This window comes from Meleagris gallopavo, chromosome 4, assembly GCF_000146605.3.
Source record: "Meleagris gallopavo isolate NT-WF06-2002-E0010 breed Aviagen turkey brand Nicholas breeding stock chromosome 4, Turkey_5.1, whole genome shotgun sequence".
NCBI lineage: Eukaryota > Metazoa > Chordata > Aves > Galliformes > Phasianidae > Meleagris > Meleagris gallopavo.
This window is the reverse complement of record NC_015014.2, coordinates 9,396,241-9,467,777: the sequence shown is the minus strand read 5'-3', so window position 1 is coordinate 9,467,777 and position 71,537 is coordinate 9,396,241. Positions and strand designations below refer to the sequence as shown.

Here is a 71,537-nt window from a genome sequence, read left to right as displayed (position 1 = left end):
ACGGTGACATAAAAATAATGGCATCTGTGGAGAAAAATAGAGGTGTGATATCTGAAAAGCACATCAGAGCTATAACCTTTTCCTTCTCATCATGCCTACGTGCTTTTGACAGTGGAAAAAGGATCCGCTGAGCAGAAGAGGAATATCTTTGTCTATAAGAGGAACTGTTTTTCAATAATTAGAATTTCTTTTAAGTAACCCTAAGGGAATAACATGCCTGAAATGAGCTTATGGAGTTGTTTTAGCCAGGGCATATACCTGGCAGTGCCTCTGGCTGCTCCTTTAAAATGGCACTTCATGAAGACTGAAGTTCTACTTTGCTGAAAATGACAAGCTGTAAAATGCTAGAAATGCTGTAGCACATTAAGAAAAAGCTTTCTCTTACACCTGCCAGGACATTTGGGGCCCTGTTCCCTTTCTCCAGGATGTCTGTAACTTCCATACATAATCGATAGGAACTGCTCATATCCTGTGCTAGGAAAATAAGTCTTGTAAGCCACTGTCTTAAAGCCTGTTGTCTAAAAGGCAGTGTATAAATAAAAATACCCTGCTTTTTTCAGTAGTGGCATGGTTTTTCTTTCATTCAGTAGACCTGACACAATTAGCTTTACATACTAAGGCTCTGATCCTGCATCATTATAAACCAGTGGAAGATTTAACTTTGATTTCATTGTGAAGAACTGGATTTACGAAGAAAAGGTTAATGACTTCTGAATGGTAATACATACTTTCCCTGCTTGGTTTTAAAGTGGGAAGATAAGGTTTATAAGGCATTTGCTTTCCACATATTACAAGTATGCTTTTGAGATGTTCATATTGCTGTCACTGCAAGGTGTGCATTATAAAGATTTTTAAACGAAGCTGTATATCCAAGCTCCATAAATTTGATAAGCATAAGTTTCTAAAGCATAGTTGTTTCTCTCTGTGTTGCATTAGAAAGCGTTCCTGCAACTTCCTCCACCTGAGATCAGGAGAGAAACATTCGGCCTCTATAGAAGCATAAATATTTTTTTCCAAGACACTCGGACTTTTTACATGCTATTAAGGACAGGTTTTTTTATTATTTTTTATTTTTTTTCTGCTGTGAGAAGATCTGCATATTCGAAACACGTCCAGCTTGATGTGTAGCTTTAGCTAAAGGTAGGTGTATCTTGCCAAGCTGGAGGTTTAGTTACCACTGCCAACTATTCCTCAGTTCACTGGTCTAGTTCAAGCCTGAAAAAACACTTCTGCTGTATTTCAGTTCTGGAGATTTTCCTCTTTTCCGTCTGTTTTTGTTTGTTTTGTTTCTTGCTCTGACTCAGGATTTCTGCTCTGTGCTGGAGCTGGAACATCTCCATATGAAAGATGGTACGTTTTGTAGTGTGCTGCTTGTAGTATCTCTCCGGTCTTGTTCTCAGAGCCAAGGAAGCCCAGCTCTATGAAGAAATTCTGTAGTGAGACTGCTGTGCATGAATGGCAATGTCTGGTGATCTTGAACTTCCCATCTAACAGCCTCATTTCAGCACTTGGATTGCTATAAGCCCCAAAGCACTGATGGTTACAGTTCTAATGGCAGATACTGGCAACTGAATGCAAATCCTTGCTGAAGAGTTAACTGGACACTTGTCCACGTGGAAAGAAATTCAGTAACGTTCATATTTTGTCAAACTTTGTCCTTATGATAGCTGGATATGTTTGAAATTAAACCTGTTAAGTTTACCACCCTGAGGTTTTCAGGCTTCTTAGAAGTGGTGGCCCTGCTTGTGGCAGGGGGGTTGGAACTTGATGATCTTTGGGGTCCTTTCCAACCCGAGCCATTCTGTGATTCTATGATTTTATGAAGCTGGAGTGCGCATTTGAAAAACCACAAAGGAATGTTTAGGTTTTTTAATCTTATCTCTTTCAGTGAATTTTTCCTATGCTAGCTGAATATGTAGTTTATCCCAAAGGACATGCTCAGTAAATAAATAAATCCATTCCCCCCTGTTTACTCACACTCACAGTTAAATTTTTATTTATTTATGATTTGAAAAATTTACCATAGGATTCCAGCTGTTGGTTCTACTATACCCTTTTTTCCAGATTGACAGAGCCTCTGTTACTAGCCATTATTTTCCTGGGACGTGTACATATATAGAGATATGTTCGTGCATAAATACCATCAAGTCCTCTTCTGGTCCTGTTTTCAACAAACAGAGATCTGCATATGTTTTGGGCCTCCCTGAGACGCTTTCTCTGCAGCTGTAAACAGTTGCGTTACTCTGATTTTACTTTCAGTGCCTCTGCTTCTGCTCACTATTTCCTGTTTACAAATCCTAAGCTCATACTTTTTTGCCATAAGGCTACCCTTGAACTCTGTCCCAGTGTGGTGCTTTTTCGTTTGGTTGGCTGTCCAGTCAGACTAACTGCTGCCCAGATTTGAGTCTCTTTTTCTTTCTTTTTCCTTTTTTTCCCCTTCTTCTGTTGGTTTGCATAGCCTGGCTCCTGGTTCCTCGAAGCACCACGTTGCTTGTAGGAAAGTGCAGGTTCTGTGCAGTGCCTCGGGGGCCCAGGCCCAGGTGAGTTATGGCAGCTTTCCTCTGCAGCCAGTCTGCTTTGCTGTGCTGTTTCGTATGAGAAACAGGCTGTATTGTGGTTTGTGGTTGGGCTGGGTTATCCTCAGGAACATTACTAGGTATGTTTGGGGAGTTACACTAAGTGCAAGAACTAATGTATCAGAAAATGTTCCTTATTTTGCAGCGCGAGTCATTAGCAGGGCTGCATAGGGAACTGTGCTTTACTGAAACCAGACAGGGAGCTCGCAGACCTGAATGGGTGAGCAGGGAAAGCGGAGCTGCGGATCCAGCTCTGCTATTGAGTTTCTCTGTGACTTAGACAAGTTGCCCCTCTCTAAGCTGATGATACTTACCTACTGCATTGCAGCTGCTGGAGAAGACTACGGTGTTACTGCTCCGGGGAATAACATCCCACCTTTTGGTGGAATCAGACAATCATTTCTAGACAGAGTCAAATGCAGAAAAACAAATCTCTGGCACTAGACAGCTCAGCTGAAGACTCACCAGTGTGTAACTGAAGACTGGCATAGAGAGAGCTTGGCATATGCAGTGGCACATGGAGAATTCGGCAGCTGCCAGATGTTCTGCTGTGAGGGGCAGGGCTCAGGCTGGTTGTTAAGTTAGACATCAGACATGGTTAAATCAGCCCTAGGTCAAACTACAGAGCTGGCAGCTGAATCAATCAGGAGATTATTAACAACACCAATATGGCTTAGTTGGGTTGGAAAAAAACAACCAACCAAACAACAACAACAAAGTAAATATATACATATATATATCCAGGAATTCGTTGAAGCATGTAACCCCCTTGCCACCAGTAGTTCTGGGTGACTTGTTCTGAATTTTGCTTCAGTTCTCAGTTAGATCTCTATTTCTGTTATTCTTTTTTTGTTGCATAAACCCAACCTCTTACCAGAATTATGCCTTTAGAAACCCCAATATCATAGTTAAAAATCGAAGTTCTCACTTGCCAGACCTTCTCCCTGAACCGTGAAGAGTCTCTGGAAGTTTTATTGTACTCTTGCATTCTTGGAAGTTGATGTTCTTAAAAACGGTTTTAAACTGCTTTGCCCCAGCACAGAGAATTTAACTTTATTGATTCAAAATCCAATTTTGTTTGAGCTTGTGCCTGTTATAATGCAGGAAAGGCCTACGACTTAACATTTATCTTTTTTTTTTTTCTCTTTTTTACATTAGACATTTTAAGTGTTGTTTACCTAAGAGATTGTATGGACAGCTGGAGAAATGCAAAACTAATGGTATTAGAGAGACTAATGAGATAAAAATTGATTTTGTGAGAAAAGAGATGAATTTCATTCAGGCTGAATAATGCATTTTTCCATGATTTTTGTCTTATTTTCATTAGTTTGATCTTTCTGATTTCAGTTTATGAAACAGTTCCCTTGTTGTAAGTGTCCTTTAACTCTTGCACCTGAAGAGGACAGCTCAAAGATTATGCAGTCCTGCTGCTTCCTCAGGATGGAAGGTTTCCTTCACAAAGTTCTTGAGCAAACAAGACCTCTTCAGCAAAAACAAGACAGGCTTTATTGTCCTTGTTTATATCTGATGTAAAGCAAAATAAGACACATCCCTCTCTATTTTGAGGTGTTTGCTTAACTCCAGAATTTGCAGACATTTGTTTTTTGTTGGTTTTTTGTTTTTGTTGGTTTTTTTACAGCTCATAAACAGCCAGAGGTTACACATGTAACTGGGTGAGTCCAGTGGTTGGGTTGAATGACATGTTGGAGGAGGCAGCTGACATAGCCTTGCACATTTCTCCTCCTTTCCTTCCTCTGCTCAGCGCCATTCAGTACACCAAGGTGATTTCTTTCCCATTGTCTACAGACCTGGAAGACATGCTGCTGGCATCTGCTGACATGGGGGACTTGCAGCTGGCACTTGTGAAGTCCTTCTGCACTTGGTACTAAGTTCCCACCTCCAGTTTCATTCCAATTTAACCTAGTCAGTCTCTAGTGATGGTGCCACTCATGGCATCAATGCAGGATCTTCCCACATGGTAAAACTGAAATAACTCTCTGAGGGGTTTTTCACCCGCTGTCAGATCTTCAGATCTGATGGGAGAATTAAAAAAAATACACCAGTTGCCATTTCAGCGGTGTAGCTGGTGAGCTGGAAAGTGTCTAAGGCCACAGCAGCACAGTGAACTGCTAAGATTCAACAGAGCACAGCATAGGTAGGGAGGTTTGCCTTTATTAATGTGCAGGAGATGGCTCCAGGGGCCCTGCCTGTCCTGCTTCCCTCAACTTGCTCTCAAAAAAGGACACTCTGCAGGTCAGATGTGTGGCTCTTGCTGGGCCCCCAGGAGTGCATCTTTCTCCAAGAGTTGGAAAGAAGTACAGGGACAGGTTACGTGAACTGAGGAGACTTCAGCAATTCTTCGTAGCTTTCTGAATGATTTGTTATCACTGATTAAGAATGAACAAAAGCTAATTCTACATGAAAGTTAGACTGCTGCTTTTGTGGGAGGTAAAAAGACTTGTGGCATTGATCATCCCTGTGAAGCTAACGTGAGGTGACAAAGATGAAGGCTCAAGCTTGTGGCTGGGACTTACAGTGAGCATAATGACTGAAGACCTTTTCTTCAGTCTTTTTCTTTAAGATGGCAGCAACTAGAAAAAGTGCTGGCAAACATGCCACTGTTAATCAAACCTATCCATCCCCTATATGGAAAAGTATGTTCAAAGGTATGAAGAATGATTGAGCAAGACAGGACTCGAAGAGATGACTAAGGGCTCCTATCATAGAGGTCTACAAAACTCCCATAAAAATCCAGTGACGCTGAGGGATGTACAGCAATTTCTGGAGGCTTTGACAGTGTGTCGACAGTACTTCCCCTCAGATTTAGCTTATTTCTCATTTCACTTTGCCCAAGTGTTCCTGGCCCTTTGCCCGAGATTAGGTTTGTTTATCCTTTTGTTTCACATTTGCTGTTGATCTCCACCGCTTTCTTTCTTGCGCTATGCTTCCTTTCACTGTTCCTGTCAGTCATTTCTACTCCCATCCCCCCAGCACGGAGCAATACAGGTAACGGATGCTTTCACACTTCTGCCCAAGTTTTCTATGAGATAAGAAAGAGGAAATCCCCTGTAGCAATTCCGCAGAGTTTCAGGATTGCTGCTCTGAACCTGCTTCTCACCCAGCTGATTAGAGCTCACTTGCGCTGGAACAAACCCAACAGCATTGCTCAAAAGCACACTGAATCATTCAGTTTGGGGATTTTCTGTGTTGGATTAGTAGGCAAAGGAGTCTGAGGGCCTCTTTTGGGAAGTTGTCACTTTTCTGGAGAAAATCAGGTGTCCTGTAAAGCTACTCTAAGTGGCAGATTGATGGTGCAAGTGGAGGATGTGCATAGTTGCCCCTCTCCCACCAGCAATGTTGCTATATCACCTTTTCTCCAGGCCACAATGCCTGGTCCTTGGTTCAGTGTGAAAATCAGGCTGAGAAGGTCATGGAAAAGCTACAGCACTCTTGAGCTGTCCCTGCTTGCTAATTTGGATGCCAAAGAGGACGACCTTCAGCCAGAGCTCTGGTTTAATCAGCTGCACCCAGATACTGCAGTGAGAGGTGAAGAGGGTATCAGGGGCCTGCAAGACCCTGGGAGCCTTTGAGGTGCCTGGACTTCTGCTAGGAATTGATGCTGTCCCAGACGTAGGACCAGTGATGAGAACCAGTGATTAAAAAAACCTCTTCTGGTCCCCATCTAATTTCTGTAATTAACAGTTATCAGCTCGAATTGCAGATGAAACCTCATGATCTTGAAAGATATTTCCAGCTGTGCTAGAAGTGCTTGAAACATGGTTTTAGAACGAGGGGGCTTCAGCTGAAATGAGATTTCTTACATGTTTCTCCCCGTTTCTCTCTCCCTTTCTTTCTCTTTTCCTCATTTTCATTCTTTGGAAAATTCCTAATAACATTTTACTCACCACATTTGAATGCTATTTATTTTGCATATGGCACTAGTATTTTTTTTTAACATCTTCTCTGATTTCATGAGTAAACAAGCAGGAGTTGTTGCAACACCAAAAACTCACTGCTTCTGTCTCTAAATGTAGATGAAAAGCTGTTGATTAATCTGCATGGTAATGACTATATTTGTTTTCTGTGTATAGTCTCATGGTTATTTCCCAATTTCCTATGTGTTTTCAATGCTCTTTGCTCGCAAACTTTACAAAACACAAACTCTATTAGCAGGACATAATTCCATATAGGTTAATCAATTATGCAAACAGCAGCTCCTGTTACTTCCAGCACCGTTTATTTGCTTCCCCTGTTTTTATCTCTGATTACTCCACAGCTCTTTGTGTACCTGTGTTTCAGATGTGTTCGGGTCTTGTCAAGGCATGGGGCTAAAGTTTGCAAGGAGGAATTCCAGGTGTGTACTGCAGCTGGCTGTGGGCTGACTGTGCATTTGCAGCTGGAAGTTGTGCTTTGTGTTGGCTTTCACTACTCCTGGCTGCTGGCACATCCCTGGGTAATACGTTGTGGGAGGCACTGCAAACCTCCCCACATCGTTTCAGTATTACCTACTGACCTCATTTTTCTCTTCCATTCAGTGCAAACATCCCAATTACCCCAGGTACAGACGTACCCGAGAAAGAATCTGTAGTTTGAAGGGAGGAGGGCTTAATGCAAGGTGCTGTGACAAGCTGTGTGCGCGTCCTTATGCAGGACGATCTGCCAGGAGGAGAGGGTAGCTGGGGCAGGCACAGGGCTGTGCTGAGCCCTGGGAGAATGCGAGCAGCCCCAGCCATTCTGCTGATTCATCTTTCCTTCACAGAGGGCTGGGATTTAGATGCCGTGCACTTATCTTCAGTGACCCTTTGTAAAGTCATTCAACACGTTCGCTTGAGCTTCCCCATTTGTAAATGAAAATATGTTTATACTGCTCTAGCAGCGCCAGGCACTGGAACTGGCTTGTGTTTGGACTGCACTCTATCGCAGCTACTTCAGATGCTATTTAAGACATAGTTTCTTTTGGCATAATTCCACTGAAGATAGCGAGGCGGCTTCTGCTTAGGTAGTGGGTGTGTGTTGCCCCAGCCCCGAAAAGGTTATCGCTTTGGCATGTTTTGCTATGAGTTGGAGCCTAAACTGATCCTAGCTGTAAGACCTGCCTGAAGGATTCTCTCTGGTCACCTTGTACGTGAAAAAAATGCAAAGCATTGCAAGCAGGTTCAAGAACAGAGAACTTACAGCAAGTGGCACGTGTCATCAAATATTGTTTAGATAACAAAGGAGATTTCTAGAGATGTCTTCAGAACAAATGATTAGGGATTATAGTTAAGCACTTCCTTGGCTATGATAAAAAAGCCTCAAAGCTTGTGCCTTGGTTTGGGCTTGGGTCTGGGGAAACCTCTCAGAGAACCACCCTTTTTTTCCTGTAATTAAATGTGAATAAATAACAACACGCTGATTCATTAGTGTTGGTTAGTTCAGCAGGCTGATGAGCTGAGACTATGGGAAGCAAGCCCAGGACGAATGCAGCTATCATGCCGAGCTGGATTTTGTAAGTTTTATAGCTGTTTACTTCTTTTTCCTTTGCTGCAGTTTCTGCATAAAATTGGAGGAAGTCAATACATTCTGAGCTCTTACAGCCTTGACAAGATCAGAACTGATTACAAAAACATGAACAGAAATTTCTTTCTCCCTCAACAGTAATAAAAAGTGGCCGAGACTGCTTTTTGCTGAGAAGATCACAGCCAGAAGCATCTTGCCTCTCCTGGTTTCAGCATCAACAGAAATGAACCGAGAATATCTCAGCTGGAGGTTATTGTTGTTCACCTCAGGACCAAAGAGAAAACTTCAGTATCAGTTATTTAAATACTGCAGCCAGTCATTAACATCAGTGGGGTTTTTTCTTTAACTGTCCTATTAGATATTTGTACTTCTGCAGAGAGAAATGATTTGTGACAGTAGGATTGTCTGAGGAAAAAAAAAAGAAGTGTTTGCGTGAAAGAGTTTCCTTCTTTTGTAATACGGAAAAGGAATGGCTGGAGGGAAAAGGTGTCACTCCTCTTTCCAGGAGACGCTGCACTTGCCTTTTAAGGAGACCTGATTTACAGCTCAGTGTTTTGGAAGATGGGCAAGGGACCAAGGAGGGCCTTAGCAGTGCCAAGAAGAAGGGGGAAATAAAGCAGAGGGTAAGTTGAAGAAAATATCACTCTGCTTGTAAACAGAGATATAGGAAAGCAAAGTGGAAATGGGGATGGGAGGTGATGAAAAAACCCACGTCACCGTAAAGCAAAGGCTCTGGAATAATAAGGAAAAAAGAGCATTCTATGAAAACTCACATGCCTATGCACCCTGCCATCCATCGAGATGGAGTTATGTGCTGCCACACTGTCCTTGTTTCTGGCCTTCCCCTGTGTGTTTTTCTCCTCTGGCTGTGCTCTCTAGGATGGGCTTGGCTCTGCGCTGTAGCAGCAGTGAGGACAGAGGGCTATGCTCCTGCCCTCCTTTCCTGGCAGGCAGCAAGTAATGGGTGAAGTTTCACACATCCTATCCTGCTCTGTAGCCTGCCCTCACTGCCAGGTGAGAGCCTCTGCACCTAGAATACACCCTTTCCCCTGGCTCTGATCCTAACTGGGCTTTGGGAAGCAAGAGGCACCAACTATCTCAGCCCAAGCCCTTCTCTTGTCTATTGTAGGCCATAGAAACAGGTGTGCCTTCCTCACTGCAGTGTGGAGAGGCCTCTTGGCTTCATCAGACCTCTGACTTTGCCCCTGTAGTTTTGCTGTCAAGACCTGTCTTAATTTTATTTCTGTCCTGAGCAGATGCAAATATCAATACCCAGTTAACATGAAAGCGAGTCTGCCGTTTAAGACCAAAGGTCTGTCTAACCTGTGGTCCACCGTTTGGTGAAATAAATACATAGAAAACCAGTGCAACAAAAACAGTACCTGGGGAATTAATATGGGAATTTTAATTAATTAAAATTAATAATAAAAAATTAAAATGGGAAAATAATATAAGCAGGGTGAATGTTGAGTCCTGCTTTCCCACCTTGTAGTGATTGGTGGTTCCTGGCTATCTCTGTTATTTGGTAGCTTTCTGTTTTGCAGCACAAAAGTCCTGCACTTAACCTCTTGTTTTTTTTTCACGTGAGGTCCTTTCCATTTTATTCAGAGATGGCTAGATGACTTTTTTCTTTAAGAGTTTTTGGTGAGGAAAACCTTACTGAATAACCTTGAAGTACCTATATTTGCCTATATCTGTTATGAAACCTCATCAGAAATTGGTGGACTAGAAAAGTCCTCTGGCACCAAGATAGTTGTATGCAAGAGATTATAGATCCCAATCTGTGGTCATTTCACCTAAGATATATATCAACTGTGTATTACTGTTACTTACTATATGTTGCTCTTTGCCAATTTTTGCCTCTAGTCTCATTTACTGACGCTTCAATTTGAGACCAGTGCTGCAAATACCCCAAAAAGGAGAGTTCCTGCAGGGTATTATGTTTTTTAATCAGATAATTCTTCACAGTTGGCGTATATAAAATTCCAAGACTTAGTTTAAGTGATATTTACATTGCTACTTTTCTGAAATAGTTGAAACTCAGAAATAAGTTTGCCTAAAATATTGCTTTGATTTCCCAAAGTAATTTTTGAGCTCGAAAAAATGTAATTTAAGCCTGTGCTAATTAATAAAGGGAAAGGAAAACAGAGATAAGCTGATATGCTGGTCGATTTGTAATTCTTTCATAAAGAACAGAACTAAAATCCAGCTCTCATCAGCTGTCAACATTTAAGATGTTACTCTTGCTGCAATTGTGAAATATTAGAACAACTTATACAGCATTAACATTCAGTTGAAATACCATCCGATTAACATATATACTATTTCCCACGTAATTTAATTGTAAAGGAACCAAACAGGATAGTAAGCAGTAGTATTTTCAAAGAGAACAAAGTTTGTAGCAAAAGGTCCTATCTTCTGAATAGCCCAGCACACCAGTCTTGGTTAGACAATCTTAGTCAATCACAAGTATGGCACCATCAGCGTGAATTCCTTTTCTTCCTCTTTGATACTTCCCACTGAGCTACTGTTCTAAAGAGAGAAAAAAACAATGCTATCCTAAAGTCCATGCTTTGCTCCAAATTTGCTTTAAATACCTAATCTGGATTGCACTGTAAAATCCATTCGCACAGATGCAGGCGGCAGCAGCAGGGGTGTAACAGGAGAGCAGCCACATGAGTGGCAGCACAGCCAGTGCTTGTGCAGACCCAGGCTGCTGAGCTTGTTGGAAGCACAACTTTTGAATTGGCTCTTGCTGCGTGGGGATTCCAAAACGCTGTGGTCTGAGCTGGGCGCTTGCAGGCTGTCAAATTGTTTAGATCTGCATTTATCTCGCTGCTTCATAATAGGTGGTAGTTACTGAAATAGATTCCTAATAATGAAACTGTTTCTTGAAGGTGCAAAGGAAGAGTTGCTTCGGCTCTTGCACCATCCTGTGGGGCGTCTGTTCCTGGACTCCCAACACAGACCAGGTTATGAGTGATGTTGCACTAAGGCAATTTCTGAACTCTAAAATTATATCTGAGTTTTCTGTTACAGAATCTGTGGAGGGAAATACTTTAGTAGCTGATTTTGATGGACAACTTAAGAGAAATCCGTATTGACATTTTGCTAGGACATATTGGAGAAGAGCTATCTACCTCCCAAACTAGAATTCTATTCAAGTAATTCAGTTAATTATTTCTCCGACTTCTGCAGTTGCTAAGAGTAAAGAAGTAAATCTTCTAAGATGTATCAGAAACATACCTCAATCAGAAACTGACAAAGCAGTAAAGAAGCAGCCCCCCACTGCTGGCCCTGCTTGTTAATTAAGAGACCAGAGGACCATTTTTGATATCATTCCACAGCTCCCAAAGCAGAATCGAGAAACGTCATAGGGTTGTCGCCAAAGCCTGTTTCCAAGGTGGAAAATGTTACATACATCTTCTGCTCATAAAATCTCTTCATTTATTGAGTTGAAAGGGCTACAAAAGCCATGTACTTCACAGCCAAGTGCTGTGGGAAGGAGGAAGGCTTGGAGAGACTCTCCCAGGTATTTTTCTTTAGTGCGCATCTCACCATTGAAAATATTCTCTGACGTTATTGCTGCTTTGCTGAGCATCACCTCATGCAGGAGGCAGAGGAGAGCTGGTGCTCACTGCAGGCTCTTTACATCCACCTTCTTCCTGTCCTTGGACAGTGGCAAAATGTAACTCCTTTTCCTGCAGGCTGGGGTGAGGGAGAGTTCAGGATGACCCATGCAGGATGGAACAGTGCCTGGGTGATTCAGAATTATTTCCAGAACAACTCTTTTTAAGTGAACAAAGCAGACGCGGCTTGGTTGGACTGTTCTGCCGCTGATGGATTAGCCACAGGGTTACCCTGTGACTAGGAGCCAAGCTGAGCCTGTACAGAGTGTAGCAGTATTGCCCCTCTGGAGCCAGCAAAGCTTGGCCCTGTTGGCAGAGCTACATAATAGCAGGGAATGCAGAGCACAGAAGCTGAATCGCTGCCTGTGGATCAGCAGCATGTGTTCTCCGCTCAGAAATACTTGGTGAGGAGAATATGCTTCAGCAAACTGAAGGGAGTTTAAACATCACGAATGCCTGCGTTCGTGTTCTACCTTGCTTGCTTTTTGTTATTGGCATATAAGGAGAGAACACCGATATGTTAAGTGTTTCCTAAGCTGAAGAGGAAGAAAATCCATTCACTGCAGCCTGAATACCTCTGATTTATGAATCTCTGATTCATCCTGACAGCTATTTAAAAAATCATGTCAAAGTCTGCATTAATCTTGGCCAGAAAAAGAAATGTGTTAGGTAACAAGAGTGCCACAAAGTGCAGTTGCCATTGTGGATGTAATGAAAGGCATTGTTAGCATCTAACTCACAAGAGAAGCATCAGTACATATTACCAGATAGTTTTTCTTTTTCTGAAGTCTGTTGAACAAATGTGTACTTGAGCATAGAAATCATCTCTATGATTGATGGCTCCTTACATTATTTCTCTTCTAGAATATGTATAGTTTTCCTATATATATATGAGCTTCCCACATGCCACTAGATACTGAAACACTGATCATGTTGTGATGTGTGGGAGGAAAGGAAAATAAACACTTGGTAATTATTGTTTTTTCCCAATATTATTTGTATTTGAGATTAAAAATTAATAGCTTGATTGACCAATTAGCCCTTTCTATAAGGCCTTGGAGGAATTATCATGAAGTGCTAAAAAGAATCTTCCTGCTTATTATTTGTTGCTGATATGTTTTGTTGTTGTTGTTGTTTTTTTCCAAGAATGCTGCATTACCAACTGTAATGTTTTCCAAGAAAATAACCAGGTAGCTTACAATTTGAATATATAGTTTGAATAAATAAAAGCAGCTGCCTGTCTCTTGCAAATAGCTGTCTTCTGACTTTGCATTTCAATTTTGTTTAGCATACGTCCGTGGCAATACATAGTTAGTATCTTGTATTGTAAAGTATCGTGAAAGGCCGTAGGCCAGAGGTGGCAGTAGATCATCCTAGCAATGAGATGGAAGGACGAGAAAGAGAAGGTATGCGTGTGGTTCCACTCTTACCAATGGAACATCACTTCATGATGCTTCCATTGCGAATCCAAGACTGAAAGGTGTACTTTGATCAGAAAGGGCAGGTGCTGAAGAGCAGGAATGAGGTGAGATTTATCCAGGAGATCAGAATTTTTGTCTGTCTTTGAAATTAAAGAAAGAAGGTAGGACATTACTGTGAAATCCCTGTTATTATAGGTATATTAATCCCATTATTAGTTGAATGTGATTCTTAATGTGCAGTGTGTCATGTATAACCATTGTCCATTATATATATTTCTCCAGAAATACACTGAGCACTGTTCAGATGCATTAGACATGGTAAAGATGTTAAAGCATGTTTTAAGAGACATTTTAGGTTAAGGATAATCTTAACAGTTAAGATGCTACCTGTATTTTCTTACTGAAAATATTTGCGTCTGTTCCTCCCATTAGCATGGACTTTCAGATAATGTCTTCCACACCACATCCTGCATCACAGTGCAGATGATGTTAGATGGCTGTTTGGACAAGCAAGGAGGTCAGAATGGTGGCTTTTGAGAGAAATTGATGAAATTAATTTCAGTTTTTTCAGCTGTGGGATTTTTTATTTTTATTTTTTGCTGTGGGTACTTTGTGGCTGTTTGTGAGGTTGCAGGTTGCTGCTTTGGTAGGCAATCTTTTCCCATGTCTATGAACGTCCCGCGGTAGGTGGCTTTTTGTCTTCCTTCCTTCCACAGTCAAAATACAGAAAACAGTGGAGTTTACAGCATGCCAGCTGATCTCCTGGGATTTCAGCTGAAATGCCAAAGCACTCACCTCCACTTCATTTCTCTGACTTCAACCCTTCCTTTCAAGTTTGTACCTTCCCCTCTAAATTCCAGTTCATGGTCGATGTAGATGTTATTGTATCTGGCATGTTTCTGTGTTCAAGTACATCTTGTTGGTACTTAGCTATTTGGTATAATGCCGGATTTGACCATTGCAAAATATAGCTCAGCTGTAAAAATTGTATACATTTGTTTTATGAAGGGAAAGAACAATATGCCTAATATTAACCATAAAGGAGTTCTTTTTATCCACAGAGCTAGAAGAGGCATCTAACAAGCCGCCTCATCCCAGACAATTTCAGTTTTTTATTTGTTGTGTATGTAGGGCATATAAAAGAAAAGAAAACAGTTTCAGCAGCATGTAACACAAATAAAACAAAACCAGCACTGCGCATAAAGGAAAAATGATGCAGAGTCATGAAAGGGCCTAATTCCATAGAGCTGTGGCTTCAGATGGGCTGACAGGATAGCAGGAAGACGGTACACCATCCTAGTAATGGAAGCCCCTTTGCTACACTGGTTGTGCTGACACATGCCCTTGTGAGGTGTGCTGTAAACTATGTCAGGGGCTGAGCTGGCCTGCAGTAACATTTTTTAGGAAATAAAATGGTGCTGCTGACTCTCAGTATGGCTCCTAAACACCTGGGTGGGCTCAGGCTGTAGAGTGCCTTGGTGGCACAGGGCGGTTCTGTGTGGAAATCCTGTTGTCCCTGCAGCTCCCTCCCATCCCTGGCCTGGAGCAAGAAGAACAACTGCAGCCCTGTGGGAATCGGTGAGTGGAAGCACTTCTGGTATTAGTGGAAACTTGGAGGGGCTTTGTGGCTGTGCAGAGGGAATTACGCTAGCTCCAACACATCTCTCTTTCTGTGGTGGTTACAGCACAATTCTGCTAGATAAGCCTCAGCAGAATTGGATGTCTGTGTTTGTCAAACCATGAAACGTGTTTTATGTATCTCACAGATCAGCTTTATAGGAACAAACTGTGTAACTGGTTCTGGTTGAAAACTTCACCGCATCCATCCAGCTTACCTCCTGATGAAAATCAGAAGGAGAAAGAGGAGCTTTTTGTTACTATTTTTGCTTTATTGCCTTACCACACTTTGCATTCAGCTGTTCTAATGAAAGTTTCTTTTCTCTCTTCTCTTTGACAGGCCTAGATGATGTTGTAGCAATAATGATTCCTGAACCCAAAGGAAAAGAGATAGTGAGCCTCCTGGAGAGGAACATCACTGTGATGATGTATATAACAATTGGGACACGAAACCTGCAGAAGTACGTCAGCCGGACCTCCGTGGTGTTTGTCTCCATCTCCTTCATTGTGCTGATGATCATCTCGCTGGCATGGCTGGTCTTCTATTACATCCAGCGATTCCGCTACGCAAATGCCAGGGACAGAAATCAGGTGAGTTAGTCCTGCCAAGGGGCTTGGATTCCAAAAAAATAATCACTGTGGGATTCAATTTTAAATGACCATGAAGTAAAATTTGAGGAAAATAAATGTGTGGTTTAAAAAAAAAAAACAAAAACACAACAACTAATAATGAGTAGCGAAAAGAATGAGGATATAAAAATGTCTGTGTATGGAGAAAACCAAGAATTCTGTCAGTGGAGATGGGATTAAGGAAAAAAAAAAGGAATATAATGTGTGTATGATGTGGGGTTTTTTTCTGTGCAAAACACACATGAAATGAACAGAAAGAATGATAGCGTGTATTAGTAAAAAGATTAGTTTGTTACATATAGCCAAGCAATGGAGGAATGAATACGAATAAAAACCCTTATGATCAAAATGGTAACTAAAACGTAATGAGGTATGTGAAAGTATGTATAAGAAATAAGGCTTCGCAATATGTGAGGAGATTAAAAAGAAGTGTTTTCATTTTCATGCTTCTTCAGAAGGGCCTTTAAAGGAAAAGACATTCCTGTTCATTTGACAGTAATCACTGAACGTGTAAATGGTGTAGTGATAGTCACCCATATTATTAAACCTTTGGCTTTGGCATTTTGTCTAGCCTCTCCCTGAAAGAGACACAAAACCTATAGAGCTGGAGAGAAGCCAGCAGCATTGTGTGGGAATGAGTGGTAGGTCCTGAGGCCCTCGGGTTTATAAAGCACCCTCAATTTTTATAGTAGTTCAGCAACAAATATTAGTAGCGATATTGATGATAAATTTCATCTTTTCTTGACTGGATCCAACTAATCTTGGCATCAGCAGAACTGTGAAACTGAAACTTCTACGTTTCATTTTAATGGTGCAGTAGGAAATGTTATCAGTGCTGAAATCCGAGGAGATGACCATTTTACTGCAGGAAAAATAATGCTCTGTGATTCAGAGATGGTTTTGGACTCTTAATAAACTCCTGTTCCAGCAAGAGGAAGACTGCTTTGCTTGCTCTGCTGAAAAAATAAACTGGGATTGTTTACAATCGTCTTGTAGAAGAAAGTAGTGCTGCACTCAAACATAAACTTAACATATAGGGATCCCTCACCACTGCCATTGAAACTCAGGCATCCTCAGAGATAGAGAGCAGCTGCTCTGTATTGACAGACAGAAAGAATATATTTTACTTTTAAATATAGATCATGAAATTTTGAATAGTAAAAATGAGACTATCTCAGCTGGAATTTGAGCATCACTGGCAGCAGAGTCACTGTGGCTGTAGTGGCTGTGGTAGTTTTCAGATGCTTTGGCATCATGTGTGCCTGATTTATGCATGTGAATAACCTGAGTGTGCCTTCAATCAAGTAATTATACAGGCAGATTAGCAGTGTAAATAGGCATACATAAACATGAAACCCAGCAAAATAAGAAGCACCCTTCAGGTTATACATCATAGTTTGGAAGGACAAGTTTGTGTGTTCAAGCATTTTTCCTTTCCAGTCTTTTCTTTCTTTCTTTCCAGAAAGGAGAAATGTTTAAATGAGACTAGTGAGTGCACAAACAATTATCCTGAGCAGAGGTTTTGATAACTTTGTTATTGATACTAATTCTGTTTTTGAAAAGAATAAAAAAACAGACCTCCTAAGCAATTGTTACTTTTTTTTTTTTTCTTTCTCCAAAGCTATAATTATTATCATTACAGGACAAACTGGAATTTCTTTATATACTTTCTTCACTCAGTTTTGCTTGTCTTTTAATCTCCTTACTGCTCTTTTCTTATGAAACAGTGACACATATGGATAACATTCAACCATTTCTGTTAGTGACTTTTTTAGTCCTGGTTATGGAGTATAGAAATGTAGGTAGCTGTCAGAATAGCTTCATTTGCTCTTTCCTTTTTCATGAGGGTTCCTTCCTCTAATGTTTTTTGTTTTTGTTTTTAAACTTGAGCATGTTATCTTGTAATGTGAAGATGAGAGCACAAAGTTCTTAGATATTCAGATATATTCAAGAGAAATGTGTTCTATTGCTTTTTGGGATATAGTTTAGAACGTGGTGTTTTTTGTCATTTGTCTCAAAAGCTTTTGCCATTCTAGCTTGCATTTGGTATCATGCTTATTTGTTGTAAATGCCTTCGTTGCTGGCCAGCATTAAGAAGGGTGCTTTCTTCTATTTGTTAGTTAAAGTTTATCCAAAGGGTAAGGTTGAGATGTTGGTATAAACAGAGCTTCAGATGAAGAGGGTGCCAGCCAGCCTATTTAGGGAAAGTTGTGCCATCAGTTTCCTACCCAGTTTCCTACACACTGACTGCTCATCTAAGCACAAAAAGCTGTGACTCGTTAATTAGGTTTCGGTTTTAAAAATAATAATAAAGGAGATTTTTTTTTTTATATCTGGATGATTTTAAATCCCACATTATTAAAATAAAAGCTTATGAGGGCGAGTATTTTCTTAGTTGAAGGAGAACTTGCACTTACCTCTTTGCTAACTTCCATCATGCATACTCTTCCTAGCTCTGGCTGATAGCGAGGCTGCTACCAACGGCAGTCCAGCCTCTGAGTGGGTAGCTTGGGCACTGTGCTGAGAAATTGGGACAGGGTAGCCAACTGCAAAATATGATGTATGGCAACTGTTGAGTCCTGGCCTCAACCATTGATTGATCACCTGGGGAAAGGATTGGGTCAGCCATGGGAGCACAGGTGAAGGCAATTCAGCTGTGCGACTGAAAGGGGGTGGAGCCCGGCTGCATCTCTCTTAGATCCTATCTAAGGGTTGACTGCCACTGGGGAAGGTTCTCTTTCTGGAGATTCCTCCTTTGTGGAGTCTTTCTCGCGAACCTAGTTCTTTGGATAGAGGTGAGCATTCCTTCCCTGTTTGTTTCTTTTCCCATTTTCACCACGGTAATCTTTCCAGCTGTAACACCAACTGTAAATACATGATCAGCAGAAAAAGTTGTATTATAAGAAAGCAAGGTTTCTGAACGTCTTTCATTGATTACTTTGAGTATCCCTAAGTCATGTTTCATTTTACCTCTTCTCAGCTAACTGACTGTAATTATGTTTTGGTTTTCTGTAAAATCTTTTTGTCAAGATTCATCACCACTTCTGTCTCGCTGCTCTTTCGTATACAGTGACTTTCCTTCCTATCTTATACATAGCTGAAGTTGCTGTTCAGTCACTTATTCCAAGAAGAACTAACTTAAAACAACAACTCTGGCTAATAATACAGGCAGATAGGAGGACTGAAGAATCTCCTGGATTTCTCCTCTTACTCCTTAGTGAAATGAAACCTGGGCATATAAACCTGGGCATATAGCACATATATTTATATTCAACCATCACTCTCCTTCACCCTCTCTGCAAAATCCAGGTTCACGTGCCAGAAAGGAGAACCAGTTAGGTGCTTGATTTAGCTGAGTAGAGAACCATGACTGCAAGGCTTCCCACTGCATGCCATGGCCCATTCATATGAATGTAAACTTAGTTGGGAATTTCTGCAGTGGAGCCTAAAATTGTCTTTCATTATGGGGTTATGCTTCTGCAGCTAGGGTGTCATCTACAGATACAATCATGCTTCTTACAGTCATAGAAAACATGGTTACGTTTCAATTTTGATTTTAATGTTTTGAGTTTTTAGGAGTGTCTTTAGGACAGGTGACTGTATGATATGTGTTAAAGTAGAAGGTAGGGTAATATTCATATGCATGAAAGTCCCAAGTTTTATTTCTCTTTTACCATCAAAAAAGTGGTCAGGAAGTAGATATGCTCAGCGTTATGTTCTTTTGATATCAAGCAAATCATTTCGTGAAAGAAAAGTATAGTCAACCTGTTTCCTCAGCAGCTTGTTCCTGAGGCCCTCCTGAAAATGAAATTGTCATCATGTCCATGAAAGACTATGGGAATTGTTTGTATCAAGCAACATCAGGTGGCAGATGTTGCTTGATACAAACAATAATTGAAAGCAGTTAGTTATTACATGACAAGTGAATTCCTGGAGGTCATTCAGCAACTGTCAGCAAGACTTGCCATCTTAGCCTTGTAGTAGCCAGGACACGGGCTTTAAAAAGTAAAATATCACATCAATGTGTCTCAGTTCATATTTCACCAGTAGTGTTTCTTTCTGAGATCAGAGATCCCTTTCTGTTGTCTGTGAACCATGGGATAGGAAGACAGCAAGCAGGAGGTATCTGAGTTCCGCATCTGTTGGCAGGATTTCTTCCATGTTGTTTCTTCCAATTTGCTTCTTGTTAAGAAGTTTTATGTAAAATCATTTTGATACCAAGTGAGCTCCATGATTTTTGCGGGATGGCAAAAGCCAAAGCAGGCAATTATTCCACTAAGGACCTGCAAGTCGTGGTTTAATATCCAGGGAAGAATCTAGTTTAGTATTTAACTGACAACGTATGGAGGTTCAGGCATTTCTCTGAGGAAGAAAACAGCTGGTCATGACTTCTTGGGAGAGTTTTGGGCCATTGGAGAGAGACATCAGATTTGAAGCAGTCTTCTGTCATTTACTTCCTCAGGAGCAGATGAGTGATGCTTTCCATGCTACTGTCCTTACCTTTTATGTAGTAGCATCATCTCCACAAGACCACTGCATCTGATACTCTTAACTCCTTCCAGTCCAATATCGAATGTTGCAGTCTTGCTAATGAGATTATGGGATTTATAATTATAAATCTCTAAGCTTCATTTTAAACCCTTAAGCTATTGTAATGCCTCTTATCTTCTAGGGACAATGATTGGTGATAGCATGCCTTTTCTTCAAATAGAAGAATCCTTTGGAAGTACAACTTTGCTCCAAGTTCTTTCAAAAATTAAATAATTCTTATTTGCATTTAAGTCATGAACTTGTCTATTTAAGATAGACAAGAGAAAGCAAACATGAAAACAAGCAGATCAAAGATGTACATGAGTCTTTAATCTTGTCCTATCCCCTTGAAGAACGTGCAAAAAAAAAGGAACTGAGACATTTCATTAGTTTAAGTAATAATAATGATAAAAAGGAATCACAAGCAATTCCTGAAGTAGGGTGCAATGGCTCTTGTCTCGCTCTGTGTTATCAGTCTGTCTTTGATTTACATTGAAGAAACAAATAGCTGGCAAGAAATGCTTCCAGCTCTTGTCAGATCTGTTTATTGAAGGGAGACTGTGAGAAAAATGTACCACAGGAAAGATGTGTAACTACAAGGAACTCCCTCACATGTAATAATTAGCTGTGCTGGGAAGCACATATGTAAATCTTATGAGATAGCCAAGATCATTTTCATCTCTTTAGCCAGGCCTGAAATTGCTCGCTGCTTTCAGGATTACACACATTCTATGTCTTTCCAATCCAATAAACTCACCCTCTAAATTAAATAGTGGTTTTAATTGAATCCAAAGAACAAAGTGGTAATTTATTAATCATATCTGTGTGATGATGAGGTCTCAATTTACAGGCAGCGTTCAGCTTTGTCCCATTTTTGGCTTCAAGCTCTCATCCCTCCAGCTGGAAACCCTTCCCATTGACATGCCCTCAGAATTCCAGCACAGGCAGTGTTCCCGGCTCTGAAAGTTGAATGTCTTCTGAGTCACCAGAGCTCCTAAATCTCCCGCCTAACTAACAGCACATGGTTGGAAATTAGATGGGAAAAGGGGGTGAGAAGAAGAGTTTAAGTCATTTACGGTTAGCAATTTGGAACGCGCTGTTATAAAACTAACAGGATGTCATGGGAGTAGGTGTGCTGTGTGATCCTGTGCAAGACAGGCAAGAAAAAACTGAAGAGAGCCCAGAGGAGGGTTGCCAGTATGTTCTGGGGTGCAATGAATGAGGAAAGGTGGAGGGAATCTCATTTAGTAAACTGGGAGAGGAAGAGGCTGAGGGCTCTGCCTGCAGCCTGTGTTGACACGGTGCATGCTTGGAGGGAAGGCAGTGTCAGACTCAAAGATGCACAGAGAAAGGACAAGCATAATAGTCACAAATTGCAGCTAGGGAAATTCTCCTTGTGTAATAATGATTTAAAAAAAAAAAAAGGTTGCGAGAGCAGTGAAGCACTGGAACAAATTATCCACAGTGGTTGTGAAATCTCCCTTCCTGGAGATAGTCAAAACTTGACTGGACGTAGGTCTGACTTTGAAGTTGACCCAGCCTTGAAGAGGGGGCAGGAGCTCATGACCTCCCTGAGACCTTTCCAGCATGTGAGTCTGTCGCCCAGTCTCCTTGTTGCGTTAGCACAGTGAGCAGCCAAGCCCTTGGAGTGCTGATGCAGGCACAAGCTCAGAAGCCTGCAGAGGTAGCTCCACGGAGCTGCGATTGTGGGAACTGCCCCACGTCATTCTTAGCCTCATCTTCAGCTTTTGAGAACAGTGTTTTGCATCAGCTGTTACTTTAATCTTGAGTGACAGTGGCCCAGCCAGCACAGTACTGTCAGAAATGTCACATGCTAAGGAATTTATGGTCACTATAGTGAAAGGAAAAGAAAAAGCAAACTGTTAGGTATGAATATGATGTTCTGTGGGACTATATATTGTTTTACCTGTAAGAAATTGCAGATGCTTTTGCCTCATTTTTATACCTTGCGTTACTTCTATGAAGGAGAAAAAAAGGAAAAAAAAAACCAAAAAAAAACAAAAAAAAAACGAACTGAAGATAGTCTGTGTTCATCTTGATTAAAAAAAATTATCACCTAAATTTTGCTGGGTAACATGAATTGATCCTGGACCAAGTAAGAATAAAGACCTCCTGGATCTTAAGTCCAGCATTCATCGCGCTTACCAGCCCAGACCTCATTTTTAAATGTACTTTTTGCAAGTGTGATTAAAAAAAGGAGAGGAAAGAAGTGGGATACCAAAACAACAGACTTGTTAAGTATATTGCTACACACTGAAATAGTATAGTTGCCATAGTGTAATATCACAAGAGGCTCATGTGCAGTCCTCTCTGGAACTGAATTAGCATAGCTTTGCCTCATCAGCCATGGGGTACCAACAAGCCTAAAATACCTACTGTGCACTTATTCTGAATAACAGCATGACTGACCTCATCGGTACAGAACTGTCTGGTTTCATGTGCAGTTACTCGAGATTATTAAGAAACCTAAGGAGGAAAAATGAATTCTTCATGAAGAGCTACTCTTTGATTAAGAGCAAATTTTGTATTACAGCGCCGGCTTGGAGATGCTGCAAAGAAAGCAATCAGCAAGCTGCAAGTCAGAACAATCAGGAAAGGTGATAAGGTAATTTTTCCAATTGCTCATTACCAAATGAATCACTGCACTGAGAATTTCTTCCGACCACCAGGACAAAGAGGAAGAACAGAAGTGGCAACTGCTTATTAAGCTCACATGCGTCCTCTAGGTAGGGAAGGAATTCTGGTAATTTATGGAAGGAATGGAGTAGGGAGAGGAGGAGGTGAAATTATTTGGAGATGCAGAAAATCCTGAAAGTTCAAACGTGCTACCTGTATCTGCATGATTCCCAGGGAAAGTTTCCAGCAGGATATGTCTGAAAGTCTGACTTGCTTTTCGTGAAATGCATTACTGGATATGCAGCATGCATCAGGGACTGTTTTGTTTTGTCACGTAGACTCTTCTTTGAAGAGATTAGCTGACAAAATCAAAAATGAAAATGTTCTCTTTCCTGTAGGAAACTGAAGCAGACTTTGATAACTGTGCTGTTTGTATTGAAGGCTACAAACCCAATGATGTTGTCAGAATTTTACCTTGCAGGTAAGTTGAAGGTTGAAGGAGCTTTTAACTCTGATAGTCTGTCTATTTCACAAGTTATGCTCTGTTCTCAGAGTATCGCTCTGAGGTTTCCTGAGAGCCTGGGAGAGATGGGGAAATTAATTGCTTTGATTTATTCCTAATCTATTCTGTAAAGATACCTGAAATGACTCTTTTTCTTTACTTGAAGTGAAAATAACATTAGTGGTGGTAAAAACCTGAATTTAGCATGATAGTCAGAAATTTTGTCAGATCTGGATATATTACAAAGTTTTCAGTAGAATTTTAAACCAAAAGTTATGATGTTTCCTCCATTTTTCTCACTGGTTTTATGTTAGTCCAGAGTAACTCCCTTAGAAGAACCTGTTTCTGACTTCAAGGTGAGTCCTAGGAGTGGCAGCCAGGATTAGAGCAGGCTAACTGCTCCCCATAGACAGAAGTTAGCAGTTCTTGTGCTGTCCTGTGCCAGGACCAGAGAGAACGGTGTTGTCTGTTGCTGCCATGGAAATATTCCCAGACATGCGGGATATGAAAGTGACAAGAAGAGCTTTTAGGGTTGTTCCTTTCTCTTTTCATCCCTTTGTGTGAACAGGCCCAATGAAGTGTGCATGCTCACAGTGATGTGATGCAGGAGTGTGGCCTCTTGCCAGCGATAAGAACTGTATTCACCTCTTCGTACTGTTGTATTGTCTTCCTTGGGATGTCAGCTAACAAAAGATACCTCAAGGGAAATCATTTTCTTAAGATATTTCCTATAAACAGTGGTTTCCTTAGAAGAAGAGGATCAAGCGTTTAATTTCCCTAGAAACTGTGATCTCAGATGTGGTACGTACAGAGTCTGGATTTTTAGAGTTTCTTCTGCTGAGGACATATTTACTGGCTTGAAAGACTGAAATATTGTTTCTTTTCCTACTAGTATTTTTTCCCTAGTAGATATTTGAATGTAACAAGCTGTCCATTTGTGTTCATTCATGTGACTCATTAATCTGTTTACTGCCATCACTAAATGGCAAACAAAAAGCAATGGATTAATCATAAATTTGACCTACTCTAAATCCCCCACAATGACAAACTGCATGTGAACTCTTTTTTTTTTTTTTCTGCGAATAATTCATGAAGCAGAAATTGGAAAGAAAAAGAGAAATTGCAAAAAAAAAAATTGGACCTTGGCTTGACATCAAGCTTGTTTTTGTAAAGCATAGTAAAGTTTGGAAATTTAACATGATAGGGACGGGCAGTTTTCAGAAGTGGCTATACAAAAGCAAAAAAAAAAATCTGAGCTCTAGCTTTCACTTGTGTCTTGCCTCATAATTCAATTCCAGTCATGCTTTGTCATGCACAGTGTTGAGTCAAGCAGAGTGAATAGGAAACACATAGTTAACAGGTGATGTTCAGTTCTTGGCTGACTTAAAAGGTCGTCTAGAAAATGACTCATGCTAAAAGGTTAGCAGCAGCAGATCTGTCTTGTAAAATGCTCACAGTTTGAGCATAAGCAATTTTAAATTACAAAAACTGAAAGATCTTTCTTGAGCAGCTACTTAGCAGACTCTGTTAAGTGAGTAGCAGAGCACTATTTTTCTATGTCTTGATAAAGGCCTACAGACACTGAAGGTTTCTTCCTTCAGCATCCTCAGTTAAACAGAGGTTTCACTTCAGTTCTGGTACAGTATCTGCATTTGTCTGGCATTTAATAAGAGGCTGGCATTTCACCAAGTCTTACAGAAGCCAACACCATGCTGGCTGACCTTGGTGTTTCTATCCAGGAGTTACACAAGATGCAACACTTTCTACTTGCATAGCCAAATGCACCCTGAGATCAGCTGCTTTGTCCTGCAGGCTATACTGGGAAAACTGTGGCTAGCAGACACGCTCAGTATAAAGCGCTGTGTATCTTTGTATTTCTTTTAAGGTTTCTGAGTCCTGAATCTGCTCAGAAATTGGTACCAGAAATTCGCTGGATAGTATTTCAGTGGATGAGGTCTGAAATAATATTTCCTAGTACTTGAGGCAAATTTCCCAAATGTCCTCTTTCTGTTGGAGAGCTGGGAGGAGAATTCTTGTTATCTTGTGCTTCTTTCTCTTTCCTCTTTAGAAGCCAACTCCCACCACTGACTGTATTAATAAACCTCACTCTACAGTGTATTAAATAAATATATACTAGCTCTTGATAGTGAAGAAAGTGTTGGCTTGCAGCTGGTTTTACGTTTAAGTGGTAGTGAGCATCACAGTGAGGGCACTGACACGACATCAAATATCAGCAAGTTCATTGTTCCCTGAGTCACTTCTCTTATCACAGCCCTACTCCCTTCTGCTTGTCTTCCATCTCCAGCTTCAAAACTCCCATCTTTTCTGCCATTCTTTCGAGAAATCACTGATGCTTCTGTTCCCTTTGTCTGCCTCTCACTAAACTTTTCCTTACTTCCTGAACTTTAACAGAGAGATAGGACAGTTCTTTCAGCTTCGTCTCTACTGAGAACTTTCTATTTCTTCATAACCTCTTTTTCAGATTGTTCCATTTCTGTCACCAGCAGACATTGTTAGAGCTCACACGCCTCCTCTGAACCTCCAGTGAACAACTGTGTTTTCACAGGCTGTTCCACTCCTTCCCTCTCTTTTCATTAGCCTCCTGTGAGAATCATTTCATTACAGCACTCCTTTTTTATTCCATTTTCTCAGTTACGCTCATCATCTTGTCCCTTTGTCCTTGCTTCTTCTACCTTAGGAATAAACAAATAGTAGCTCGTATTCATCCCCAAAAGCTGAAACCTGCTTGTCAGGTATGCAGTGCTGCTCAGTCTCTCATCAAAGCCCTTCTCAGTCCTCTGCTGCAGCCTGACATCCAATGTAGGGCTGAGCAACTGATGCTCTTAGTCCATGTCTCTGGGAACGTGCCTTTCTGCTTTTGGCTCTTTTTGTTGTAGCTTATGCTTTTATTCAGGAAGGGAGGGGAAAAAAAAAAAAAACCACAATCAACCCAAGTGACTGGTAGGTTTGTTTGCATGTGCTTCAGAAAGTTGGAACTGGTTCAGGAAGGTAGGAGAACAGTCCTCTTTAGCCTGGAAAAAAGGTTTTTTAAGTAGTTGGCAAGTTGGAAGTTTTACAAGATTTTTACAATAATAAAATTATAATAATTTTTGGGCTGAGCCCTAAGTAAATCTCTTTTTTTTTTTTCTGTTATACGTTTAAAGTTGCAGCTTTAAAGAAAATGTGAAATGCATTTCAGACGCAAATAATCTCTGGTTAACAAATCAAGTGCTAATTAGATAACAGTAAATGCAGTGTTGTGGGATTTTTGAGATACTTTTCCTTGCTTTGGTTGCTGTGAGCTGTACACAGCCTTGTAGTTACAGAGCAGGGAAGGAGGGATCCTGGGAGGCCACCCAGTACCAGGGCACTGGCCTCACACGTGTTGTTCTTGGGAATTATTTTTCCAACACACTGCAGCCTCCAAGGATGAAGACTCTGCAGACTCTCCTGGTAATTTATTACAGCGCTTTGCCACCCTGAGAGTGATGAAGCTTTTCCTATTGTGTAACCTGAATCTCACTTGCTGCAGTTTAAACACATCATTGTGTCTCTTATCCCTAGGAGAGGTGAAAAACCTATTTGTTTCTTTTCTGCTTATGGAAACCTTTGTCTTGTATGAGGATTTTTCTGACATCTCTCTTCTCGCCTTCTTTTCTCTCAACTAATCAATTACAGTCCTTCTCAGAATCTTCTCAACCCATCCAAACCAACATAGTTTTGCAATGCATGTGGTTGCACACAACAGAAACAAAAACCATCTTTTCTGCAGCTATGACTTCAATTATCAAAGCCATGTTCCTAGCCTGTATTTGAAACATCTTTCTTACTGTCTCCATGTACGGGTCATTAATTCTGAACTCAAGCATAATGCTTTTACCTTCTTCTTTTTAAAATTTGAATCAGGCAGAAATGCAGTTGATCATTTTACGTCATAGGATGGCTGAAATATTATAGTTACACCCTCATCTTATTTTATGCAGATTCTTATTTTACCTGGGTTTACATGGTAAACTAGTAAGGATGTTTATCAGTCAATGACTTCATGACACACTGGAACAGGTTGCCCAAGGAGGCTGTGGATGCCCCATGCCCGAAGGCATTCAAGGCCAGGCTGGATGTGGCTCTGAGCAGCCTGGTCTGGTGGTTGGCGACCCTGCACATAGCAGGGGGGTTGAAACTGGATGATCATTGTGATCCTTTTCTACCCAGGCCATTCCATGATTCTATGACTTTATGATATAATTCTGCACAAAAATGTTTGCTTGTAGATAATACAAACTTTAAAATTGTATAATCATACATCATATAATGTGGTACGACTCTTTAAAAATGATTTTCAGTAGCATTGCATTTTTGCGTAGATGTTGTCAAATAATCAAGATCCTTCTGTTGTACATATTAAATCTAAAATTAATGGAGCCCTAATAATGTATTATTGGGATGTGCCAAATGACATGATCTGTCATGTGTTTAAATTACTCAGCATCAGTAGCATTTCTTTTACAATATCATTGTTGAAGCCAACTTTAAAAATGCTAAACTTCAGTCTGTGAAGTCTTTAAGGCATGAAAATTCCGAACTTTTGGTGATTAATGAGCATTATGAAATGCTGTAATATGAGCCACAGCTTGACTGAAGCTTGCAAAGGTTGAACTTGAAAACCAAAGAGGACTTTCTAGTCTACAGTAAAATGGCTTGATAGAAGCTACATTGTTGTTTGTTTTTTTTTTTTAATCCAAAACAGATCCTAAACTAAGATTTTGTTGTATCTTTTTTTTTTTTTTTTAAGTTAGTCATAAATCTCAGGGTTTTTGTATTTGTGTTTTGGCACAATGTGTTTCACATCCATGCAGTTAAGCATATGTTTTTAAGGATGTGAGTACACAATTGAAGAGAACCAATTGCTATGAAGATTTGTGTAGTTTTTCATTCAGCTGAAAACAAGACATGTACTTTCAATACTCCACATGAAATAATGCAGTTTCTGTATTTTGAATGTAAAATTGCACATCCCTGTGTCCTTGCACTTGGAATTGTTGAAAATGCTTGCCTGGTGGCGCATTGGATGTCTCCCTGCTGGGATAAAAAGCAGAGACATGCAGGACAGAAACGGGAATTCAGTGCATTGTGTTTTTAGCTGGTCAGGCAAGCCTTGTTTTGAAGGAGAGTTGTGAACTGCAGTAGCATTAGTAAAGTGGTGGCTTAAACTTCAAGGATCACGATACTCCATTTGTGTTAATCATGTTGACATACAGGATCAGATGAGATGTGACAAAGTCTCGTATCACAGCCAACTGATATAATTAGACAGGTCAAACTTCCAAGAACAGATCTGCCCTTTCCCATAGCTGTGTGAAGTCCCACCAAGTACAGCAAAGCGACGATTTGCCACAAAGCTTTTTTTTCTTTTTTCCACAAGGAAGTTGTCTCTTTTAGAAGCAGTGAGGACAGCACTGAAGAGAAAAGAATAAGATTCTGAGATTTCACGTGGTTGTGGCTTTGAATTTCTAGTGTCATCAGGACTGAAGTCAGCTAGTAGACCAGACAGTGTGGGCTGCCACGTGTTACTATGAGCTATGGCTGCAAATCGATATAGAGGAAAGAGCACTTCAGTGTCTTCCATCAGGCTGACAGGCTGCGTGTATCTTGTTATGTGAGAGAGTCTGCGACAGGATACAGCAGCCAACCCATTCAGCTGAATGGGTAGCACTTAAATATTTAAAATTATTTGGGTGCTCTTAGTGAGCCTGGCTTTCTCAGAGATTGCATTTCTTGCTGGAGGCTTGTGTGTGCTGCTGAGTCCCTGCTCCGGGAGGCATGCTGGGCAGCTGTGACCTGTGCCCCCCTGCTGGTACCTGGTGGCTTGGATGGCAAGTGGTGTGACTGGTTGTGACAGCAATCTCCAGCCTCTGCTGCCTGTTCTCAAATGTGAAAGTTCAAACAGGCTGAAATGGGACTTTCAAGCTCTAACTAAGATGTGGGACACCTGTTACAGGCCTTGGGAAAGTTAGAGCTTATCTACATGTTATTTTAAAACAAGTCTTAGCATTCACCTCTTGGGGAAAGTCTGTGCATATTGATCTTCGTATTACAAAATAAAATATTCTCTGTTTTGCTTAGGCTATTCATTGTTTTAAAAAGATTTTCCTACTTGTCAGTGTAGTTTCTGAGGCTATGAATGCAGTAAGAAATTTTGCTCATTTTCTGCAGGTGCTGAGAACAAACTATCCCATGCCACAGAGCACTTTTGATTGGTGACAGGTGCATTACGTAAGCCAGTGGAGCACTACTGTCAGCCCAAATATACTGCCTGTGAATTAAAAGAAAAGGAGAAGGGAGCAAGAAAGGAACTTCTCTGCCGTATGCTGAGCCCCAGCTGCTCTAATTGACCTCCTCGCCAGTGGTTTTTAAATCCCAAGCCCCATTTTCCTGTGTTTTGTAACGTTTATCCTCTATAACCACAAGATAACAGAATAGGCTCACAGGAGAAAATACAGCTGTCAGGTTCATGCACTAAATATCTCCGTGTTCCATCTCAGTGTCTGTCAGGCTAAGTTAGATAATAATTTTGAGTTCCTCTGCCTGTTTTTTTAATACATATATATGGTTTTATACGTATATATAAATATAGTGGTCTCTTCAGATGAAGCATGGGTTTAGGAGCAATCCCTTCTGGGCTGGAATTGTTTAGGAGCTCACTCCATTGGATAAATTATAAAGAGCAGGGAAGTCAGGGACCATACTTTAAAAGACATCATCCTGATTTTTCCATTTAAATGAAGATATTTATTTATTCATTGTTTTCCTTATGCCTGTATTCTTAAAAATAATACCAGGACCCCAATGGCTTAATCTTTGTGTATTATGTAATCATATTTGTTTGCAGAACCATCAAGAAGTAACGTGATTTCACCTGTAGTAGGTTTTGTTTACTTGACAGTGTTTAACGTTTAAATAATGTGTTTTGCTACTAATTTCTTGTATTTTTCCTAGTTCTCTAATAGTGTACGTTTTTTTTTTCCAAACTGAATTGAGTAATACTTTACACACACGCTTGACATGCTGCAGAAATCATTGTAAAGCCTTGTCTACAGACGATATAGTCTGGCAGTCCTTGCAGAAGTCACAAACCATACTATTTGAAAAGCTTGCACTTTACTGAATTCAGAAAAAGCATCTGGTGTTAAGTGGTAAATCGTGCTATTGTGGATTTGAATTAAAATATCTTGTTTCTCATTGCAGGCATCTTTTTCACAAGTCCTGTGTAGACCCCTGGCTGCTAGACCATCGTACCTGCCCTATGTGTAAAATGAATATTTTAAAAGCTCTAGGGATCCCGGTAAGCACATCACAGGGGAGCTGTCTGGGGCAAAAAGGGAACGCCAGCATCCCTAGACCTTTGCCTGTCTGCTCCCATCCTACTCTTCTGACCATGTTATTGATGTGTTAATTAATTTACTATGGATAATAGAAGCTGGTCTGGGCAGCTACCTCTCTCCTTCACCTCACTGATGTTACCAAGGAAGAATCTTTATTGGAGTTAACGTGTCTGTTACTGCCCAGTTTGTGGAGTAGGATATCATTTACTGGTGTTCAGGTGGATCTGTGTTCTTTCATATTGCTTTTATTTATGTTTCAAATCAGGGCTGGATTTATTTTTACAATCCCACGCTGAGTTTAAATCTCAAAGCAGAAGATATACAAATAAAATTTTCCCTGATACACCAGTCGAGGACAGCTAGTGGCTTATTCTAGGGAGGCAAATCTCTTTTCTGTCTGATTTCTCTTAAAGCTTATCTGTGGCAAGCTCTGTTCTGCTAATTCCAATTAGGAAGATTTCTACCAGTAACTAAATATGTGGCAACCACATGCCGTATAAGAAATGGTTAAGCTCTTTTTTGTTTGGTACATTTCAGTGTGGTTAGAATCAGTTAAAACAATTGATCTTTTAGGTTGTATGTTTCCACTCAGTGCGTATCCTGTCTGCCATACCGTTTCCTAACTGCAGTTATCGGAGATCAGGGGCTTATCCAGGAAGCAGTGAGTTGCTTTCTTACAGTGTGTGAGCCTTGCCACGTGTCAGTGAAGTTCAATACTGAAGCACTGCTAGTCAGTATGTTAACAGGTGCTGTAGATACCCTCCCCAGTTGGTGACATGCCAATCGACAAAGAAAGAGTTATATTAAGTAAAACACATAATAAGAACATATTAGGGAAGCTGATGCAGCCACTCCCCGGAAGATATGTTTTGTGGTGACAAGGGACAGGTTGTTGCAGAGAAAGTTTTATGGCACGTGATGAAATTTGTTTTTACAGGAGGAGGTAAGTCAACCTAACATAATCCAAGCTAAAAATGCAGTGGAAGAATGACATAAAGCGTTGTAGTTAGTGTAACTCATCATTATAGTTGGGATAATTTTTCTTCTATAAGTGTATATTATCTTTGAAATACTAAAAGATGAAAGAACTGTTAAATCGGTGTTTCAGACATAACAAAAGGATCGGTGCCATTCAGCATTGCTGTGTGCAGGTTTAAATACAGAGTTTTTTCCCCAGGTTCCCTATCACAGTTCATAGACCTGCCAGTGAAATTACCCAGGATTTCGATCTCGTCTCTATACGTAGCATACTTCCCATGGCTTTATTCCACACCATGCAATAGCATGCAATTCCTGCTCTCAGGGTGGTCCATTCCTCTTGGTATTTTTGTTTCATTACCAATACAAATACAGACCTCCACTGAACTGCAGTGAGATGTTTAGGTCTTTCCAGAAAGTTCAGTACTTTCAGTCAGTATTTACACCCAGAAAGGACTCTCAGAGACCTCACTGACAGCTGCTGAAGGCCAGACATATCTGCAAATCAGCTACAGGTTATCTGAGGCTGGGTGCATCAAGAGGAAGAAGAACATGCCTAGAGGCCATGTGTGAAAGTTTCGATTTTCATGACTGGCTTTACTATACACAAACAGCTCTGCAGCAGTAGGTAAGGAGGTTGTGGATGCCCCATCCCTGGAGGCATTCAAAGTCAGGCTGGATGTGGCTCTGGAGAGTCTGGTCTGGTGGTTGGTGACCCTGCCCATGACAGGGGGTCAAAACTGGATGATCTTTATGGTCCTTTTCAACCCAGGCCATTCTATGTTTCTGTGATTCTATGAATATTGCCAGAAATAATTTAAAGCACCATTCAGTTCACAAGGCCTTTGTTTTACTTCTCACAGCTCCCAGTCTTGTTCTTTCTATTTTGTGTGGCAGAAGGGGATCTGTTCTGTTTTCCTCAGTGAGAGCTTCCTACGTAGAATTTTTGTGGAAATTACTCTGCTGTTCTTGTAATGAAGGATACTGTTGTAATCCACATATACAGCAAGGTCAAATGAAGATTTCAGTCAACTTCAGTACTAATCTCTGAACAGTAAAATCAGACACTTGGATATTAATGTGCCAATAGCAGAGTTTGCTCAGAAGAGTTTATTTTCTTAATTTAAGTTAAAATTTCCCTAGCTTGTTCTAAAACAACAAACTGAAAACAGCCTGCTCCATCGTTTGGAGAAAGCATGCTGGCTTCCACCTGCAGAAGCATTGGTTACATTTAGGAGGGGAGAGCTGCATGTTAGCTTTACCCCTTGAAGTGAATTACAGTAGGAGCTGTTGTCCATCGGAGCTGGGAGCAAATGGTGGCCTTCATGTTGGGGCTTTCCTTTGGCTTGACTGCAAAGGAAACAGTCTGAGAGCCTCTGCTAACTTCAGATTTAAATTCCTGTGCTGTTATCAGTTGGTGCTCTTCTGTTTTCTCTGCCTTTTCTTTCTAAACTCTTAATCCTCTCCTGCCTCATCTCCTGTCCCTGCTTCTCCTCTGCATATCCCCCTCCTGCCCAGTGTTGCTGCCCATGCTCCCAGTCTGTGCTCAGTTTCCAGGACCTTTCTCCAGCTGCTCACAAACTGTGCATCCTCACCCTTCTCCTTGCTATGGGCAGCAGCTGAGGGTGGACCCAGGAGGACGTTGTTCCTGTGTGGTGCTTTCTGGTGCCACAGGGAGCTTCCCATCACCGCAGAAAGCCCTGCAGTCATCAGTCCCAAATAAGCCACCAGGCTCTATCAGCATTCATGAACTGATTTTTTCAGAGGCTCATAATTTATCTAGATGTCAGTAGGCTGTTGTTGGAAAAGACATTTCCCAGGAAGAAGCTGTAAAGCTCTAGGGCTTCTCAGCGAGAGGTGGCAAACATTTCTGTAGAGCGGATAAAGCAAAATGCCATTCCCTAACCATGTTCTTGAGTCTTGCTGAGCCATCTTAGCTGAAATTTCCACGCAGAGAAAAGAAGCCTTAGGCCAGCAGCAGGCTCTGTTGGGAGGCTTGAGCATAAGTGGCCTAAATCCTTTGCAGGCTTGTACAAGGGGAGGAATGAGAAAATCTTACCGTAGGCAGGCCTGTTACCATTTTTTCCTGCCAAGTGTGTGTTTTTCCTATGGTGGTTGTTAAAGAGCTGGCTTGTGCAACTTTGGATTGATCGTGCCTCATTTAGCAGGAAGACCCAGGATTTTCCAGAAAATGATTAGTTTAAAAAAAAAGTTAAATATTTCAATCCAGTTCACATCTAAACTCTATTTAGTTTGTAACAAAGGTTTCAGATTGTCTGCCCTAAAACCAGGTTCTTCAGCTGCAATGAAGCACCAGAGTGACTGTGCTGATTTTCACAGTAGCTGAGCACTCAAACATCCCCGCTTTTCACTGGGGTACTCTGCAGCTCAGGATAATTAACTAAATATCTATCAGCAAACATTTGGTGCAACCTTTTCTACTGTCTCTGCTGGTGTAGCCGGCTCACAGACTTTGCCTCTTCTGGCTGTAATATTTTAAGTAAATTGTCAGTGGAAATGTCCTTCAGTTTCAAAGACCTACACTGCTTTTGGGGTGATTGTATCTCATAGAATAGTTTCCCTCTGCTTCTCCTTCCTTTCTGCAAATATCTGCTGGATATGCAGACAGTTGCATTTTTGGCAGGGGGATTGGATGACTTGAAGCTATTCACTAAGATCCTTAGCCAAGCGCTCAGAAGGCAATACAAAGCCTTCCCTTGACTGTAGTGGAATTGTGCCCTCAAAGCACTTACAAGCAGGGGATGAGTGAAACCAATATAATTAAACTTAGAAAATGTATTTGGGTCACACTAACAGCAAAACCCAGAATATATTTTTTTTTCAATCAGTATTTCGTATCATTGATTTCACAGTATGCTGCTTAATCTGGGGTGTTTTTTCCAACTAGAATAATTTGGGAATAAAGGGATTAATTACACTGAGCAGTGTAATTTTAGATTTTTTAATGTTTGGTTTGGCTTTCAATTATAATCCCCTGTTTTTAAAGGTTTAAAAGTTGGCGATAAAGCCCCATTCTAGGAATAGCTGGAATCAGAGCAAAGGATAGACAACCAATTCCTTGAAAAAAATTAGAAATCATTTTTCTTGCAGTAGAAAAATAAAACAGGTCTTTTTTCGTTAAGATACAGTGCCCTCAAAGCCAAATCTCATCTAAAAATGAAATTCTGAAGACGTTTGTTTTAACAGCTAAGAGTGATAGATCTAATGAACACTTCTGAGTCCAAGTCCTACAGATAAATAATTGGTATTTCACTTAGGAAAATACAAGTTCCATGGTTTCCATTAAAGCTAGGTATATCTGAACATGCCTTTATCCCAGCTGCAAGGAGCTCTCCCTGCCTGTGGATTAGGCTGGAGCCTGACTATGGCAATTCTAATTTTTATCCCAAATTTCAGCTTGTGGATATCAGTCATCTGGGGATTATGTAAAATTCCTGTCTTTTTCATCAGGAGCATTTGTGAAAAAGTAGTCATGAGGGGGCCAACAATCGGACAGGGAATGTATGGGAGAAGAGAAAACATGCTAAGTTCCTGGTTCTGAAAAAAAAAAAAAATCCAGCATATGGTAACCTTCTGAGTTCAAAGGGATTACTCTTGTGCTTACAGCTAAGCCTCTGTTTATGTTTTTGCTGTATATGTTGCCTAGTTTCTAGACACCTGATGTTGGAGGCAGGCAGGTAGTGAGATTTTCAGAAATGCTTTCATGCAGGCATGTCCAACCCATGGCTGCACCCTGCCCCACACTCACCAATATCCCATTGTGTTGTTGCTGTGCAGTAGCTGACAGCAGAGGGGCACTCTGTCTAAATGGCATCTGACATGGAAGTGGTTACGAAGCAAAGGTGTGTTAATTCCTCCTTGTGGAAAAAATGGCACCCACTGACATTCATTGATACTTGCTGAATGTTTCTGGAGACCAGACAACGGATGTGAGCACAGTGAGGTGGTGGGTGGTGTGTTTCAGCAGTGGCAATACCTCTGCTGGTGCAGATTTTGGTGAGCGTGGCATGCAGTCTCTTGTTCATCACTGGCAAAAATGCATAGCTAACGGTAGTGGCTGTGTTGAAAAAGTGTTTTGTAGCTGAGAATTTCCTCTATTAAATAATGTTCTTGTGTTCTTTGTATCTGTTGTTATTTCCATGGAAATAAATAGGAGGCGTTATTTTCAGACTGATCTATGTCTATGCTGCCCAAGACAGTTTCTCTTCCCTCAGTGCATCCCAGGCAAGCCAAAAGTTTGGTCACACGTGCCTTAGCATGTGAGATACCTGAGCATAGCAAAAAATGAGATTCACAGAGCAGAGTTCATCTCCTGTGACTTGAGCCCTTCAAACACAGAATTTCCAGTCTAGCAGTTTAATCCCCCTCTGTGTTTAGTGGTAATCAGTAGTAAGGTAGAGGGGGCAGTTCATACCACTTACCGTTGAGGGGAAGAAATCACATGGCAAAATTACCTCCAGGTAATTCAGGTAAGAGTAAGCCTTAATTACTAATCCAGTTTATCTGTCTGATTCCTGGACAATAAACATAAATGGGAGCAACTTAACTTTATACATTTCCTAACCGAGCAAGGTATCTACATAACTGTAGCTCAACCTTGCAATGCTCCTCTGTCAATTTAAAGGCTTTGTACCCTAACATACAGTACCTCCATTTCTGAATTAACCTTTAGTTTGTTTGTTTGTTTTTGCAGTATATCAAAACTTCAAACCCAATTCTTGAAATAGTTGTGCCAAAATGTTTTCTCCATGTCTTGGGGAGGACTAAATCTTCCTGAGTGGACTAATGGCACAAGAATCTGTTTCAAAAGGCTCTTTTCCTCTGTGTTTTTCACCATTGTTAATGGAGAGCTCCATAGTAGTTGCTGATATACGAATGGGAGCATCCAATCTTGATCAGGTTGGCATAAAAAAATCAAGGGTAGAAATTAGTCTTACTGCTTTTAGTGCTCTGCTTGGACGTAGTCTTCTTACTGTACAAACAATTCTTCCTGCCTTCTGGTGCTCACTTGAAATCCCAGTGTTCTTTCTGAAAGGTACTCTCATGCCAAGGATGCAGCGCAAAAGCTGCACAATGCTTTGCTTCCCTGTTAGCTCAGTGAAAATTCAAACACCTGGCTTGAAGAGCTTGGGTCATTCTGTACAAATAGTCATGTTCATATAAAACTGCAAAAGAGAAGAAATTATGCAGATCTAGATTCCATCCCTGGTGTCTGAATCACAAACAAAGGAACAATTTGGACTGAGTCTTCAGTTTTCCAATACTGTTTGTTTTTTTATTTTCTCATCATTCTATTTATGTGGAAAATGTAGCATTAGCAAAAGGGACAATCTTGCGATATAAAAATACGTGTCTTATCAACAGCTTTGGCTTCTATTTTTTGCACCTCACATGTAGATGTGCCCACAGGCAATTCCCGTGAATTCCTGGAAGCTGTGATATCCACTCTATAAAATGTGTATTTAGGGAAACAGTGATCCCCCTTCAGCTACTGTCTGTTTATATTTATTATCTGACTCAGCAGTCTGCCTGTGTTGAGCAGATCATATCGATAAATGCACTACTTTTTCAATTTACACTTTCCCAAAAACCTCTCAGTGTAAATAATGGTATTTAGAGACCATGAATGGGAGTTTGGCATTGGATATTTCTAAAGCATGCTTTGAGTCTCTCTCGCAACAGATAGTATCAAGCTTGCAAACTGTGCATGTTCATTCATCCTATGTTGCCATTTTCAGTACTTGTCTGTAAGCACTTCTGTGGGAATCGAGAAAGTGGCAGTACGAGCAGTGGGCCTAAGAAAAAGTGAGAGCAGGTGAATTAAACGTTTTTATGAAGTAAAAGCTCCGTTTTCTTCTTTCCCTTCCCATTAGCCCAACGCAGATTGTATGGACGATATACCTCCAGACTTGGAAGCCTCCATAGGAGGACCACCAACCAACCAGATAACAGGAGCCAGCGATATAACAGTGAACGAGAGCTCTGTAGCCCTGGATCCCCCGGTGCGGACTGTGGGAGTACTACAAGTAATCCAAGACGTAGACTCCTTTCCCCAGGCTGGGGAGGGTAACTTCACAACAAGCAGTAAGTTCCTCTTTGTGGCAGAATTTGCACGGAAAGAAATGGTTAGAAACTTAAATTGCAAACCAGTATTTAATGGGGGAAAAGTGGCCTTTGAGGGCTTTTATAGGCTTTTATACTGGAGCAGTGGCCTTATGTTAAGCCCAGAGTAGAGGAACTCCACAAGGTAAGTAGTTAAAGATACCGTGTCATTCTGCTGCACTGCAAACACTGTGTGTAGTGTTTGCCTGTGTGCAAACGCTGTGCCCCTGGTCTAGAAAAAAAGGAAGTTGAATTCTAATTTTTGCCTTTCCTTTCATCTTCTGATGTCAACTGGAGCTCGTCGGGTTATTTATTCGTTTTCGGTTTTCTCATTTTATAAGGTTTGATGGTCAGAGTTCCTGCACTTGAAAATTTGAGCACGGTGAAATAACACTGCCAATTCTTACTAAAAAGGAGAAATTTGAATATTTTCAGTGGTTAGTTTTCACTTCTTCAAGGGCTGCCATTTCAGCTACTAGCCCTCAAAATGTCTGCACTCTGTTCCTAAAAATGATGTTCCTTGTTGAAAATCTACTGACAGTTTAAAAAAGAACGTTTGTCAGCTGCTTTGATTGAGGATTGTAGTAGACTAAAATTCTTATTAACTCTTGTATTAGTATTCTATAATTCTATTGACAAGAATATTGTAAAAAATCATCAGATATACTTAAAGGGAGGCAGAAGAATATGAAAATACAGGTTTGTGTATGGAGTTAGCATAGGTCCTGGGAAAGAAAAAAGAAAAAATGAAACGTTTTTACATATTAGTCTGGGCCTGAGTGCCAAGTCAAGCAATAATATGACGTGTGAACGATGGAAGAGACATGAAGGGACTCATATCACAGCCAGTGTGAGGCTGTGAAACACTTGTGACCTTAGCTATAAGTGACCCAGAAATGGATTTGTAATTTTTCTCCCTGTTGGTTAGATAGTTGTTTCAATTTTGGTCCTTTTACGGTCAGAATTCAGGATCCAGCAAGGTCATTGACACAGCTGTGACTTTCTTAAGCCTTTTTGGATGCTGGCAAGGGCTGTTCAAAATGATGTGTTATTTAGTTCCTTCCAGTAATTGTTTTTAAAAACATTTTAGGCAGGTTTAAACTGTGAAGGAGGGGTTTTACATCACAGTATCTCAATACTACCAAAGACTGGGCTAGACTCTGGTTTCAGCTGTACCCCTGTGATGTTCCTGTAGCAGCAGCTCCTCTAGCAGGTAATACCCTTTTCCCACTGTTCTTTACAAGGCCCAGTACTGAAGTAGGAAAGAAGGGACCAGCACCAATAGCTGTACGGCCCACACTGAGAAAAAACAGCAGCCTGGTGTAAAACCCAGCACAGGGGGCAATCCATGCGTTTCATCCCAGGATCTTGGCACACTGAGAAGCAGTTCTGCTGGTTTGCCATCAGTGGTTACAGTGGTGTCGAGACAGCCAGGGAGCACAAGAGCTCAGGAATGCTCCAGCCACTCTCTTCCCCTTCCTTCTGCTTTGTTTCCAGAGTCTGTAGAAGGATAGTGTCAGTGCAAACACATTTGTTCTTTGTTTTCCAAGTTGCCAGCTAAATAAGTGGTTGAAAAACTTGCTTTGAGCCATAGGAGCAAAATAAGCACGCAGAGATGCTTTATTATGCCTTCATGCCCTCCCTTTTTCCCATAAGCTTTGATGTCACTGGACAGTAGTCTCTTATCACTAGGCAGTCCTGAGGGCTAACAGCAGAGAAACTTGCAGGAAAGCCACTAGTGTGTCCAGGCACACAGCTGGCAGTGAACCACGGAGCACGCTCAACTGTCTTTAATATGTAGCCAGGAATTTTCATCTGGATTTCTCATGTCACTGGAGCACAGTACCTGTATACTAGTCACTTGTAGGTGAGCAAGTTTACATGCTGTCATCGCCACATCGCAACAGAGCAATTTGCAATAGTTCCCAGAAACAGCCGTTTGGTCTCTTTTTGTAGTGGATCTCCCAGCAAAGAAGAGCTCTTTAGTTGGAAGCTAGAAGCTGATTCCAGCAGTGATGGGAATTTGTCCCTCTGACTTGCGTATGTGGCTTTGTTGGTGTTCAGGCACTCTGAAAGGTAGAGCCTTGCATCACAGGCAGAGAAAAGGGAATGTTTTGGACCGCTGATAGCTTTGGTGTGAGACCAAATGCTAACTAAATCAGAGGGCAACTTTAGGCTAAATAACTGGGTCACAGCTGTCATATAGTTGGGGCTTTGTAAGTGTTGTGTCAGTTTATTGTATTCAGGCATTATATTTCTCATTTCCAGAGTCCTCGTAGTTACACAACTTCTGAGCTCGCTGCATGTGCCCTTTCTGTGACCTGTCCTGCCTGGGCATTTATAAGTGCTGACACTGATTGCTCCTAGGAATCTTTGCTGAAGTTACTAGATTATGGCCTCTTTATATAGCACTGGTGATGGGAACACACTGCAAGGCTGAATTTGTGCAAGAAGTTTTTCTTCCTCTTGTTACTGAATCTCTGTTGACTGCCTCCATTGCAGTCTGGATGTGACACCCTTATGCCCAGCAGCATAAGCACCCATTCTTGCATCCCTTTGTTTTCCTGGCAGAACTCAGTAGTCCAGGAGGTAATGGACTTGCTGCCTAGTTTCCATTCATTTCTGCACTACTTTTTGCTTAATTGTCATTGCATCCCTTTGGCTTGTTGATTAATAATTCTGGTATTGTTTTCTTGGTTTGGGTTTAATTTTCCTTTCTGTGTTTCCAGTGAGCATTCAGAGCCAGAAGAGCTCCCACAGTGTGTCTGGAGGGGGGATATTTCCAGAGTACTGTTCACATGGGGTGAAATTCTGTCTCCATTGAAATCTGGTGGCAAAGCTCCCACCTTCTTCAGTGAGGGTAGTTTTTCATTTTTGGAACTCAACCAGTGCTTTCCTTTTCATTTCTGTGTGTGTGCTCAGCAGACATTTCTTTCCCTCCCTTTTTTCCCCCTAGTGTTCTAGAACAGATAATGTCTTCCACAGGAATTTTGGCAATATTGTATGCTATGAACATCTGGTTGGTCTTCATCTGGAGGGCTGTCCCTAAAGAGTCTCTTGCTAAACTCCTGTGTAGTAGCACTGAACACTAAAATATGGACCAGCAATTTCTGTCAGATGGCTTCTACCAATATCCAAGCCTTCAACAAGTTTTTTAGAAATGTCTCCAGACCAAATACTGTTCAGTGTTTAGTCTTAGTACTTAGTCTGTAGTCTCTTTGCTCTTTTTGCTGGGATTTTGTGCAGGATCTTGGGATTACATCTTGAAATGTGGAATTTCTGTTATCAGTTGCTGAAAATGGGGGATGGAAAAAATGTAAAACTGGAATGGGGTAGGAAAAAAGGAGGACAAAAAAACTGTGTGAAATGCATAAAACCTCATCTCAGCCGAGTTTTCTGTTTTGACCTAATAGAACAAGTCCAAGGGAGGGCTGCAAAAATCATCAGAAGGCTAGAACACCTCTCCTATGAGGACAGGCTGAGAGAGCTGGGTTTGTTTAGCCTGATAAAGAGAAGGCTCAGGGGAGACCTTATAGCGGCCTTCCAGTAGCTAAAGAGGGTCTACAAGAAAGACAGGGATAGACTCTTCAGCAGGGTGTGTAGTGCAAGGACACTAATGGTGATAAGAAAGCAGCATCTAGGTATTTTAAAAGTTGTACGTCTGACATTTGAAGGAGGAAAACTAAATATTCTTTTTTTCATCTTTTATAGTATCCATGGTCATTTGCTAATTACTGTAGTAGATAATGTGCATTGCCTTAGTTTTTGCTGTATGTTGGTATTTTTTTTTAATTTAGAGAAGCTATGTTCTCTTCAGTTTCATGTTCTCTCATACTATGTAAGACCTCAGAAATCACTACACTGTCTCTGCAGTTGGCGGAATATTCATAGATAGCTCTACTGCGAAACCCGGGGGGGGGGGGGTTAAATATGAAAAAACACAATTTCTCCCCAACGGTAGCTTGTTGCCTGCAAAGTCCACTGAGTTTGTCAGGCTGTATGGCTGTGTATGCAACCTAGGGAATACCAGTAGTTCCTTTTCTACCTCCCATTTTGTTCCTTCCATGAAACCCTGACAGCATAAAGCTCATCATGACTGTTAGGACACCTTCAAGTCTCTTTGATAGCTCTTCATTAAATCTATTAATATAACTTCTCAAGTAATTATTTTGATCTGTGTATATCTAAAATGTCGTTCTGAAGAATAATCAGTCTTTGGAAGAGGATGAAAGTGCATGGTAAGAATCTGATCTGCTGTTGTCTTGCAACCACTTGACTGTTCTTCGTTGCTATTATTAGAGGTTTTTTTAAGCAGATGTAAAGGGGGAGGAAAAGGTGGAAAAATTCCCTAGCCACTAGTTAATACTGAAAGTTATTAACACTTGCATTAGCACTTAGCACAGTCCTTGAGACAGAATACTGATGGGACCTAGTTAAAGGCTGAGCAGATTGGGCCCCGTGTGCCTGGAGTATGACATAAGTCCTGGTGGCTCTATTAAAAGCTTGTGCGGATGTTGCACTGAATAGTTACCATGGACTGAAAATTCCAGTGAGCTGAGGTCCTAGGTATGTTTTGAGACTCACACCACTGCCAACATAGCATTGGCGGTTTGAAAGGGTCACCAATTTAGGCTTAACTGGCATTAAAAATGTGCCCTGGATTGTTACAAATACCTCAGAAACTCGTGCCAGGCTATATGCGTGAATATGAAGTTTTCCAGTTCCAAAACTGCTTTTCCATATGTTGAGTTGCGAAGTGCGAAGTGTTTCAGCAGAGCAAACAGCAGAAAGAGTTGTTCAAAGAATGCTGTGAAACAAGGAACAAATTTAAAGTCTGGGGTTTTTTTTGTTTGATTTCACATCTGTTATGTACATTGGCATTCTGTATAGAGCTAAAACTGTTGGTCCCATATTGCTCTTCTTCCCCACAGACACGCTAAGCTGTCCCTGTGGCACAGTCAAGGTGCAGGGTAGGTACATATAGTTGTGCCCTCATCTCTGCCACTCAGACTTGTGCTTCCCTCCTACAGAAACCAAGGGCAAGTGGCAGAGGAAGGACCTGGCCCAGACTTTGGTTCTGAAAGAGCCTGACAGTCATTACCTAACAGTTTAAGTGTAATTGTAAGAAAAATCAACATCTCATCAGGTCTGTGAAATGCTGGAGTAACACATTTTTAGATTGTTGCAATAACAGTTCTGTGGCATCCCTGCAGCCAAGGTTGGGGAGGCTGGGGAGAAAATACTCTCCTTCAGTATGTCTGTCTCTGCGTGCCAATGCTGTGGCAGTTACCACCTTGCCTCTCTGTCACAGATTACTTATTCCTGCCTCCGTGCTGCCCTTCTGTTACGCAGCTACCTTGTGTGCCCAACCCAGAAGCCAGCTGATTTTTGTTTTTTTTTTCCACTTGGATCAGTTCCTTGATGCAGAAGTAGTTGTGCCAGTAAACAGGAAGAAAGAAATTTGGAGAGCGAGAGAAAAGAGGGCCATATAAGCCAGTTTTCTCAACACTATTGCCAAAAGCAAGCACACTATCTCAGAAGTACAGTGAGACCCTGTGCAGCTGTCTGTTTTGTCCAGAAATCAAAATAAACAAATAGGCAAAGTAAGCATGGTGTTTCAATTGTATACAAGCTGCTGTATATGGCTGCTGAATATGAAAGACATAAGAGATTTATCACGTTGTGGTGAAACTCAGAAAGGAAAACTGCCATTGTAAAAGCTATCATGGCACGTGGAATTGTCCCCAGAAATACCATTTCCAATTGCTCTGGCTGTGCATTAAATGTGAACAGGGGAAAAGGGGATCTGAGGGCTGGGATCAGGCTCAACATAGCTTATATCTTTCTTTATACTTCACCATCTCAAACATACAGCTAGATAAAGCATTGAACAACAGTGTGTGTAAAGCAAACAATGTAGAGTAAAATACAAATCTGAGCTGTAGTCAGAGACCAGATCACTTAATACTAAATGTTCTCTTTAAGATTGGTTCAGCATCGTGCGTGCAATCTGCTTGATTATTTAGGATTCAGTCTCACATCTCTAATGTCTGTGGAGTTTTTATTCTCATTAGTTTTTACACAAAAGTCTCCACTGAAATCATCAGGAAGTGCTGTTTAAGATGCAGTGTGCTGCAGATATTCTGAATCTCTTTCTGACCATTTTAGGATCAAAGACAAATAGGAGATACAATGAATGAGCTTGAATCAGCATCTGAAAGTGAGAGTGAAATCAGACTAAGCGGCAGGCAGGCAGACAGAGCAGGCCCTTTGGGAGGGTGAAAACTTGAGGCTGAGCTACTGGAGGTGCTCATAGGAAGGAGTGTCATATTTGTTGTGGTCATCATCGATTCTGCTTGCATTTTTCTCTTGATCTGGTTGCATTGCTTCCTGATGGAGTGTACATTTTCTTCAGTGCTCCCACAGTGTCTTAAGGAGTTGGAAGCTGACTCAAATGAAGAAGTAAGCCAGGCAAGAGTTCTACTAATGTGCTTTTTTCAGTCATTGGTATTTTCTCCTTATTCCTCTAGGCTAGTCTGTGAACAAGTGCCAAGGGCAGTATCCTGAGGAACATATTCAGGATGTACTCAGTGTGGTGCACAGTGACATCAGGGCTGCATTAATGGGCTCCCAAAGTGGCCAGGGAATGGATGATGGAATATCCTTTCAACTCATCCTGTTTATTATGACCATCTTTTACAAGTGCCAATACCTTTGTCTGTTCTTTTCCTGTTTAACTTATTTCTGAGGCACTTGAGGAGCAGGCAAGAACATATGCTCTGTTCTGGCAGTAATCAAACCTTATGTTAACGCACATATTAATGTGCAAAACAACTCACCTGGAAATCTCTGTGGTGAATTTCTGCTATATTTGCCACTGTCTAGACAGCCTCCAAGTGTGATGTCCTGTACATATGACTACCCTTCAGATTTTGCTTTGTGCAGGGGATATTGAAGATGAGACGTTACTGAACTTTATTACTTTATAATTGCTGTTGAAATGGTGATGGCACCAGCAAATGGTCTTTCTATGCATGAACAACTCTCTGTCTGCAAGGCCAAAGTAGTCTCAGAGTAGAAGCTTTTAGAAAAATGTCCCTCTGCAACCTGCTCTGGGAGATGGAATGTATGCTTCCAGGTGCTGAGCAGCCTGCAGCCCAAAGATATCCTATAAAGGAAATAATTTTGAAGAAAAGCTGTGATGAAAAGACTTGATTTCTGGTTGTTCACACTCAAAAGTGCTTTGTTAAAATGCTGTAATGGCTGAGTATTCCACATGGTGGAAACAATTTCATTTATTTGCAGTAATTCTTTCTTCCTTTCTCTGTTATGATTGGAACAAGCAAGTCAACTTTCCTTTTAAAAACAGAAAATATAACAGAAGATTTAAATTTACATTCACCTTCTAAAAGCCATCCTGAGTAATATAACGATATTTTAACTTTAGTATTAAAACAAAACTAAAAAACTTCCCAAGGCCTAAATATTTTTTGGGAACCATCGTTCTCAATGAGAAGTGTTGACATAGAAGACTTTGAATGGAAAAGTAAGGGCAGAAGGAGTTAAAACTGAATTTAATGTCATGAAATGTTGACTCTGACTTTGCAGTAAAGTTCCCAAGAGTAATAATGAAGAGTTGGCGCAAAGGTATTTTCATTTTTCTGAGGTTTTGTGGTTGGCTTCCAGGCATTGATATTTTATCTTTCCCAAGTACCTACCAGTGCTCATCTCTTCTGCCTCTCTGAAGAGCATAAACACCTGCAATTCAAAAGAAGGTGAAATAGAAGTATGCGTTCACCAGTGAGATTGAAATAGACAAAATCTTTTAATGCAGAGAGCAGTGTTTAAAAATTACTCTGTCCAGTATGAAGTTTTACTTGCTGAGTGTTAGAGTGGTCTTGATGATGGTGATGGTGTCCTAATGACCGTATTTTCCTGTAAAATTACTGCTGCAATAGGTCAAACTTCAAATGGCCTTACCCTTCCATTATCAAGAAGAAACTCTAGAAATTGGTATCTCTATCTTGGCCTTTTTCATGTTCTCATGAGCATGTCAGCAAAAATCCATGGTGCGACAATAGCTTGGAGGGGTTTTTGTGATGCCAGTAGCTGCTCACTTGAAACTAGGCTGTAACTGTAAGCTTATTCAAAGGGAAACACAAAATGGCCCTAGGTTTATGTAAACTAAGTCTGGCTTCTTATTGATGTTCCTACTAGGTTTCCTACCAGCCAGCCCAAGGCCTTTGAGTGCAGTTGGCCAGTGGGAGGAAACCTGAGTGCTCTGACTGATATGTCTGGCTCTTGTGGCCTTCAGGTGACGTGTTAACCTTGCTGTTGATTGTCATGGTTGCCTCTCTCTGGGCTTTGTGTGTCACATCTTGCATTTTGTAAGCAGCTAAGTGGAGCTAGCTTTGTTATTCGTGTTAACTGAGAGCTGGGAAAGCAAGAGATGCTAGTTAAATAAAGAGCAAAAATATGCTGGCATCCTTGCTTCAGGGCGATGAGACAAAATAGTTGGCAACACATCTCAGGAAGACAGATCAAGTTAAGCTTGTGCCAAATTCTTGTTTATAGAGGTTCATTTTGGAGAGGAAAGGGAGACAAGTAGGAAGGAGGGAGGAGATCAATTAAGTAGAAATCTTTAACTTTGTTTATGTAAATGCTGACTTTTTCTTAAAATAAGCCATCTTTATAGATATATTATCACACAAGATTCAAACATAGCAGACCTGGCCTGACAGATGATTTATTTTTTAATGGGGAAAAAAACCAAACCTGTTCAAATGCTGCAACATTTTCAAAGAAACTGTTTTTCCTTTATGAATGCTTCTCGCAGTTGTTGTTCTGCACTCATATTTCATAAGGAGGATTCCATCTGTGGCCAGGGTCTGAACACGCAATGTTCAGTCAGAGCAGAGATGACCACAACTGTAGGCAGAAAATCTTACCGATAGCAAACCATTGAGTAGGCTGCAGGAAAGATCAGAGGTGGAATAATTTCTGTTCAAAAACTGTACAATTACACCAGAATGTAAAATGTGTAGCAAGGTTTGATGGGTTTGTGAGATTTAAGAGAGAGGTTTTAGCAGCTGAACTCATCTGTCATTGTAGGATGTAAAAATAAAATAAAATAAAAATTAATCTCTGCAGGTTGGTGTTGTATGAAGTGTTCTTTTGAAACCTCAGCATTATAGCTTTTAACTGATACCTGCCTGTGGTTCTGTGCTGACAAAGAGATGAACAAAGTGACTGGGGAGCTCGTACAGTGAATTACACTAATTTCTAGCAAATCTGAAAGGGATTATATTGTGCAGCCTTTACAATAGCAGAGTATGTTCTACTACCCAGGATGTCGCCTCCAGACCACATCTCCTGAAGCTTTCTTTTTAAGTAAAATAAGTACTCCACATGTTAAAAAAAAATAATAATAATAAATTGTTATTCTGAAGCATGAATTCTGCACTGTCTGCCTGTTCTTGCTGTTATTGTTTTAAAACAATGTTGTCTCTGAGACTCCATAAAAGATGAAAAATCTGAAATGCTTCACTCTTTTTGGTTTACTTACTTTAAAGGAGACATTTGTGGTAGCTCCAGCAGTAGGTAGTGAGTCATCTTCAGTGTTCACTGTTCAGAGAAGGGCAGGACTGTGCTCTCTGTGTGTGCATGAGGGAGGACAGGACTTACGTACCTATCAAGAATGCATGTGAACACAGTGCACTAGAAATGAAATTTAGACTGTTCTCAGAGTAAATTTCCTTATATAGAGGTTCTGTGATATTGAATATTAATGAAGGCTTTCTTGCAGAGTTTTTAAGTACTCCTAGAGGCCTCACAAGTGTATGAAGGCTGCAAAAATGTAAGAAGGAGACTGTGAAATGGTAGACCGCTTACGGAGTCAACAAGGTGCTGTACGATTGAGGCTCCATGATTCTGTCCATGATTCTGTGTTGCTGTTTTTTTACAAGAGATTTCTTCCACAGCTGAATTACTCTGAAATAAATATTTGTCTTATGAACTACAGTAAATAGATAAACAGTGGCCTATGAAAAAATATGTAATTAAGCTGTCCGATTCAAATCAGGTTGGGTCATCCTGTAAAGTTCAGGAACTTGCTTTCATTGGCTATTTGTGCTGTTTCTGTGATGTTTTCTCTATTTCTATAGACTCATGAGAAGTGATCTTTAGCCGAAGCAGCATGCTTCTCTGAGTGTTTTGGGGGCATTTGTCTAACAACTCTGCTGGGGCATGAACCATATGTTGGGTGAATAGAGAGAATCAAATCCTGCAAGTCAACGTGGGGCTGGTGGAAGGCAGGACACTGGTTTGTTACAAGGTGTCAGAGGAAAAGGCAGCAGCAGGGGAAGTGTGACATACATTGTTCCAGCCTCTGTGCATGCCTGCTGTTCGTGGGCAGCCCTTGGGTAGCACAGAGGCTGCTGAGCCTTCTGTGGATGACCACTGAATGCCATCCTGATCTGCCCAGACTTGGCAGGCATAGCAGTCCAACAGCTGTGCCATGCTTTAGGCACTGGAGCTGTTGCTGCAGCAGAGCCAGACCTGTTCTCAAACATGTGATTCTCTTGCATCATGAAGAAAGGAAGGCTGTTTTCTGCTGAAGGTAGATGTTCATCTTCTAAAAGTTGTTCTGTGTGTGAGAATTACATAACCTCTATGAGTACTGTGTTTCCTTGTGTGGTTTTTTTTCTCTTTTAATTACATTACTGTGTGCATTCTTTCTATATTTAATGAGAAGGCATCCCTGTGTTAAGGGAATGAAATTTCAGCAAAGGATCATCATCGCCAGTGTACAAGGTGAGAAAGAAATTTCTAGTGACATGCACAAAACTCAAGCACTGGACTAAGGAGTTGACCCTCTGGAAATGTCCAGGGATCCCAGGTGGAGCCCACTGTTGGTTGGAAAGGAAGGTGGGACCATGTGGGAGATAGGAGGAAGATGTGCCTATGCTTTACTTGAGTAATTCCACCACTGTTGTGCTTGTCAGCCATCTACTTGTGCTTGTTTTCTCATTAAATCCTCTAATATATGCACAGCCATTTTTGTGATGCTTTTGCACAGATTTGTTTGTTGTAACTGCTCTTGAAAGTTCAGTCTGTGATTCGTCAGTGTGATGGGTTGCTAGTGACCTAGGGTTTTTTGAGAGCTTTTGTGGTTCATGCTATTTAAAGAGGCAGAATTGAAATCGTGCACACGCTGCCATGACGAGCAAACAGCCAGGCTGGTGTGAGCTCATCCAACCCCTCATTCAGGAATTAGCAGGAGTTTGCTTTAAAGCAAGCTGTTGTTTTCTCTTACAGCTGTGTGACTGCTTGTAGTTGAGGAAGCAGTTCATAGTGATTAAGCAAAAAAAAAATTTATTTTTTTTTTTGTTTGTCACAGCAGCCTACGTTTCACACCAAGTTCTCAGGATTAATTGCCCCCATGCAGATTTTCGCTGGCTAGTTGCCACCTTTTACATAACTGAAGTAGAAGTGAGGCTTGTGACAGCCTTGAAGAAACGCTGCAATAAACTGATCTAGCCAGGCTCTGCTGCTCCTCTGTGATGTCCCAGCCCTGTAGCTCCTTTGATGAGTGCCTCTTCCAACCACTGAGCCATACTTCTCCTGTTCCCCTGAGTGTCAGAGGTGGCATTCGTAGGTGGGCCATGGCTCTAGGTGCCTGTGCAGGATCCTGCCATCTCAGGGCCATTTGGCACAGATCACAGTGATACGCTGCGGTTTCCCCCAGGCCTTGGTCCAGCAGGCCATGATGAGCCACAGTCAGCCCCAGCCACAGGCGCAGCTGAGGTCAAGAAGGACCAACAAGGAGGACAGTTTTGTGCAGCTACTTCTGCTAAGGAGGTTCCCAAGGAGAAGCCACAATAAACCAAGAAAAAAGTTTTGCAAACCACTAGTTTATGTCCAGCCTTATGCTTTAACATTGTGTTGTGCTCGGGTTTACCAGGGTACATCTGTGGTGTGACTGCAGTGAGAGATTTGGCCAGTATGTCTCTAAGTCACACTGTGAAAAGATGTTTCTTCCTTCTGTTCCCTAAGAACAGGACAGAACTGAAGTTTCTCTTTCCATTAGGTGCTTGTTCGTTGAATCCAGTGCATTGTGTGTCTGAGTCAGCCTGTAATTTCCTTCTCCTTTCAGGCTTGCAGGAAGCAAAGCACACTGCTGACAGGGATTTTTAAAATACAAATAAAAAGGTCAGTCACAATAGCAGTCACCAGGATAGCCCATGGAAAGTGATACACCCACTTTGACTGTGTGATTATACTTCTCGTGTGTAAAAGTCTCTTTGTTATGACAGGCTGCCACTAGGCCATAGAGCATGTAACACATGCTGGGGTTACACACTTCTCACCTTGGCTACTGGAAGAATCCTTGCAATATTCCTTACACACCATTAACGTGATCAAGCACAATTATTTTTAACTTTGTCACCTTAATGCTATTTGTTTTGCAACATCACCAAGGAGCCCTGGTCATTTAGCAGCTGCCAAGAAAACAAAAGCAGCCTCTATGCCACACTTGGTGGCTCAGAGATTTAATGTCATGGTGCAGCAGAGATGGATGTTGAATGCAGCGAGTGCCTTCCCTTCCTTCCTCTTCTTTTGCATGCTTCTCCATCATTTTTGAAAGGTCATGGCAGTCTAATGAAGTTCCAACCGACTGGAAAAGGGGAAGCATGACCCCCATTTTCAAGCAGGTAAAAAAAAGGAAGATCCAGGGAACTACAGGCTAGTCAGTGTCACCTCGTAATATCATGGAGCAGATCCTTGTAAAGGCACGTGGAAAATAAAGATGAGGTGGTTGGTGGTAACCAACATGGCTTCACCATGAGTAAGTCACGCCTGACAAACTTGGTGGCCTTTTATGATGGAGTTACAGTGTCAGTGCATAAAGGAAGATCATCAGATGTCATCTACCTGGACTTATGCAAAGTTTGATGCTGTCCTGCATGACATCTTGGTCGCCAAATTGGAGAAAAGAGGATTTTATGGATGGACCACTTGCTGGATAAGAAGTGGATAGTCGCACTCAGAGAGTGGTGGTCAAGAGCTCAGGGTCTGAGTGGAAATTGGTGATGAGTTGTGTTCCTCAGGGATTGGTGTTGGGGCTGGTGTTATTTAACATCTTTGTAGGCGACATGGACAGTGGGATCAAGTGCACCCTCAGCAAGTTTGCAGATGACACCAAGCTGAGTGATGCAGTTGACACACTAGAGGGAAGGAATGCCATCTAGAGGGACCTGGACAGGCTTGAGAGTTGAGCCCATGCCAACCTCAAGTACAGCAAGGCCAAGTGCAAAGTCCTGTGCCTGTGTTGAAGCAGTTCCAAGCACAGGTACAGGTTGGGCAGAGAATGGCTTGGGAGCAGCCCTGAAGAGAACGATTTGGGAGTCCTGGTTGATGAAAGATTCAACATGAGCCAGCAGTGTGCGCTCACAGCCCAGAAGGCCAAATGTATCCTGCATTGCAACAAGAGAAGCATGGCCAGCAGGTCGAGGGAGGTAATTCTGCCCCTCTACTCTGATCTTGTGAGTCGCTATCTGGAGTATTGCACTCCCCCAACACAGGAAGGACACTGAAGTGTTGGAGTGGGTCCAGTGGAGGGCCACAAAGATGATCAGAGGGCTGGAGCATCTCCCCTGCAGGATCAGGCTGAGAGACTGGTACTTTTCAGCCTGGAGAAGAAAAGGCTCCGGGGGGACCTTGTGGCAGCCTTCCAGTAGCTGAAGGAGGCCTACAGGAAAGCAGGGGAGGGACTTTTTATGAGGGTGGGTAGAAACAAGAAAAGGGGAAATGGCTTTAGATTGGAAGAGGTAGATTTAGACTAGATATTAGGAAGAAATTCCGTACTGTGAGGCACTGGAACAGGTTGCTCAGGGAGGTTGTGGATGCCCCCTCTCTGGAAGCATTCGAGGCCAGGCTGGATGGGGCTGTGAACAACCTGGGCTAGAGAATGGTGTCCCTGCCTATAGCTGGAAGGGTAGCACTGGATGATCTTTAAAGTCCCTTCCAACCCAAACCATTCTATGATTCTCCCCTGAGGTTGGCTGCATTATTAGCCCCATGACTGAGCCAGCCTATTCAGTTGCTAATCTCTCAAACTTTTTTTTTAATTAGTTTTCATGTATCCGCTGTAAATTAACTTCCTGGCCAACCAGAGGAATGACAGGGCTAGATGACAGGAGGGCAAGCTAAGGCAGGGAGCTGGACCTCGTCACTTGGCTCTGTCATGCTGCTGCTACACCTGTCTCTGATTGAGCTGAGTCAGAAAGCAGGTCTGTGTGCAGAAATTTCAGAGTAATAAAAACAATCAAAGACACCTGCACATGTGTTCTAATGCTACTCAGGACTGCGCAGTGTGAGTGAGTTTGGTTCAGTCTGGGCCTAAGAGGTGTCTTGTAAGTTAATTTGGTGAAGGTTTGAATTAGACTTTTTGTTTGATGTTAAGTGGAAAATGTAATTTAATGTTTCTTTGAACTTTTAGAGTCGCGTAGAAAATGGCAGGATGTTACCAAAAGTAGCTTAAATCTTTCAGAAATAAAAATCTTTAAGTATTAATAGTTTTACCAAAGATCCTTAAGAATCAAAACTGTCGTGTTGTTGCATTTCCATTCTTCCGTACTTCTGAAGCTTTTCTCTTTTTATGAGAGATCTCGTTTTCTGATTTTGAATCAACTGCATGAATAATTTCATGTCTTCCAAATAATAATCAGCTTTAGCAGTCTGTACATTGAATGAAATGCATTCACATTTACTTCTGAAACTTGCTGTGGACACCAGAACATGCAGTCCTGAGCAGAGGCACAGCCAGAGCTGTATTTTGGCATGGGCAGTGGCTTCCCAGTGCTGCTGTCTCCTTCCAGACAGCGGGAGGGCTTTGAGGGGCCTTGTAAAGGGTTAAGAGTCTGGATGTAAAGGAAACAGTGTTTTTTGTCTGGCAATCAAATGTGGGGCCAAGCTGATATAAGGGAATAGTGGTCTGTGCAGACACCCTGGTGTAATGACTGTGTCGACTGTTCAGATAATTTTTCTGATTGTATTTTTACTGAGTTTCCAAGAAGCAAGAGGAGACTAGTCATAGAGAGGGGAGAACATGATAATGCAGTAACTAAGCCACAGAAGGAGTTTCCTTGCTGGTCCCAGGGCAGGAATATGACCCATAAGAGTAAAGAGAATGAGAAAAGCATACTAAAAGCAAAAATTCTAGGGGTTTTTTTTGTGTCATACTTGGCAGAAGCATGTTCATTGAATCAGGAAAAGGGCTGACGGCTCCTGCTAAGACAGCTGATGAAAAGTTCCCAGAATGTCAATCAGCCTCCTTCAGGCAGAAGGCAAACATCCGAAGAGTGGACTCCTAAAATGATTATATTGCATGCTGCGAATTTCAGGGACTTATCTTCCAATTCATAGAGTATGTCCGTTTGTGTGTGTAAAATGAACAAAAATTAGTTTGCTTTTCCAGTGAATCAAGTCTCTAGGTCTCAAAGCAATAACATCTGGTATATGTTCTTTCCCTTTCGCTCAGCTTTCTGCAGATGCGCTTGCTTATCTGTTCCATGTGTTTTATGGTGGTATTTTCCACTTTCCCTACTGTTTATGAAAATGAGTTTATTGATCTTGCTAAAACTTTGACAAGATGTCTTTTCAGGTAACTGGTATCAAAGTTTATCACTGAAGTACAATGTGTTCCAAATCTAGGCTTTTGGAAATTTGATTGCATTACTAATGTTGCTAATAACATGTTCTTTTTTTTTAAAAAAAAAAATTGTTATATTATTGATTTGGAATACTGGGATATGATTTCCAAAATGTTAATTACTTACTGCTGTACCTGAATGCAGCAGAAGACATGCCTGGAGTATACAGCGTGCAGGTTAATGCTACAGCTGAAAGTTAAGGTTTAGGATGTCTTACCTGGGCACGCAAAGTTAGTAAATGCCTTGAGCAGTCGTGTCTTTCCATCTCAGTAGCTTGTCTCCAGAATGATGTTACCCTTTGTATTACAGAATACTTGAAGATGGGGAGCTACATCTTTGGCCGTCCCCCGTAAAAAGATGGTGTATGTTCTCCCAAGATACATCTCCTGAAGAAAAATTAAGGGAAACAGATTGTTGCCTTTTCACTGAATAAGAAGCTAACACGAGTTGGCTTTGCAAAACTCTGCTCTTTGCACAGAACTCTGGTGTTCTGTATCATGTTCAGAGCCACCTAGGATGTCTCTCAGCCACTTTGAGGTTGATCCAGTCAAAAAGATTTTATTTCTTAAATGAACCTTGCCAAGTCACAGTGTTTGGTTCTTTCTAGTGTGCTGATGTTTGGGTATTCTTTGCAATGTGTTCCATATGCTGCTGCTCTATCCTCTGAATGAGGCAGTGCTGCCATTAGTACATTTGCAGAGCTCTGGCTAGTAATCTGTGGAAAAGACTCTTGCCTTTCCTTCCAAGAGGACCTACTGTGCTCGAGTACTTTTTCCCCTCGCTGTGCAGATAAGTCTGTCTGTGATGCCAGGGAATACCAATAAAAATACCTCCCCACTACTTTGCTCTCAGCTGCAGCCAGACAGACTTCTTCATCCATTTTATAAGCCTCTGCATAGAGGAGTTCATTAGCAACACGTTTTTTTATAGCCCTCTCTGCTCAAACACATTCCCATTGCTTCTTTTGCATTAGAGATTGTATAGGCATTTTTTCAGTCAGTTGTGTTGTAGTGCAGTTATGGCCTGTTCCAAAGTATGATGATTTATCAAGATGATGTGGAAGGAATTTTGCACGTATTTTACAAAATGATCCAATAAAAAATATTGGATGATTAATCTGAGAATAAATTTAAGAATCGGTGTTTAAGAATCTTAGCAATTAAAGAAATACGATTGGTTGTGGAGTAGTTGCCATTTGATGTACTGAGTCCGTAGACTGTGCTCCTTTTTTTGAAGGCCATAAGCAGGAACGTGATTCTGTGGCAAGGATACTCTGAGGGGGAGCAATAAGCTCTGTAATAACAATGTGCATTCTTGGGCAAAGAAAAATGCAGAGCTCTAGAAATGTCTTCTCTCTCCTTGTCATACATCAAATGTGATGGATAGTGTGTTCAGGTTTTAATACTGGAAGCAAAATTGGAATAGCATTGCTTGCTTGGGCAGGTCTCTGTGGCTTTGTACTGACCAGAATCTGTTTTAGTGAAGGTCCCATTTCAGTGTCTCTATTGACCCTGGATATATTTTTTTCAAGTCCTCATTGCTCCAACTGGCGTTCATGTTTCTATTTTCTTCCAGAACAAAATGTTTCTAGTCACATCTGACTGGGGGCAATGTTTGTTAAATAGAAGTGTGCACTGAACTAGAATAAGGTTTATGTTTCAACATAAATTTTAGATATATCTTTGTTCCTGAAGGCATAACCATCACCCAACAGTTTGTGTTTTGGCTCAGTTCTACCTTCAGAAGATAAAAGTTCTGAAACTGGGGATATTTCACAGTAGTGAAAAATGTGAAATGAATACTGAAATAACTCTTTTTTTTTTGCTGCGTATATATTGTCAGAACTAGGTTTTAGATAGAGTACCATTGTCCACTGTACTGTTTCTCTCAGCTAAGTTTGGATAATAAATGATATCTTTTTCAAAGCATTTTGTTAGACGAAGAAATCAATAATTATTCATTTCTCCTCAAAACTGGGCATCTACTATCAAGAATGGAAGATCCAGGCCTGGAGGGAAAGAAGACTTGTGTTAAATGTTCAGCTTTAAAGCTAGGCAGGTAGGTTACACCTAAGTCAGTAGCGCAGCAGCAGTCTTTTCTTCCTCTCTGATTCCTGCTGTAAGATGATAAAAAACATTGGCAGCTGCACAGCTCTATGCAATGGTTTAATTGCATTCAGGACAAAGCTAAGTTCCTTAGTATGCTGATTTAGTTCACAGAACACTGATAATAGATGAGAGAAGGGAGGCTGACTCCCAGCTGAATGGCTTATTGCTGCAGCCCATGTTTTTAATCCACAAGAACAGGAGATTGCAGCCTTTAGTTACACTTCTTTTAAAGCCCTAATTACACATTTGGTGACAGGTCTCATTTGGCATCTGATAATCAATACTTCTGTTTATTCCCCTAAGGAGGTAGCTACCTGAAGGTCTAGAAGAGGAAAGAAGTCTGTTGTCTGCAGTCAGTGCTGAGGAACTTTAGCAGTATAACATTTTTCCATTTTGTTCTTTTTCTGTTGATTTCTTGGATGCAGATTGACTGTGGGACTCTTAGCCTAGTCAGAAGGTTCTGCAGTGTTTCCAGCCCTTTGAGCTTAGGGGGAATCGTGGCATCTGGGGTAAATTGCAAAAGCAATTTTAGAAGAGCTCTGCTGCACAGCCCATGTCCTAGAGACATCACTGTAGAGTGCCAGATGCAGCCTCCTTGGAGGGAGCACAGTGTGGGGCAGAAGTAAGGCCTCCATGAGTACAAAACTCATCACAGATACATTGGTTTGCTCCTCTTCCTTGCTTGGTCATTCAGCTATGTCTCAAATCTCAATTGCCCACGCATACATGTTTACCTGTGCATTTTGTAAATGCACTTTTTCACTCACTGTTGAATGCCTAGGTTCTTCCCAGGACTCTTGCAACGGTATGAAATCTTTAGAACCCTATAGTCTGTCCTTTTTCCTTTGGACTATTTATTAGTTCTACTACAGGTACAGGTACACACTTACAGTATTAGGAGTAGCAGTGGCAGTAGACAACCATTAGTGTGCAGTCTTACTGTTTGAAAGCACCAGAATAGTTGGTTATTTTCATCCTTGCTTGGTTGCAATTCTAAACAAATATAATTTAATGAACTTTGTGAAAAGTAAGGGCTTTACTACTTTTATGTATGACAGTTCATCTTTACATGGTAATATTCCTCCCTCTTTAGCATAATTAAGTTTCAAGTAACACTGACTAGAGAAAGAGTTCGTTTTATTGGGCCCCTCTCAAATGAATGTGTGTCAGGGAATGTAAGTGAGTGGAAAAAGTCTGTCTGGCAAGAGGCAGCGTGCTGTGGTGTATTGCGTTTCGCTGACATGAGAGGAATGTGGCAGTGAGGTCTACAGTTGCTGGCTGTGGGCGCTCGCACTCCGGCTGAAAAGCAGATTGGGATGTGCTTTTTGCTTCATTAAGCAAAAGGCTTTCTGCCTGTGGCATGAAATGCTATAAAACACAGTGGAAGTATTATATAGTACTTGTTGTTAGGCAGGACTGTCGATCTCAAACATCTGAAAGTCGTATATTCCAAAATAAGATCCGTTTAAAACTTATGGTTGTAAAAAAGCTCAACTATTTTCTTTTTCAAATTGTTTTTGTTTTTAAGGGAAAGCCGAGATCCTCACCTCAAACATACACCACATTGTGGAAAACTTACAAAAATGCTGTTTTTAACAGTGAGCCAGGCTGTGACTGTATAACCTTTGTCATTGTAAACAGGATCTAAAAACTGGCAATGTAGGCAAAGCTCCTGGCACTTGCAGTCTCGCTGAGGTTTGCTTACCTTTAACGAAGCTCCCTGACTGTGCTAGCTCACGTTGTTGTGTAGCTGGCCAAAAGAAACCTCGTGCCGGGCTGAGAAGCCTGTGTTATGAGGGAGAGTCACAGCAGAGTGCTTTGAAGACTTAGAGCCAGATCTGCACCCAAATATAGCAGCAGCTGGTGTAACTTCTGCAGTCTCCCTGAGATAGCGTCGTGTGCACGTTGTGGTCAGTAGTAGGACTCCTATTTACAGAATCAAGCACATAAAGCTGAGGGATGAATTAGTATCCTTGTGTTGTCTGCGTCTTCCAAAGAAATGTCAGTGCTGACTCTGCAGAATGGGAAGGAGTAAAGAGTGGTGATGCCTGAGCTTTTCTCCCCATTCTGCTGAAGCAGCAGGCTGCAACTTTTGCGTTTTGAATAACTGCACTGATAGCAAGCAAGGGAAATGAAGCATCTGTGTTCCTGGGCACTTTTGTAGCCCTGGAGAAGCAATGCTGGCACATGGGCGTGTTTAGGATTCTTTGTTCATTGTTCCTGTTGACCTGCGTTTCATTCCCAAAGAAAAAATAACTATGGAGATCACAGTATGTAAAGACCAAGATACAAGAATTCCTCTAAGTATATAAAGTTTAATGTAAAATTCATGTTTGCCATTTTGAAAAGCATCTGCTTCTGTACCTTCATGGGTTAGACTGTTGGTAGGTGAGCTGTAGATCTGGTTCTGTTCCGTCTGTTTTGAAGGCACTTGATCTTTTTCTTCTGTGCAGCTCTGAAAGAAATAGCAAATCTGAAATAGCATTTCAGCACCATAAACGATTCTCAGTTGATTCTCTGACACTTGATTTTGGCCACTCAGACCACCCCTTCAACTTGCCTGTGGCTCAGTCACTCCATTCAGCCAGTTTTTCCTTGCCCAGCTAGTTCAGATGAAAGTCACCTTTCTCTCAAGGATGCTCCAAGCAGCTATTGAACAAGTCTAAGCTCTGGGAACTCTTTCAGGCAAATGTAAACTTGCTTCTAGGTCCACATTTAAACCACCGTTGTCGCTGTCATTGTTTTGGAGAACTGTATTAGTTACAAGGGACTGATGAATAATCCAGTGATCTGGAAGCACACCGTTCTGGCTCGGGGAGCTGTCACCACTACAGATGGTGCTTTAGGTCATGGAGGTGTATGTTGTGCACTTCTGCACTCTTGGGTCTATCAGTTCACTGCACGGTTACGTGTAATTGAAGCCCACTGAAGTCTACAAGCTATACCATTCAGTTCATAAACATCCACTCCGTCCCCATTACAAATATAGTCTGAAGCAGTGCCTTGAGACATTTTACTACCAGGAAAAAATACACAGTTATAGAGAGGCTGTGCGTATTAATTGTTTATCTTGCAATCAAGAAAGTATAAAAATAATCCAGGGTGAAAGATGGGGGGAGTTATAAAGGAACACGCTGTATTTTTCAGTTTGAATAATGCAGACCTTGCTGAAGCTTTTTCTCTAGAACATGAGGTCTAATAACAGCACAAGTAAGTACATGTTTTTTCTCTAAAACTGACTTAAAAATCGTGTAGCTCTTGAGAAGAGGCTAATTGTGTTCTTTTAGCTTCAAGTGAATAATTAAAATGTGAGGACTTAATGTTTTCTTGGCTTCTAAATCTTTCATTGTTATTGTTTCTTACATACTCAAATTTTAGACACTTACACATCAGTCAAGTTCTGCTTCTATTGTTCTATTGTCTGAAAAATAAAATATGTAAAGGAAAAACTGCCACACATTTAAATACATAATACTGTTACAGTATAAGTGCCATTATTGTAATTAAACCACTTGAAAATATGAACCATCAAATTTTTCTCTGAGAGACTCGGCCACCTGGGTGATTTTTGTGCCTTTGAAAATCTCCCCAGAGATCCAATCTACTTTGCTTCTCCTGGTTGTTCTTGAAATAAAATCAGCTTTTAGTTCTTCAAAATCTGTTGGCTTTTTAGCTGATAGTAAATACACACAGAATAAGCACTGCAGAATCAAAAGAAAAATAAGTTATTCCTCCCACGCTTGCAGTTTTGACTTGCTGTTTGGCGAAGTCAATAGTCTGATTCTTATTGTATCTGGGATCGTGGTGGATTAAAGTAGATCTCTTTGCCCTGGATCAGGAACCTGCAAGGTATCTGCAAATCAAAGCAGAGGGTGAATAGAAGAAGGGCCTAAAAATGTGAGGAAAGGCACCAGAGAAGGCAGGTAGCTTGGTCCTGTGTTTAATGCCAGTACTAATGACACCTGTGTTGCTCCTTCAAAAAATTCACCTAGCGCCCTGTTAAAAGCCTCAGGTCGCAGAGATTCTAGCACCCAATGAGGCCTTGAACAGATCTTTTTCCAGTCAGAAGTGTTTTCCTGGTGACCAACCCATTCCACCATGTGCCTGTGATTTTGTCCTTATTTCACTTCCTTTGGGGGAGTGAGTGGTATGGTGCCACATCAAGGAAGGGGCAGGGGAAGGAAGTACTCAGGTGTGTGGGAGGAGGAAGGTCATGGAAATGATGGGCCTAAACAGGATGAGGGAGAGTAGAAAGTGCTACACATCCAGTCTCCTTGTCATCATGTTTCTCTCCTGATGGGGTCAAATCTGTGATGCTTTGGCAATGTTTTAGATATGTACTGAATGAGAGCAAAGTTTGGAAACTAAGCACAACTTCGGCGCCAGAGAAACCTGGGTTTCTTTGGACCTATCTGCAGATTTGAAAAATAGTACTACATTGACTGAAAGATACGAGCATAATGCCCTTTTTCTGTCTTTTCTACTCTCACAGATGAACAGGAGCCAGCAGTCAGCAGCGATTCAGATATTTCATTGATTATGGCAATGGAGGTTGGACTGTCCGATGTGGAGCTTTCCACTGACCAAGACTGCGAAGAGGTGAAGTCTTGAAAAACAAACAGATCTCTGAGACTAAACTACAGGGGAGGGCCACAGGGAGGGACCGAGTCAACCTTCTAGGATTTGGACCAGTCACGCACTTGCCTCCAGAGCACTGTCACTCCTGCACACTCCATTCTGAGATGGTCACGAAAAGCAATAGCAACAGTTGTGTCTGCCTGGATGCAGTTCCATCATCTTTCATACATTCGTAATGTTCACATGGGAGATGAATGCTTCCAGTTTGCCCACGTGCTTGAGAGCAGCCATGTGACTCTTCAGTGGCTCATAAATACGCAACTGAAATGACAGCTTGAGTGTTTTCTACACTTGTTCGATCGTGTTTTTGTTTCTTTTTTTTTTAAGAGGTATGTTTGTTATGTTTGTTTGTTTGTTTATAGTTTGTTATGAATAGACATTCTTTTTGTTGACTGACCCCCAGCTTTTTCAAGAGTTCAGTCCAGAAACCTGAATTCCCCGTTCACTGGTCACTTAATGATCCCACTCCGAGATCTATCATTGCCTGTTATTTCTTCATGAAGTACACGTGGCTTCAGAGGGATGGTGCACCAGCATCCTGTGTAAATGTGAAACCTGCCCGCATTAAGTGGAGCCTGGGAAATGTTGTAATCTGACGGTCTTTATTTGTAAGAGAGCTCTGAATTAAGAAAGATTGCTGAGATTTGGTTTAAAACTCCATTATTCTGGCTTCTTCATACAGCTGTCTTTGAGACAAGTATGATACAGAGTTGAGGGAGAGAAAGAAGTGTCTTGTAGTCCTTTGCTGCATTTTATGCTATTACTACAGTATGTACTACATGTTAGTATGTACTTACTTGCTTATATATATACCAAACCATTCTGGATAGAGAGGAAGGAATCTGAAAATGAACAGAAGTAACACAAATCAAAACATCTAAATAGGAATGATTTGTGACTTAATCCATCCTTAACTGCGTTTCCAGGGAAAAGCTTATGCTTACTTGTTCAATGTAAAATTTCATTTTTCAGTCAAAATATTCAACTGTGAAAAAGCATTCTTGGCTTCCTGTTTTACAAGAGCAAAGGGTTTCTGTTGACAGTCAGATGATTTGAATCACATTACTGCCTCCTGAGTAAGTCAGCAGAATCAACGATTCATCTTACATTGGAATTTCATGGAGAGGTCAAACATTTTCACTTGTATCACTGCAGCATCTCAAAACACAACCGTTGGGGTTTCTTGCTATATTTAAACTTCCTTTTAGATTTGCTCAGCTGGGGAAAACAGCTCCCACCCAAAATTCAGCTTGTCAGATTTTATTCAGGAACAAATGTGTTTAGAACTGTACCCAAAATTCTGGACAGCTTGCTTTTTTATTGTGGGAAGAAGGAAGATTTCTACTCCATGCTTTGGGTTCAATTAGAACTCAATTTGTTTTAGGGTCTTTTTTTTTTTTAAATTGTTTTTAGTCCTTAAATTGTAGGGTATGTTTGAGGCTTGAAAACCATGATCCAGTTATGTGCCGTGATGTTTTTATAAGCCATTCAAATGAACATCTCTCCTTAACTAAAGAAATGCAAGCAGTTTGGAATCTGTTTGATTTGAAAAGGACGTTAGAGATTGTTAGAGAGGATGCAGCTGAGTCACTCTTGCTGATATTTGTGACTCTGTTCCCTGCCACTGTGGGTAATGCCGCCACTGTCAGGGGAGATGATGCTTAAATTCACTCCTTCACAACGGAGTTTACACCAAGTACCACGTCAGCCCCACTTAAGCTCTGAATATAGTGCTGAAATGAGATACAGGTGGTGCTTACACCTCCTATCGGCCCTTTACATAGTAGTGAAACGTCACCGATGATTGTAGGGAAAAGGCAGAAGCTGGTTATACACAGACAGGGCTCCCAGTGGAAAGTACAGATGCTGGTACATTATCTTCTCTAGCACTGGATCCTGGGTGCTTCATGTCTCAGAGCACCATAACACGACGTCCGAGTTGTCAGGGATCCTTTCACAGCCGTCTGCTACAGCCCAGCACACAGACAAAGCCCTTGACTGAATTGCTGGAGTACCTGCCACAGAGTCTTTTTTGCCAGAGGAATTGAGTTAATGGACAAACTGACTGATTATCTGTTGCTATAATGGAGTCCCCCACAGTACAGCACAGCAAATGAGGTCTGTGTTTGCACCAGAGGCTGTAAAAAAGGCGAGGCAGGAGGTGAAACCTCCAGTTAATGGTGAAGGGGGTCATTTGTCTGGCAAAATTATTAAAGGGAGCTATGCTGAATGCAGCAGCACATCGTAACTGAGCCCCTGCCCGTATCACTAGGAGCAATAATACTTCTCCTAAGTATCCCATCCTAGATCCAGTCCCTTGGCATCCAGGGCTGGCCACCATCGGGGGCAGGGTGTTTAGCTGGGCCAGATGTTTTTACATCTCACCATATTCTGGTCTTTCAAAAGAGTGGTCCTAGCAAATCTGGGCTAGGAGCATTTTGGCTTCTGTTTTCCAAATTCTACCTGCAGTCCTGCTCAGGAAAGATTTTTCTCCATCTCTCTCTTGCAGTGCTGCATAGCTCTGAGTGCTGTGAAGTGATCACAAGTGCAGAACCAGGTCACACCTCACTGAAGGCAGAACTTAGGAAAGCATTTACGTAGATGTTCTAATCCATCCTTGTTCAGAAAAGCACTTATGGTTAATTTTGGGCTTGTACGGAAATGACATTATGTTGAACAGGTCCTCTATGAAAGTATTTAAGCCCCTGTGTCAAATGGAAATGTTTTCCGAAAGTAGGACCTGGCTGCCAGTGTTTTTTGTACATATGACCTGTGAATGCCTTTGGAATTTGAGGTGCTTCATAAATATTAAGACCTCAGAGGTTTGTTTGTAACAGACGAAAGCCTTAATTCTGCAGATCTGCGTGCCCATGCACAGTTTTGCCTGTGTGAATCTCTCCACTGTGATTCTTCGCAGGGTAAAATTAAACCTCCTCGTTGGCACGTTTGGGCAAAATTATTCCTTTCCTGAGAGCGTTTGGCAATTCCTCAGTGCTGCTGCCTGCCAGCCCTGCGTTAAGCAGGTGGGATTCAGCTGCCGAGGGCACAGCACTACCTGTTCAGAACAGAGAGCAGCCTTTGGCCCGCAGCGATGGAAAAACAAAATCCTCAGGTGCCCTCCGACAAAGAGTGCTCAAGAATGTAATTCTGCACACCTGCGCAGTGTGGCTTTACTGCTGCAGCCACTGCCTGCTGCCAGGACAGCACGGACAGGGCAGGGGTTACCTCCTTCACAGGGCTGGTGGCTGGAGGACAGCACAGCTCTCTGAGAAGTGCTCCTGTCGCTTTTCCTGCTCCTGTCACCTGGAGCTCTTTCCTATTATTTCCCTTTAGCGAGTGCTGTGTGGGAGAACATTTGCCAGCTTGTCTTCATTCCAGCTGCATTGAAGAATAAACCTTGGGCAAGCAGAGCCCGTGCTCTGTGTTCCCTTTGGTTTTCATGAGTTTCACTAAGCTGCAGGTCTGTTTGATAGGTAGGAGACATAAAAAATTGCACGAGTTCTGTGCTCATAGCCAACCTAATGTGTGTGCAGGCATGCAAGGCACCAGCTCTGAATCCTTTCCTCAGCTCAGCCATTCTGATGGAGACCCTTGCTGTGGGTTTGGGGGGTTGTTTCTTTTCCTGACTGCCTCAGAGCTTGGAAAACAGGATTGGGACGGATGCAGTGCTACAGTTTGTTCTTCAAGCATTCTACAGAATTATGTTTCCACATATGCATATATAAGTACATTGATATGTCTATGGAAACTGTAGTGAAAACAAGCTGCTGCCATTTTTAGAGTGTTTCCATATGCGAGAGAACATGGCAATAAAGAAAAAGGCTTTGTGGAAGCAATTTGAAATAAAAATCCTGAAATCACATACAAGAGGTCCCCAGGATCTCGCTACTTTACTTTAATGAAATCTGGGCCAGATCCAGATGATGGTGTTGCAAGAAGGCCAGTACTTTGTCTCCTGTTGAACAACCAGTTTGTGATATGTTCTTATTTTGTGAACAAAACGAATCCAAGCGTTGAAGACAGATGTAGCTCAGAATTCAGTGTTTCACAAAGAACACGCATTTTGTGATCCAAAATCTTTGTTGTCACACCTGGTAATCCAGTCTCTCCTCCTCCTTGCTAAATAAAAAGAGATGCTCATCTAACTTGAAACATGTCGAGCTCAGAAGATGTTTGCACCTGGGTGGCTTGCCCTGGCAGATATCTATCTGCAGATCTCTAACACCTCTATGTACTTTTAGTCATTAGTATACAGCTGCAGATTCTTCATTAAATGTATTTTAGTTCCCAGTCTGGTTTAACCTGGAGTGCAGTTGTCGCATAGATTTTCCAGTCTTTTGCCTTGCGAACTTCTTCCTTGGGACGTACACTACAGCCCTAAGAGGGGATTCACTGACGAACAGAGATCAGAGCATGAGCCTTTACAGACAACCTGCAAGTCCTCATTGTGGCAATTGGTCTGCGCTGAAATGACGAGACAGGTTGTGTTTGGCAGCAGGAGATGCATTTCAGCCCAGGCAGTTGGGAGTCTCCCAGGTTGTGTTTATAAGAGCCTCATTCCTGCCTGCTCTCTGTCCACAGAAAAGCTAATTTCAAACTAAGCATATAGTTTGAAATAAGCCAGGACAGTGAGTCCACAGGCTGTGCACACCATGAAAATCAGTATAGTCGTTTATTACCTAATATTTCATTAGCAATAATGGAGACTTTTTAACCATTTGTAGTTCTCATGGAGCCTTGTTGTAGGATGAGGGTTTCTGGTCTGCTAGAAATACGGGCCAGGGCAAGCTGGCTGTCTGAACAGAAGGCAGGAATGGCTTACTGTTCTGCTGCATCCATTTTGCAGGACTGAAGTGGTAGAGAAATCCATCCATCACGATGGATCAGCACAAGGGAAGGGAATTGGTGGGATAAAGCCAACGCCATCCAGCTTTCTCTCTGGCAATTTGTGCTGCCCGTGCCTCTCGTAAGGGGGGTGTTGTTTTAGCGGCCTTTTTAATAGGGACAACTGATCCAACACAAGCACTCCTTGAATTCTAACGAGCTGTTACCTGGACGAATGGAGAGAGCCGTGCGGCTGAAAGAGGAGCGCCAGATGGGCTCCGCGCTCGGGATGCGGGTGTAGCAGATGGCAGCTGCGGGCTGGGAGGCGGCGAGCGAGGGCGAAGGCTGCCCTCTGCTGTGCGGCGGCACCGCGGCTCAGAGCCGCTCAGCTCGCTTCCTCCTCCCTGGTTCTTCTTTTCCATGGGGGAAAAAAAAGACTTTCTCAGCACGAGCTGTATTTCAAGGAGAGAAGCAGAGGGGGAACGATGGATTAAATGTGTTGAGGGAAAAGCCAGTGGATGGGTTTTCCATCTGAAATTAATCTTGGCTCTCTTGACTATTTTAATTGTGAATCGGTGGAAGCTATTGCTTTCTGGAGCAAAAGCCAAAAAGAAGAAAGAAAAAAGAAGAAGAAGAGGAATATAAAGAAGACATAGCATTTTTCTTTTTAGTTTATTCCCCAGTTCTTCAGTCCTGTGTAGTGTTAAAAACAAGATCAAGATGCTTGGTTGCTCCAAATGCGTACAGCTATCCCAAATCCAAACGTTTTGTATGTGCACATAATGCCATCCTTCCTTCTTGCTCCACGTTCGGAAGCTGAAATTACTGTACCATTTTGTAATTAGAAATGTAAAGAGGGGACAGCGGGTGGGAGGGTCTGTTCTATTTATAGCAAGATGTTCCTTGTATTTAGTGAACACTTCAAATGGTTTTGTACTTGTCAAGATATACATTCCATCCAGTTCCAGAAGAGAATTATTTTTATTTAGAGTAGTTTATAAGCAAACCAAAACAAAATGCGGTGTCCTGTTTGGACGCAGTTCATGAACAGAGCAGAAGTATTCTGGTTTCGAGTGATGGCTCCAATGTTTTTTCCAGCATCATCTCCTCTCGCATGCTGCAGAGTCACATCAGCAAATGCCAATGTTAAAAAGGGAGTGGAGAAAAAATGAATAAATACCATATGCATCAGTGCACAGCTTGCCAAAGTAATTTCCAGTTGGGAAACAACGTTCTGTATCAGTGAAGTTCTCAGAGGCGGCCGGTCCCGCAGCGGGCAGCAGGACAGGGTGTGCTCCAGCCCTGCCTCTCCCTGCCCCAGCTGACAGCCTGAGAAACCTGGGGGACAGGGCGAGAGCATCACACTCACACACTGCATCTCAGCATCTGCGGGGCCGTAGGGATCGGGACGTGGTTTTGGCCGAAGCTGTTTTGCTGGTACTGGCACTGCACTGGTTTTGTCTGAGTGGGAATGAGCCTTCACCTCCAAGTTAAAAACAAGTTCCTTTCTTCAAGCGGCTGCACTTGGGGTTGGGAAGCACCTAGTGAAAGGCCAGGGCAAAATCACACTGTGGCATTTGCATAGGCAGCTCTTTTTCTTACCATCAGCTCTTTATTTTTTTTTTTTTTTGGTCCTCCTACCTGTGAATGTGCTGCCAAAACGGCAGTAGCAGTTTGTGAAGCGAGCCTTTCTTTTAGGTTTACTTTCTGTACCGCATTGCAAACACAGCTTAACTCTTTGCTGACATTTTATGATGTGTCCACCTTCCCTTCCAATGCACTTTAGCTCTCTTGAAAAAAATGTGGGAGTCGGAAGCACCATCCTAAAGGGATTTGCCTGCAATCATGAGGCACGCGCTTTTTTTTCCTTTTCATCTTGCTTTGTTATATACTGTAAATGCTAAAGAGCATGGACAGTGACTCAGCTGGGGGAAGTACTGAAACATTAAGGGTAATATTTGGAAGCGTTATTCAGTAGTACAACACGGCTATTTTTGTTATATAGAAGATTATAATGTAAATATGTGAGACTGTGTTATTATGTACTAGTAAAATATTGCAACTATCAAAGTTAAGATTGTGAATTTCAAGGAATTTTATTGCAAGTTTTTTAATAAAACGAATCTGATGACCGTGTCCTACGTATTTTCTAACAGACAGTCAAGCTGGCACTCCCTGATGTGTGAAAGTCATTGTTTCTCACTGCTAACTTTGGCACCGGCAGAAAGCAGAAGCTGCAGCCAGGAGGGACCCAAGCCACAGCCTGGCTGCCTGCTTCTGCCTGGCTCTTGTTGTTCTCCTGCTGCTTTTGATCAGAGAGCAGCAGCTGGTGGGGGTGAACACCTCTCTCATGGGAGAGCTGCGGTCACTCTAAGCGCTGGGCATCGTGTGTTAAATCAGCCTTATGGTGTGACGGCGCTGCTGTGTCACATGCAGAATGACCCTGCTGGTGTGAGGAGTCATCAAGCTGCTCATCCCTGGATCCCCCATCCCCAAAGGTGTCTGGGGGAGACACGGCACTGTCATATATGCAGCCCGTGGGACTGATATATGCAGCATAGGTGTGCTGCTTGCAAGAGGCTGAGGGCACAGTAAAATCCTGCCCAAAAGAAATTTAAGAGACTTGAAAGTTTTCTGGAAGATGTGAGAAATAAAAAAGGTAAGTCAGCCCTGAAAGAGCTGCAGCCATGCTGCAGACACACAGTTCTCCCTGATCCCGGCCCATGATTTCAGCCTGGCGGCCGACGCTCCCAGAAGGGACACCCTGCTCCCAGCCACAGCAGTGCATTCGAGGTGTGGATGTGCCAGGTCAGCTGGGGCCTAATGCACATCCTCCTGAAGAAATGGGCAGCTGTGGGTTAGGTAAAGCCCAGCTCCCCAAAACTGCCCTGCCTCATTGCCTCGCTCACTCCTGCTAAGCAGGAAATCAGCTATGTTTAACGTGTCTCTGTCAGCAGCACTGGGAATTGATGCTGCCCATCTAACCTGTGTCAGCCGGTCGCCTGCACGGCCTGAGCAACCTGTCCCACCAGCCCCACTCCACAGAGCCAAAATAACCCCTGGGCTGCAGAGGAAGGTTTGAGGTACTGCCAGCCCAGGCTCCAGGTCTCTCTCTTGCTTTGTCCCAAGTCCAAGTAGAGGGGGGCGGCCATGGGAGAGAGCAGGGCCAGTTTCCCCCAGCAGAGTTGCTATGTGATCTGCACACACAACACAGCTGCTGCTGCTGCAGATCTCATGGGCGGCGGCACGCTCGGGTGTCGCAGCAGCAGTAACCCAGTGCTGAGCTGCTGGGAATGGCATCAAGGCTATAAATAACCAGGGGCGTAAAGCAATTAATTCCAGGCTGCAAGCACATACGTAGGGCTTGGGTTACATCACTCTTTTCTCCACAAATGTGCTTCATTTCTAGTCCAAGTGGAGAAATAAGGCTTTGCTGCTCCGTACTTTTTTTTTTCTTTTTTTCTCTCCAACAGGAATAAGTCAAAATGAACTCACTCCCACGATTCAAGAAGGTGACCTTCAGATCCATCACAATCAATAGAAAGGACTGGATAGCCTTTTCTAAGAGCATTATCCAGACTGCACTGTGCCAGCCTACCAGGGTCCCTTCTCTCCCACGAAACCCAAAATGTGGTAGGAAAGCAAGCAAGCTTTGTATTGCACAGCTGAAGGTGCCCTAAGGGCAGCTGCCTATGCCAAGTCAAGGTGGTTAACTCCAGGGAAACTGGCTCTGAGAAGGCAGCACTGCAACATGGGGTAAGAGGGTTTGGGGACATCCTGCAGAGAATCCAAGCTGGATGTGGCTCTGGGCAGCCTGGTCTGGTGGTTGGTGACCCTGCACATATCAGGGGTTTTGACACTAGATGATCGTTGTGGTCCTTTTCAACCCAGGTCATTCTATAATTCTATGATTTTATGATTCTATGATTCTATGAATAAGAGGACTTGAGGGACAAGAAGAAATCCATAATGGGTTAATGCACTCATACCCATGATAGATGAGCCATAGGAAGTCAATGTTCGATAAGTCAGGGTGCGGTTTTGTAATGCACTCATTCCTCAGCTTTCACTCCTCATGCAAGCAAGCTGAGAGTATGCAAGCCCTGGTAATAGATGAAGCAAGGAAAATAGTACCAATCTCACATGCCTTGGCTGCCCTCTGCTGTAGGCCACCCCTGTGCTCCTCTGGCCATCCTGCTGGACAAATGCATGTCAGCAGCTTGGCTTTGTAGTCTGGCCTCTTACTTTTGAGATAGCATACAGGCTTGGACAGGGAGGCCAGCAGTGACTCACAGTGACTGAAGCCCAGGCAGATGTCCTCCTCCTGCTCATGGGAGAGGGACAGAGCAGACATCTGAGAGCGGTAATACATCAGATGTGTTGGCCAAGCCCCAGAGCTCAGATAAGGTTGTTCCTCTGTCCCTGCTCTGGGCACCTGTGCTGGTTCCAACCCAAATTGCACCTGAACCATATCTGACTGAACAGAGGCCGGGAGCAGATGCCAAAAAAGGAGCAGCACCAGGGTGGTTGCCTCCTCCACGTCACTCTTGGCCTTTCAGATATCTGGCACATCTTTGAGGCTTCCTAGCAGCAGGACCTAGGCTCGCTCAGTTGTGTTTTGTGTGGTTGCCATGCTGTGCCTCAGCACATCCTCGCTGCGCCTCAGCACATCCTTGCTGCCTTTCTCCAAACCCCATGAGCCTCTCATGAATTACACAGCATGGAAGTCCCAGCTACCAGAGCTAAGACTCAAGATATTGGCATGGCAGTCTGAAGCCAGCAAGCACCAGGTAATGTCTTTGTGGCCAGCAACAGTGCGCGTGGTCAGCAGCTAGCAAAATTGGGGGTCAGAAGCAAAACGGGGGAAATGGAAGGAGGTTTTTCACCCAGAGGGTGGTGATGGGCTGGAAAAGTCTGCCCAGAGAGGTTGTTGATGTCCCATCCCTGGAGGCATTCAAGGCCAGGCTGGATGTGGCTCTGGGCAGCCTGGTCTGGTGGTTGATGACCCTGCACGTAGCAGGGGGTTGGAACTGGATGAGCATTGTGGTCCTTTTCAACCCAGGCCATTGCATGATTCTATGAAACAGGCAGGCAGCCACCCATGGGGGAGAGCAGAGAGGATGCTGAGGTATCCCAGGGCTCGCATTGTATACGGCCGATGGACGAACGCCGCTTGCTGACCATCACGCTCTTTCTCCTCGCTGGCCCCGCAGCTGGCACAGCTCACGTCACCCGTGGCTGCAAACCAGGATCCGTTTTCCACCTCCGGCGTCTCCCCACCAGGCGGCTCTCTCTCCCTGTAAATGCGTTTCCCTGCGCTGTGCGGCCGCGTGTCGGAGCCGCAAACCAGAGCAGGGATTTGGGCGAAGAGAAAAAACGCACCGAAATGGGATGCTCGCTGTGTGGTGCTGCTGCAGCCCAACCACGAGGAGCCCCAAGCTGCATGCAGGCATCTTTACAGGAGCACCCCAACAGAAATTCAGGTGCGCTTTGGGAGCATTCAGCTCCTCCAGCCGACATCTGCACCTGCCGAGGCCGAGTTTTAGGCCCGCGAGATAAAACAGTGTGGTGGCAATGCTTTGACATGTGAAATATTTGATCATCTTTGGGCTCCTGCCCTGAGGGTGGCTGGGTCTGAGAGTCAGGAAAGCAGCAAAAAAACTGGATGGGAAGAATCACACAAAAGGCTGCAGTGTTACCTGCAGTGTTATTTAGATGAGGGTGGTGGTTGTGGGGTTGGGTGTTTTTTGTTTGTTGCTTTCATAAGTTCTATAGAAATAGAGAAGGAGGAGGTGGTGTTTCTTACGGAGGACTGACAGCAAACTACGCATCCTTTCAGCCAGGCAGCTGCTCTGAAAAGGATTGTTAGTGCTGGAAAAGCCATTTCTATTTGCCTGTCAAGTCTTAAAGCTGGGGGAGCTGGGGAACTGGCAAAGCTCCCCAGATGTGTTTGATGAGTCGTTAGCAATGACTAGCACAGGGCAGCTGCATATTAAGGTGTGGGGGAGGGAGGTGCTCAACGTGCTGGGAAGGTGATTGTCTTGGGTCTGTAGGGCAAGCGATGACCTTTATGTTAGAATGGGTTTAATCTGTGGCAGTCTGTTTGTGCTAGTTGAAAGAACTGAATGAGAGCATAAAGAGCACGTAAGCAGTAAATTGCCTGCTGTTCTGATAGCTACCGCTTGAGCATTTCATGCCTGTTTTGTCAGCAACCAGACTTCACAAGTGGTGAAGCAGCTTTGCTCTGACCGTGAGAGTTTCTCTCTTTTGTGCTGAATGTAATTTTATGCAGCTGTGAGATCATCTCTCTGGGGATTTGGTTTGGCCAACGAAGGAGCGAATCCGTGCTGCTGGATCTCACTCTTTGTACATCTGAGTGTTAAGCAGAGCGATTCAGAAATGCATTTCACTGTCTCCAAGACATGAAATCTGACTCTGAACAAAAGGCACACGTTAAATGCAAACTGTGTGTGGTGTGTAGATGTGATTACTTCTTTTCTTTCTAGTAGTACAGTGTCAGCTTGTTCCTTGATTACAATACCAGAAACCTCCCTAAATGCCATTACGTTGCTCTTATTAGGAAATGTTATCTGTTCTGTTTATTCTCTATGGTGGGTGGAAATGGAGATGACTTCTACTTTTGGGGTTTCATAAGGCTTGCTGGTAAGCAGGGAGCCAAGTGCTTTTCTTCTGCTTTACAGTAAATGTTGCTTTTGTTTTTCCTTTCTCC

The 71,537-nt window shown here is 42.1% G+C and overlaps 1 protein-coding gene and 1 long non-coding RNA gene across 2 annotated transcripts; one reads left to right on the top strand and one right to left on the bottom strand.

Moving 5' to 3' along the window:
* Positions 1-14,067: 14,067 nt before the first annotated feature.
* Positions 14,068-65,242, top strand: RNF150 (ring finger protein 150). The gene is made up of 8 exons (XM_031553251.1): positions 14,068-14,103; positions 14,595-14,703; positions 15,083-15,333; positions 22,457-22,528; positions 22,938-23,020; positions 30,287-30,383; positions 37,296-37,506; positions 59,838-65,242. The coding sequence occupies exons 1-8, from the start codon at positions 14,068-14,070 to the stop codon at positions 59,954-59,956; spliced, it is 978 nt and encodes a 325-aa protein (XP_031409111.1). The 3' UTR covers positions 59,957-65,242.
* LOC104910532 lies at positions 49,585-58,587 on the bottom strand. Its single transcript, XR_793159.3, has 3 exons — positions 57,051-58,587; positions 53,455-53,623; positions 49,585-49,702 (listed from the first exon to the last, which is right to left on the bottom strand). It is a non-coding gene; the product is annotated as an uncharacterized LOC104910532 (long non-coding RNA).
* Positions 65,243-71,537: the final 6,295 nt, after the last annotated feature.

What these genes read in the sequence shown, in the direction of transcription:
- RNF150 (XM_031553251.1), top strand. Translation starts at nt 14,068, where the DNA reads ATGCCGGATTTGACCATTGCAAAATATAGCTCAGCT. An exon ending in TTGCAAAATATAGCTCAGCT is followed by an intron (nt 14,104 to 14,594) that starts GTAAAAATTGTA and finishes CTCAGGCTGTAG; the next exon opens with AGTGCCTTGGTGGCACAGGG. An exon ending in ATGCCAGGGACAGAAATCAG is followed by an intron (nt 15,334 to 22,456) that starts GTGAGTTAGTCC and finishes TTTGTATTACAG; the next exon opens with CGCCGGCTTGGAGATGCTGC.